Source organism: Diadema antillarum, unplaced genomic scaffold (assembly GCF_040938485.1).
Source record: "Diadema antillarum isolate AM-2024a unplaced genomic scaffold, OU_Dant_1.0 seq00000061_RagTag, whole genome shotgun sequence".
Taxonomy (NCBI): domain Eukaryota; kingdom Metazoa; phylum Echinodermata; class Echinoidea; order Diadematoida; family Diadematidae; genus Diadema; species Diadema antillarum.
Window position 1 is genome coordinate 372381 of NW_027271165.1, and position 55698 is coordinate 428078.

The following is a 55698-nucleotide window of genomic DNA, read 5'->3' on the forward strand; positions in this document are numbered from 1 at the left end:
AGGATAAAGAATATGAAAACAGCGAAATATGTGTAATAGTAATACAGTAACAGCTTCGGGGGGGGGGGGGACAATTTTCTATATTCTTTCTAAAGTTCTCAATTTCATATTCTATTGAGAAATTCTATGGTCATCCGTTTTAAATTTCGAATGAAAAAATTTGACCCATAAATAACGAAAATTCAGGAATAAGAAGGAGAGCATTGTAGAAGTTTGCCGATGCTGACAATACATGCGTACACAGATCTACCACCTGCATGCATGCGCAATATGCCCTTACTCGCGCATTGATATGATAATCATTGCGATCGGTATTAGATTTTATGTTGATGTACAGTTCAAAAAGTGTGAGGTTTCCGTGACAATTATGCTCAAACATCCCAATTTGAGGACTACTTTTGCTTTGCATTCTTTGGACTGTGTTTCTGGCATATGTTTTGCTTCTGCTGAACGCATTATTGTAATTTGTTGACTACATGCTTCATTCCGAAAAAGAGTATTTATGGCAAAGAAGCGAAGGAGTAGCAATTGTAATGGAGCCATAGCCAGTCATGGACACTCAGCGTGCGGCAACCCTGATGGACGAGTAAAAAGGACTCTTAGCTTTTTTTCTGTTCTCTTTCCTTTTATATTACATTTTCCTCGGAAAAAAATATTTTCCCTTTCTTCTTTCTCATTTCCTCCTTCATTTTTCCTCTTCTTTCTTTTCCCTTTCCCTTCCCCTTTCTTTCTTCTTTCCTCTCCTTTTATTTTCCCCTGTGAATTTTTGAAATTCATTAGGGGCAGCCTAGCCCTTGCCCCCCTCCCCACTGTGACGCCACATGGTAACTAGGTATGATGGAAAGCAAAAAGTCTATAGAATAAAACTGCACAAGTTCGGTCGAGATGAAAACAATTCAGGAAACAGAATAACATATATATATAACGAAAGTATGAGATGTCTTCAAATAATGATTATTAGATAAAACTACAGATTTCTCCTTATTTTGTTTATCAAGAGGGCCCATCGTAAGTCTGAAAAAAAAGTTCTTTCTGTAGAAAGACGCAGAGAAAGTGAGTCTGAATAAAAGAAAAATACCAGAAAGAAAGAAATCGAAGAAAAAAAAAAGAAAAAAAGAAAGAATGAATGAATACAAAGAAAGAAGGAATTAAAGAAAGAAAGAAACATAGAAAAAAAAAGAAAGAATGAGTACAAAGAAAGAAGGAATTCAGAGAAAAGAAAGAAAGGAAGAAGAAAGAAACTAAGAACGAAGGAAATAAAGAAAGAAAGAAAGTAAAAAATGAATGAAGAAAGAAGGGGAGGAAGGAAGGGAAAGAGAGAGAGAGAAAGAAAGAAAATGAATGAAGAAAGAAATGAAGAGGAAAGAGAGAAAAAGAAAATAAGAGAAAGAAAGAGAAAGAGAAAAAGAAAGATAGAATGAACACTATCTTAGCATGTATACAAGCGCGTGTCTATGATTTTTTAAGGCACGTGCTCGTTCATAAACAGTCTTAAAATCATTATTGTTAACGATATTATCATCATTATCATTATTGTCCAATTTCGCATTTTTTTATTATTTCTATTAACATGACTATTTTTATTTTCATTATCATCACCACCACCATCATTAGTAGTTTAGATTGGAATGAATTAGAATGTAGTTTGGAATTTCTTGGGTTTTTTTTAAACCCCACCTTATCTAAAAATAGATTGACGACCCTGGGAGCAGTAATTGTTCCTTTTGTTGTAGTCAAGCACGTGGTGTCAGTCTTGATTTTTAAAAGGCACATGTATATGCACATATCTTATCAATGTCGCAGTCGAATTAGACCAAAATGGAAATCTTTGAGAGTAATCGAGGTGGAGTGAAAATATCGTTTAAGGGGCATGCGTACGTTCGTAAAAGAAACCTGCAAGACGGTCGAATAAGATGGCAGTGCGAGAAACAAAGGAGTGTACACCATGCAGTGGGGCGATCACCACTAATGGCCCACCGGCGTACGGGAACCCTGATGACCAAGTAGGACACAACCACGAACCAATGCCGGCGCGCGCCGGTATATTGCAGGTCCAGGGGCCATAAGGAGGACTGCCCGTGATGTTAATTCCGGGCCAACCCTTCAGGTCATTGCAAACCAGCTACTGGCCGCACCCAACAGGGAGGTGAGAGGAAACCTCCCTGCACCCAACGAGGTACGCGAGGACATCGGACCATTAGCCACGGTTATCAGAGATGTACAGCGACAGAGGTAACGTATGACGTGCAATCAGAAAAATAAAATTTAAATGCAAAATGACAAACACTTTCTGCAGAGCAATTCGTCAGAGCAATTGTCGTAGGAATAATAATCACCGGAGCAAATGTCGGCGGAGCATTTGACGCCAGAGTAATTGTCGCAGGAGCAATTGTCGCAGGAGCAATTGTCACCGGAGCAAATTGTCGCACATTAGGAGCAATTATCGCCGGAGCAAATGTCGCCGGAGCATTTGACGCCAGAGCAATTGTCGTATAGGAGCAATTGTCACCAGAGCAAATATCGCCGGAGCATTTGTCGGCGGAGCAAATGTCGGCGGAGCATTTGTCGCCGGAGCAAATGTCGGCGGAGCATTTGTCGCCGGAGCAAATATCGCCGGAGCATTTGTCGCGGAGCAAATGTCGCGGAGCATTTGTCACATTTTTCGGAGTAATTGTCGTCAGAGTATTTGTCGCAGGAGCATATGTCATGTCACCGGCGGTGACTGATGCTTAGATTAGGCCAGTTTCAAGAAACAGGTGTTTTATATCTTTGTTTTTAAGACCTTGATTGCCAAGATATACACTGGCATTGTCTACAGGGGTGTAGCTTCTTCAAATGAGAGATTTGCCTCATGTAAGATCTTTGTCCTTTTTGTACCATATGTAGGAAACACCAATAATGGTTGCCAACCATTCAAGACACCTCCAGCTTCTCCAAAGACTGAGAGAGGTATTATTTTGTTTTATTTTTTGGTGCTTGCCTAAATATAACACTTAACATTTTCCTAAGGATTACACAGTGTGGAAGTAGGAAAATATGGCTTCTTCAAAATGATGATTCACTAAATAATGAGTAAGACATACATGGCTTAACTTATTTTTCAGGTGGCCAGCTGGGCCACTTTACCACGATGATTGGTGGCCAAATTCAATTTGGGATACGATTGCAATACAGAATGTACGCACATAATTCTGACTTTTCATAAATAACTTTAATCATGAAACATTGCTTTGACTATTTTGAGTGGCCAGCTGCGCCACAAAGGGCTCAGTTTTTGGTGCCTTGAGAAAACTTTTGTTTTGCCAGTGGCAACCGAGCCACTGCTAGACATACATAATCTAACTAAATTATTATTCTTCCAAATTACACATATGTACATCAGCATGCGGTGATGCTTCTTATAATTATAATTCTCAACTTAAATGTATGGCAAATTAGAGTAGTGGGCATTGACATTTTCAAGATCACCTACTCAATTCTGTGTATTCTACTGACTGGACTATGCAAGTACTGTACAACTGATCATTTGGCTCAAGAAATTCATGATAATCACCAGTTGACAGTTGACAATTTAACTGACATAAGTAATGACAATTTCTTGTCTTTCTGTATTTCATTTTTATTTCCTTGTCCTATTGTAGTGAATTAGATGGACAATCAAGCCGCATATCACTGTTTTAAGCGTATACAATAATGTTCTCCCCAATACTCTAGTTCACCTTAAAGTTGTTCAAGGTGTCAGGTTGGGTGTGTCCGTTACCAGGGTGATGAAGTACAAGGGGGACTTTTTCAATTAGTTAAGATGAAATAACACCAACACCAAATATTGACTGATCATGAGGATAGTAGTAAGTAGAAATGCTCACTCCCAAGGAGTTGTTCATACCGACCCTGCTATCAAGATTGGATACAATGTAGAGCTGAGGTGAACAGCACCAAGGAAATGTTAACAGAACAGTAGGTATTTGTTTCACAAACCTTATTACGGAATATGTTTTATGACCAACAAGGAGAATCATTTTGTTTTACCACATAATGTATTTCTCACTACTAGTATATCATTGTCCAAATCATTCCTCCGTACATGCCCAGAGAGATCAAAGGCAGCAGAGAAGATTAGCTGACATGCTGAATCCATTTGAACTGTATGAGGATGAAGCTTTTCAAGTGCGCTACATGATTTCAAAAGAAACTGCACTCCACCTCATCGACATGCTTGAAGGTGATCTGAGGAGGGACACAGATTGGAATGATGCACGACCTGTGTGCAGGTGTTGACCACTCTCCGCTTTTATGCCATTGGTAAGTTCATAAATTTTTGTTCATTAAATTTTTACAAATTTCAGTTTATATGTTTGCCCTTTTGTTGTTGTTGTGTTTTGAGTGGTGAGGGGATTTATGACCAATCTCTGTGGGACCATCCATAATGGGAGGGAGCTGGAGGTTCCCCAAGGTTGGTAACACAGGAGATTATGTATACCCTGGCGAGCACTAGACCTTCATACTCTCTCTTAAATGCAAGAAAGTGCAAGAAAGAAGAATAGATACAAGAGGACCGCCACCAAAAAGCACAAAAGGGAGACGGACATGGAGCTGGCAAATTCAATGATCAAGATTTTTGTCAAAATGTATGTGAGAAATTGAAATTTGAACAAAAATAGAGGTAAAAAATGTTAATAATTGGAAAATATTTCCTTCATGCAAAACAAGAAATAACTAGAAATGTCGCTACAGCGACTGGTTATACCCCCGTCAAACAACATTTCATAAGCTTTGGTCAAAACAACATTTGATAAGCTTTGGTCAAAAAACTGAGGAAGTAGTTAAATCCGCAAGATCTTTCCTTGATCTTCTGCCATTAATATGCCGTTACCATGGCAACGTACTTTCGGGTACTGTCGAAAAATGCGTCTTGCACATCTACAACCAAAGGCACACGTCTGTACCAAGTTCCATGGAAATTGGGCAAAAACTGAGGAAGTAGTTTGCAACACAAAATTTTCCATCATTTTGGCTCATAATATGTGAGCTGTTACCATGGCAACATACTTTTTGTCACTGTCAAGAAATGTGTCATGCTGACCTATATCCTAAGACAAACATTCAATATGAATTCCATGAGAATTGGAAGAACACTGATGAAGCAGTTTTGCCATGAAGCATTTTGCCCTATATTTTACCAATAACATGCCGTTACCATGGCAACGCACTTTTTGCTACTGCGGAAATATGTGTCTTGCACATTAACATATTCAGATGAACATCTGTACCTAATTTCATAAAAATTGATCAAAAACTGTGGGAGGAGTTCGCGACGCAAGATTTGTACCCATTTTTGCCCATAATATGCCGTTACCATGGCAACGTACTTTTGGGTACTGTCAAAAAATACGTCTTGCACATCTACAACCCAAGGCACACATCTGTGCCAAGTTTTATGGGAATCGGTTGAAAACTGAGGAAGTAGTTCGCGACGCAAAATTTGTACCCATTTTTGCCCTTAATATGCCGTTACCATGGCAACGTACTTTTGGGTACTGTCAAAAAATATGTCTTGCACATCTACAACCCAAGGCACACATCTGTGCCAAGTTTTATGGGAATCGGTTGAAAACTGAGGAAGTAGTTCGCGATGCAAGATTTGCAACGGACCGACCGCCCGACCGCCCGACCGCCCGACCGCCCGACCGCCCGACCGCCCGACCGCCCGACCGCCCGACCGACCGCCCGACCGACCGCCCGACCGACCGTCCACTGATTCCTATATACCCCCTTCAAACTTCGTTTGGCGGGGGTATAATAATTCTTCCAAGAATATACTGAATAAATTATATCATTTGGAGGAAAATCTAAATTCTCAGATGGATTAGTGATTCTTCACTAGGACATACTTGTTATAGGTAAGACTTGCCTCATCAGAGTACAATTTTAGTGGAAAATGACCATCAGCATCTTTTGATTCATGCGATTCACAAAGAGATGTATTTCGCTCTGCTGTTTTCATTAGGATGAGGGACATGCACTATGGGACCACACATCACCAAAGTAGCTCAGGTCTGCGGCTCAAAGTGGGATTGGGCTATATTGTTTGTGACATTGAGTGATATTGAGAAATATGTACTCCCATTTTTGAAAATTTTACTTTTTCCCAAATAGAACTGTTGCTAGTTTGCTGGATAAAATCCTCCCCAAATAAGGCTCAGATTGCAACAAACGAACAAAATAAAAAAAGTATGTATACATCAGTCCTGTAAGAATGAACATACTGTGCATTATCCTTGTTTCCTATTTTGTTTCTTCTCTTTTACCTCAGGCCCAACATCTATATCGATGTCAGGCACGTTACGGAAAAATATGAGGACGCTCTCCAATGGCTGCTACCTGAGCTGGAAGACAGGGGAGAGATGTACAGAAAGATCATTCTGTACACAAATTCAATGAAAACATGTGCCAGCATCTTCAACTGGATTGTTAGTAACCTCACCAGGAGGACGTGTTGCCACGAAACCGAGCAGCATCATGTCATCGAAATGCTGCACAGCAGGACCACGCCTGGAAAGGCGAAGGAAATAATTGCAGGCATCAGCGCGCCGGGGGGCTGCCTCAGGGTCGTCATCGCCACCATTGCCTTCGGGTTTGGAGTAGACATCGATGACATAGACATTGTTGTCAACTGGGGCATCGGCAATGCTCTTACATACTGGCAGGAGGTTGGCCGGTGTGCGAGAGATGGCAGGAGAGGCGAGGCCATCCTCTACTGCTACAGGAGGTCATTGAGCATGTGTCATGACAAAATCATGAAGGACATGGAGATGACAACTGCCTGTCTTCATGCTACAATACTGAGTCAGTTCATTTTACTTGGCCTGAACCTGCCTCAAATGGAGAGTGTTCAGTGTCAGAGCAAGTGCAAAGACAGCAGTCAATGCAGCAAACACCAATGCTGCTCAAATTGTTGTCTGATGTGCTACTGTCACTTCTTATCCAAACAACCCACCTCGGCATCTAACACATTCCTGAGAAGGCCTGGAACAGAGTTCAAAAAATCTTTCTTGTCGTCGATGGAGGGCCTGACTTCAACTCAAACCACACCATCAATGCTTTTTTGTAAACGAGCATTTCTTCAGAGACGCTTACCAGGACACCATGCCCTTGTGACTCCATGATGAACCCTGTGGAACACCTGTGGACCCCCTCCTCCACGGCCCTTACCATCATTTACTTGACCCTTCCTGACAAGAATCAGCCCAATGTCACAAGAACATCTCAGAAGCAGAAAGGTAAGCAGAAGGAACACACTTTGTTCAATGCCGCAATGACTCACAGGAAGAAGTAAGGTAATTTAGCAATTAATGCTTCATGTCAGTATAAGGCCTACTAGTAAGCATAGACTGTGCAAAATGCATGATTTAAGGCATAACATTAACAAACTGAGAGCAATGATTGACAAAATGTTCCAATTACTGTATTACACGTGATGTATATGTGTGGGTCAGTTGCATCACCAAACATTGATTTTTACTTCTTCATTTTGTAGATCTTCACCAAAGTGACCAACTTCGACATACACTTGTAGATCAAGAGATGATAGACCAGTTCATAAACCCGGATGTCGTAACCGTCGCTGAGGCCAGAGGAGCTTCGCTGAAAAGGAGATTAAGTGAATGGGGGGATATCATGAAAGTGAGTACAGTATTTTGAATGTATTATACACTATCAAACCATTATTTTGTGCAGTCTTCTACCGGAAAAATATTGTCCACAAATGGCGCATACATGGTGTATTTTGCTCTTTCATATTTCATAAGAGGTTCCTCTTCATCTCACCAAAAATGTTGGAAACCTGAAGTTAGGTGTCAGCCAAAACTATATGATCCCTTTAATATGGGCACAACATAATTGCGTCAAAAGAAAAAAAATAGCCGACATAATCATACACGCAAACAGAATTCAAATTTACAGCGCCAAAGGGCTATGTGCTCATGTCACTTTGGACAAGTTTACGTGTGTTAGGAAGCTGAGGGTTCATTTTTGAAAATTTTACTTTTTCCAAACAAAACTGTTGCTAGTTTGATGGATAAAATCCTCCCCAAATAAGGCTCAGATTGCAACAAACAAAATAAATAAAAAAGTACATATATACATCAGTCCTGTAAGAAGGAACATACTGTGTATTATCTTTGTTTCGTATTTTGTTTTCTTCTCTTTTACTTTCCCTCAGGCCCAGCATCTATATCGATGTCAGGCATGTTACGGAAAAATATGAGGACGCTCTCCAATGGCTGCTACCTGAGCTGGAAGACAGAGGAGAGATGTACAGAAAGATCATTCTGTACACAAATTCAATGAAAACATGTGCCAGCATCTTCAACTGGATTGTTAGTAACCTCACCAGGAGGACGTGTTGCCACGAAACCGAGCAGCATCATGTCATGGAAATGCTGCACAGCAGGACCACGCCTGGAAAGGCGAAGGAGATAATTGCAGGCATCAGCGCGCCGGGGGGCTGCCTCAGGGTCGTCATCGCCACCGTTGCCTTCGGGCTTGGGGTAGACATAGATGACATAGACATTGTCGTCAACTGGGGCATCGGCAATGCTCTTACATACTGGCAGGAGGTTGGCCGGTGTGCGAGAGATGGCAGGAGAGGCGAGGCCATCCTCTACTGCTACAGGAGGTCACTGAACATGTGTAATGACAAGAACACGAGGGACATGGTAACGACTACTGCCTGTCTTCGTGCAATCATACTGAGTCAGTTCATTTTACCTGGCATGAACCTGCCTCAAATGGAGAGTGTTAAATGTCAGAGCAAGTGCAAAGACAGCAGTCAATGCAGCAAATGCCAATGCTGCTCCAATTGTCGTCTGATGCGCCACTGTCACTTCTTATCCAAACAACCCACCTCGGCATCTAGACACTCCCCGAGAGGGCACGGAACAGAGTTCAAAAAATCTTTCTCGTCGTTGATGGAGGCCCAGACTTCAACTCAAACCACACCATCAATGCTTTTTTTGAACGGGCATTTCTTCAGAGACATTTACCTGGACACCATGCCCTTGTGACTCCATGATGAACCCTGTGGAACACCTGTGGGCCCCCTGCACCACAGCCCTAACCAGCATTTATTTGATCCTCCCTGATGAGAATCAGCCCAATGTCACCAGAAAATTTGAGAAGCAGAAAGTAAGAAGGAACACACTTAGTTCAATGCCACAATGATTGACATAAAGGATGTTCACTGGCATCACCTTTCATTTTCCAGCAAGCAAGTGATGATCGTTGCAGAGCCCAGCGGCAGAAATCAATGGCCTTATGGAAGAGACTACGACTACATGAAAGAAACCACTGGGGGATCAGTAAGATGACTGAGAGGGGGCACCATTGATGCCGAGTACGTGTTAATTCACCAACATATGGAGAGGCATGTCGGATCTGTTTTGAAATGGCCAACATATCCAAACGAGTGTCTGATTAAAGGGTATCCGATAAGGGCGTAACTGATTTTGTGAGCAAAACAGTACGAGCCACAGAATGGGACACACTGTCAGATATTTTTTCATTCTTTTTTTTGATACCAAAGTGGTGGTTATGCTATTTCAAATAGATGAAAGTAGACATAGACACCTCTCGGATGAGGCGTGAAACTGCCCTTGAGTAAAAATATCATCATAGATCAACAAAACTAAAGATTGTTAACTCGACAAAAAAAAGTCAGCTCCAACCATTTTTCTACATGTTTGGTGCAAACAACCTTGCCTCTGGATTGTGGTGGGTAGATGGTAATAGGTTTTCATCATTTGTACCAAAGTGGCAAGGAAATATTTTGTTCTGCTACAATCATCTTTTCAAGTATTTTGCCTCGTTGGGACTGTGAGAATTTGTACAACTTGTCTGTGGCATACAATCAAAAACTGACAAAAACCTGTTCTGCCAACCAAAGAGCTGTCTTGTATTTGACTGTTGCAACCACTTTGAGCAAAATGATGATGTGTTTTCAGCAGATGGTTTACATCTGAATCACTTGGGCAAGAAATTATTTGCAGAACAACTTCATTGTTTTCTTGAGAAATTGACAGGACCAATTGAACTAATAAAACCTCAGTGCAGTCCATGGATTCCCACAGAGTGAAAAATTCTGCAACGCCCGCAGTCAACACCAAAGAAGACCATTTTGTCCCCATGGGAATCAACAGATCTTAACATGTATCTTTATGATCGACAAGAAAAATATGAAACCTTCCACTGCAGACCTGGCAGGAGGAAGCAAAAAAAACAAACAAACAAACAATGCAAACATCGTCTGGACCAGGATGGGTTCAAAAGTCCTGTCAAATCTTCAGCCACAAAACACAGAAAGTCTTCGAGTATGAGCAGATACACGTGCCCACAAAATTTAGTGCAACAATAACAAATGTGAACACCACAACACCAACATAGCCTAAGTCTTTCTAATCCCAGCTACATCACAATGGTTATTATGTATTTGATTCTCATTCCAGGAGTCCTGATGGATGCTTGGTACAAGATGGATGCAGAGTCTTACTCAGCATTTCATCAAGGCAAGGTATACAGCTATACTGTTTAGATCCGGCCAATTTGGACTATTTTCATTAATTGATTATTGGATGTGTTGTCAATGGTGTGTTCTCTAGTGTCCTCTAGGTAGGCAGCAAGCTAACAGACCCTCAAAAAGAAATAAACCCCCTACTGAAACCCATTTGTCAAACACAGATTCAGCCCTTTCCCCGGGAGCGGAGGTTGTGGTGGGCTAGATAGGAACTCATGTACTTCGCGTTATCAGCACAAAAAAGTTCTTTCTGATACAAATTTTTGAAAAGACGGTTTTGATCCGTGGCAAAAGGTTTGTCCCATCCTCGACTGTCTCAGTCGCCCCAGTCAGTGTGAGAGCGTGGATTACATGCCACCACCCTAAGACAAACTGACTTTCTGCCACCAATATTTACTGGTGACCCGACTTGACCGTGACGAGTGCTCAGCACACATGTTTTCATTTGAAGACTATCTTGACGCACATGACATTGACCCATCCAAAACTGAAAGAGAGTGGTCTGACAATAGACCAGTTAGAAGAGTTGGTGAAGGATAGTGCTAAACCTAGCCCTCCGCCAGCTCCACCCCCTGTAGTTAGCAATGGAAAGGACTGACATATCCAAGATATTGCTCATGATGGACACAGGAAGGATATCAGAATTTAAAGGATGGAAGATTCAAGACATACAACTTGATGGTGAGGCAATAGCATTTATTACATATTTAGCTCTATATTATCTGAGGCGTGGGTGCAGTCATGTCAATTGATACAGGCGAAATCCTGGATGCGGTTGTTCTGTCTAAAGAGTATGTCGAGTGTTCTCGAACAGAGAGTGACAGACATGATTTTGGAGCATTGACATTGACCAAGATTGCTGTAGAGCTGTCGAAACCTCTCTTCACTGACGACGAATGACTGGAGAAGTGTGTGAATGGACGGACTGACAGACAGCGACTAGACCCAGACAGAGTGCAGACACTACGTCACCACTTCTTCAACATGGTCGCGGTTCCCAGGTCTCAACAGGGGGCCATGTGGAAGGTGGCTGTAAAGGCCATTGACAAGCACACTCGGTACTTGCGTCACAAGAGGAAGGACTTGAATGCCGACGAGAGAGCTGCCGTTAACGACAGGCGACATCAAGTGCGAGTGAGACAAACAACGGAATGACTTGTACTTCCTGAACTTATAACCATGACATGACACCCACAATCACCGACCTCAAACCATGACATGACACCACTGAGTGTCAGAGATGAATGAGTGTCAGAAACGTAACATAATAATCGACCTACATACCCAATAAATGGCATGTGAGATTGAATAAAGATCAATGTATATATTCATTCACAAACAACTGCGTCCCCCTGTTTTTTGTGAGTTTGTTTTTGGTGAGCTCCGTTATTGAACATGTTCATGAACAGCTCCACCCCCTGTAGTTAGCAATGGCATGATGGGAGTTAGTGCCCCAACCATCCCTAGACTCCCCCATCTAGGGATATTTTCGGGTAATACCCCAGTGAAGCAGGGGGAAGTTGAATGGGAAACGTTCATGGACATAGCTCTTGAAATTATTAGTGTGCCTGGCTTGGATGAGGCAACCAAGAGGAGGGAGATTGTGACCCGCCTTGTGTTCCCTGCTCGAGACTTTGCCAAGCAGATTCCTAATGATGCTCCCGCCATTGACGTTGTGCAATATCTCACAGAAATTTTTGGCAAGTTGGAAAACACAAAATTCCTGCTCCAAGAATTCATGAGTATGATGCAGACGAAGTAAGAGAAACCTTTCGGCTTTATAAAGCGTCTGGAACCCCATCTAATGGAGTTGCACTGATCAATGCTGGAGAGATTTCACGATTAAATGCCCCCAGCAAACTTTTGGACCGATTCAGAATGGGATGTGCAGACAAGTACATCTTGTCTGTCACAAACCTTTATCACCAAATTATCCCACCTCCCTTCAGCCATTTGATCAGCGTTGTGCGTGAGGCAGAGGCGACGCGTGCAGCAAAGCTTGCGCAGCATGCTGGGAAGGTACAAGTCCCAAGCCAGCAGTACAGAATCTTGCCCAGCAACTCGGCTCGTTGCAGCTAGCAGACGACGAGAAAACAACCCAACCTACCTCAAAGAAATCTTCCCCTGCAAATCTATCCAAGTCCCTACAATCTTCCCAAGCAATTCAGAGCAAACATCCTAGGATTCTAGTATGTTAAAGATGTGGAGAACTCAATCATTTCCAGAAGGACTGTAAAAAGAAGAAAACTTGAAGATGAGAAATCAAATTGTTGAAAGGTGGCATATGCCATGAATTGCACAAAATCCCAGGTTTCCCCTAACGAATAAAGATCTCTGCTGGTGGGCTGGACAGAGGTTCTAATAGGAAACACCCTAAAAAGAGTGATCAAAGCAAACCTCCCAAAACAAGCACTCCCCAGATCCCTTCCAAATTAATTGGTGAACCTTGTGAGTCCCCTTGTATGAACGATGATGTAGAGACCACATGATTGATAGTGACAGCGTAGTTACAATACAGAAATCATTTTTTTATAAACATTTGCGTGACAGGTACCCAATGCACCAAATCGAAGGTCCTCATCGAATAGAGGGTGCAAATGGGGAACCAGTAACGTATGAAGGGTACACAGCAATTCCCATCTCCCTCCCCAAACAAACAGTAGGGATAGATTCCCCTATTGAAGTATTGGCAATAATTGTTACACGCCCTACCTCCTCTCCCTCTCCTATCATTGGTACTAATGTGTTCCGTGAAGTTGCAAGGCACAATTTGGACCAAATTTTCTAGACAGACTCTCTACGCCCACCTACATCCATTCGTGCTATCAAAAGGCTGTTCATGACTCTAAACTCGGCAATCCCGCGTCTGGGGATGTGGGAGAAGTGTGTTGTAGGCTCTGGCGCCCTCTGGTGGTCAAACCTGGTCACGTAGTCCAGGTGAGTAGCGCTGTCCAAAGCACCCTACCCCCTGAAGGAGAGCATGAGGTACTTGTGCAAGAGTTTGAACTAAAGTTGAAGACACCCACCAACTTACACGTGGTCAACTCCATCCACAATGTACAAGGTAAGAAGGCAAAGGTTAGAGTGATTGTCGCAAACAATACAGTCAAGCCAATTACATTGTACAATAGACAGATCATTGCTGGGGCATACACTGTCATGTGGAATAGACCACTCGAACATGTATGTATGAACTTGGAAACAGTCTGGGCTAGCATTTTCATCTTCCAACAGGAAAGTTGATGGGATTCGTGGATGTTCGGACATTAATACTAAATTGAAATTGCTTCAGCAAGAAGTATAGAGTCAGATTGATGACCCAGTGGAGCCATCCCTTGCGACACGTGCCTTCATGCTGATGGCAAGAGGCGTCAACAACGCAGGCAGTTGCATTTTATCCAACAAAGACCTTACGAAGTAGCGAGATCTACGATTGTGTAATGGAAACTGTTTTGGTATTAGAGGCTGTAGGCTCGAGGGCGAGAGGTGTAGTGTCAGATGGAGCATCAACTAATCGAAAATTCTACATGAAGTGTAGAAACTTCAACTGGAAAATACATCCCTTAGATAGGGAATGAAGAATTCATTTCTTTTGTGATATTCCCCCATTTGATAAAGACAACATGGAATAATCTGGAGAACTCCAGATGTTCGAGTAAAAGTGGAAATCTTCAGGTAAATTTCAGCTTAACAATATTGCCATGTCATCCAACATTAAACTTGCCATATCCGTTAGGATATTTGCCTAGAAAATGCGGATTGCTACACTCGCACAACCATTTCCGACCCATCTGCTTTGGCTTTGCCTTGCTCTGGGGGCCACAGGCTAGGCACAATGGCATGCTTCACTCTAGGTGCTATCAAAATCGTTGGCTAGCAGCAGACACATTTTCAGTGCGTGTAATGGACGCACTTGATGACGTGATTTCAATCGTTCTGTCTTTTTTTAAGTTCAAGGTTACAAAGTGTGCATGGCCTGTGGAGAGCTCCCTAGAATTGGATAAAAAGTAAAATTTCTTGAAACTTGTATGGTAAGAGTCAGTGACACAGATGCATTCTTTAGTACATTCACTTCTTACATGCAAAATTTCAGTATCACTGAGTGAGATTTTGTTTCTTCGTGACAGATCCTACCCTAGGTTACAGGAGTCCTCTTACTCTAGGACACAGGAATTTACATACTCTATGACACAGGGAACCTGTTAACTGTGTGACAATTACTGTAACTTTACAATATTTTGTCTAGTTCAGTGAAGTGTGTTGAACACTGAAGGATCATGTTAAGAAGACATTAAGTTTTGTATCTCATGAACTCAGCTGGATGTTTAGCCCAGGCCACTAGTGAACAAAGCCACAAGAATTCTATCTCAGTAAAACAGTGTGTTCTGTCTCTTTCTTGTGTGAATGTCAAAATAAAGTTCTCATTTCATGGTTTATATCCCAAACTGGGCACATTTACAGACATTGAAGAAGAAGAAAAAAATCTGCATGATGATAGCCGTATGACACATGTTTCTCTGCTCAATAGGCTTTATAGTTTCAGATTTTCGTATGCAGAAAGGCTTGGAGTAAAAATAGACGTTCACTCCTACACTAAGCTTGGCATGTGGGACTGAGCTGTTCATGATTTCTGACAGCATTCAAAACATTCATTTTCTGACAGAAATGTCACACTATGATAAATATTGTCCAATGAGCCTCACATGTTCTCATTCACCGGCAAATTGCTGTGTACAGTTTGTCCCACATACTCAAAGTTTGCGTCTGTTATTACATGAACTTTGGAATGCCTCCATGATTCTACTTGGCCATTAATTTTTGGTTCATCTGACCATTTGAAAAACGAATGTATAACTTTCTTGCCACATGGCCACATGTTACTTACTGGGTATTCCTAGGTCCTATCAGGTAATTACTGAGTTGAATTATTCAGTCACACTACATACGAAATCCTCATAACATAGTAGTCAAGGATATGCACCCACACCAGCTAATCCCAACTGTTCACAATGGAGTTGTGTTGGTCTTTCAGGCCATGTAGGAAGAGAGATATCTTACCCCTTCAACTCAAGACAGTACACATAGTCATTTCTACATCCAACAACAATGTTTCTCTCATCAGCCACTGGAGATGAGAAGACTTCCCCAGGGAGAGAATGATCTGCAACTTCCTGACCTGTTCGCAAATCTAGAACATGGACACAACCATCTGTTGCCGTGACAACGACGAGGCAGCGTCTTCCGTGTGTGACTACGTAAGGTGTTGAATAGACTGGAGATGTGGACACTACCTTCGTCCACTCCGCACGGCCTGTGGATGAGTTGAGGCAGGTCACACGTCCGTCATGAGAACCAAACAGCAGAAGGGGGTGGGGCTGATGATGTTCTGGGTGGGTGGGATGATGTTCTGGATGGGTTGGATGAAGTTTGGTATCAGCCCTGGTAGGAAATAGGCACAGGGATGAAAAGATGGGGCCACTGGCTCTGTACGTCCAAAGCTGGAGTGGGGAAAAGTGTGATACAAAAAGTGCTCAATTGCATAAAGAGGCATGAAAAGTAGATAAATCATGATAATAGAAGCCATTTCACAGGTAAATCAACAGCATGCCACGTACTCTATGCATAGTCAAAGATCGATGGTCTTTCTGAACTGATAAATGCAACTAAGAATGAACAATGACATGTATAAAAACCATGCGCAGAAGAATGCTTGATGTGTTGCCATAATTGTCATGATGGCAAACCTATTCATACCCTCAAACAAGCGAATATGAAACATTTCATAAGCAGTGCACATTCTATTTCATGGTAAAGGAAAAAAGACATATAACAATTTTTCATCTTCTTCACCCGATACATGAATGTTGCATTTTCTCTCATGGCATTACAGTAAATTCATCGAGGATGCACAGAACATTTCCGAAAATAAAGAATTACATACACACATCTTGATAAACTAGAAATATACATTGTGGTAATTTTATTTCTATTCATGATCTTTATAAATTACACCTCCATGTAAAGACCAATAACATACATGATTATATACAGAAGAACACCACTGAACACTTAGCAAATTTCTTTTTTTTAAGGGTGGGAGCCAGATGGAAAATTCCTGTTCTTGTAAACTCAATTGACTCTGAATATATGCAAATGTGTCTAGTGCCTCTTTGTTGTTTTATATTATGTGCTTTGAACGTGTGTGTTTCTTTGTAATTAACACAGCGGGATCAGTAAGAGAAACATATAGATGCATGAATGAGAACATTAGTATCATGAAATCGTACCTGATGACCAGTGTGAGACACTAGCTGGACGGTACCATCAACAGAACCCACCAAGATTCCTTCACTGGTTCCTGCCGGTGAGGAAAAGATGGGTTTGGTGCAGCGGAACAACCATTTCTTGACCCCAGTCTCCTGGTCAAACAGAAGAGAAGCCTGGTGTAATATCACACTGGGTAACTTTTTCATTGACATCACCAAATCACGCACACTCACTATCAATGTGGTAGTCACTGCTACAGAAATACATTAAGATGATGCCAAAAATGCATGGAAGGTACACACGCTAACAGGTCTTTACATCAGAAAACTGATTTGAAAACAGCTAGTGCAGGTGTAAGTTAGTCTCTAAATTTCACAGTGAAGACTCTCTTGATCCTTCTATGACTTTATCAGTGATGTCTCATCTCATACACACACTTCTATGTTCAAAGATTAAGATCTTACTTACACATCTATTCAAATACTTCTATGATACTTTCATGTCAGAGAAAGATTTGAAGTGCAACTGTAAAAAGCAGCTGGCAATAGAAGCACTGATGTTAAGAGGTTTGACACTTGAGTTCACACAAAGATTCAACAGACACTAATTCCAGAAAAAAAAAAAAACTATCCGAAGATTCTGAAATATAAAGAAGAATGAAAATCTGAAAGCCCACAAAGAGATATCACAGGGCTGCACACTAACCCATTTTTTCTACCGGTCCAACATGTCTCTGTCGGACCGGTAGATGCCCTGTTTTACCATTTTTTACCGGTCCGAACAGAAAACTTACTGGTCAACAACGGCAACCTAAAAAAAACATTAAATTACTTGCAAACTTATTTTCTTGTTTTTATGGACGTACCCCCCCCCCCCCATGTACATTTTTTAAAACTTGAATTATTTATTGCACAAGAATTTACAAAAAATGAGAAAAAAAATAGAATGTTTGTTCGTGAATTACAGTGTAAAATAATAATGAACAAAAATCAGATTGTATCATGCGTTTGTGACTTTTTCTAGACATCGGCGCACGAACTTGCTGCATAACCTGCTCTTGGTGCTCAGTTGGATTGCGATGATTTAATGAATGATTTTAGCTGTGATATTTTCTGATGCACGCGATACAAGGGGTTCTTTATTTTTCTCTCGACACTCTCTTCGCCTTTGTGCATGCGTTCTGAAAGGTACACGACATACAGTGCCGAATTCCCAATCCTTTTTGCGCCCATTTCTACCTCAAATATCAGAGGGATTGTGACGATTTCATGAATTACTCCGACTGTAACATTTTATGATTCGCACGCCAAAAGGGGTTGATAATGTGTCCTTTATTTTTTCCCTATAAACTCTTCGAATTTCGTAAGTGCGTTCTTAGAAGATGTACCACAAGGCCGAATTCATGATACTTTTTGCGCCTATTTCTACCCCAAATATGAGCGGGATTGTGACGATTTCATGAGTTACTTCGGCTGTAATTTTTCATGATTCGCACGCCAAAAGGGGTTGATAATGTGTCCTTTATCTTTTCCCCGATATAAACTCTTCGAATTTCTTAAGTGCGTTCTTAAACGATGTACCACACGACCGAATTCATGATACTTTTTGCGCCTATTTCTACCCCAAATATGAGCGGGATTGTGACGATTTCATGAATTACTTCGGCTGTAATTTTTCATGATTCGCACGCCAAAAGGGGTTGAAAATGTGTCCTTTATCTTTTCCCCGATATAAACTCTTCGAATTTCTTAAGTGCGTTCTTAAACGATGTACCACACGACCGAATTCATGATACTTTTTGCGCCTGTTTTTACCTCAAATATCAGCGGGATTGTGACGATTTCATGAATTACTTCGGCTGTAATCTTTTATGATTCATGCGCCAAAAAGGGTTGAAAATGTGTCCTTTATTTTTTCCCGATAAACTCTTCGAATTTCGTAAGTGCGTTCTTTAAAGATGTTCCACACCGCCGAATTCATGATACTTTTTGCGCCTATTTCTACCTCAAATATCAGCGGAATTGTGACGATTTCATGAATTACTTCGGCTGTAATCTTATATGATTCACGCGCCAAAAGGGGTTGAAAATGTGTCCTTTTATTTTTTCCCGATAAATTCTTCGAATTTCGTGAGTGCGTTCTTTAAAGATGTTCCACACCGCCGAATTCATGATACTTTTTGCGCCTATTTCTACCTCAATTAATATCAGCGGAATTGTGGCGATTTCATGAATTACTTCGGCTGTAATCTTTTGTGATGCACACACCAGCTAAAATGGTCGAAAATGCGTTCTTTATTTTTCTCCCCATAATCTCTTCGCATTCCGTACATAAAGGGAAAACGACACGGCCGAATTCACGATCCTTTTTGCGCCTATTTCTACCTCAAACATGTCAAATATCAGCGGGATTGCGATGATTTCATGAATTACTTCGGCTGTATTCTTTCATGATGAACGCGCCAAAAGGGGTTGAAAATGTGTCCTTTGTTTTTTTCCCGATAAACTTTTCAACTATTTCTTAAGTGCATTCTCAAAAGATGTACCACACGGCCGAATTCATGATACTTTTTGCGCCTATTTCTACCTCAAATATCAGCGGAATTGTGACGATTTCATGAATTACTTCGGCTGTAATCTTTTGTGATGCACGCACCAGCTAAAATAGTTGAAAATGCGTTCTTTATTTTTCTCCCCATAATCTCTTCGCATTCCGTACATAAAGGGAAAACGACACGGCCGAATTCACGATCCTTTTTGCGCCTATTTCTACCTCAAACATCAGCGGGATTGCGATGATTTCATGAATTACTTCGGCTGTATTCTTTCATGATGAACGCGCCAAAAGGGGTTGAAAATGTGTCCTTTGTTTTTTCCCGATAAACTTTACACTTTTCTGAAGTGCATTCTTAAAAGATGTACCACACGGCCGAATTCATGATACTTTTTGCGCCTATTTCTACCTCAAATATCAGCGGAATTGTGACGATTTCATGAATTACTTCGGCTGTAATCTTTTATGATTCACGCGCCAAAAGGGGCTGAAAATGTGTCCTTTTATTTTTTCCCGATAAACTCTTCGAATTTCGTAAGTGCGTTCTTTAAAGATGTTCCACACCGCCGAATTCATGATACTTTTTGCGCCTATTTCTACCTCAAATATCAGCGAAATTGTGGCCATTTCATGAATTACTTCGGCTGTAATCTTTTGTGATGCACGCACCAGCTAGAATGGTTGAAAATGCGTTCTTTATTTTTCTCCCCATAATCTCTTCGTATTCCGTACATAAAGGTATACGACACGGCCGAATTCATGATCCTTTTTGCGCCTATTTCTACCTCAAATATCAGCGGGATTGCCATGATTTCATGAATTACTTCGGCTGTAATCTTTTATGATGAAAGCGCCAAAATGGGTTGAAAATGTGTCCTTTATTTTTTTCTCCTCGCATTTCGTAAATGCGTTCTTAAAAGATATACGACACCACCAAAAATCATGATTCTTTTGCGCCTATTGTTTCCTCAAACTTCAACGGGATTGTGATGATTTTATGAATTATTATTCGGCTGTAATCTTTATGATGCACGCGCCAAAACGGGTTGAAAATGTGTCCTGTATTTTTCTCCCAATAATCTCTTCGCATATCGTATACATGCGTTCTTAAAAGGTAGGCCTATACGACACGGCCGAATTCACGGTCCTTTTAGCGCCTATTTCTACATCAAGTATCAGCGGGATTGCGATATTAAAATGTTTCATTAATTATTTCGGCTGTAATCTTTTGTGATACACCACCAGAAGGGTTGAAAATGCGTTCTTTATTTTTCTCCCGATAATCTCTTCGCATTTGTGCATGCGTTTTCAAAATTATACACTGCAAGCAGGGCCGAATTCGAGATTCTTTTGCGCCTATTATTGTTTACTCAAATTCCAACGGGATAGCGATAATATCATGAATTACTCTTCGACAGTGATCTATATGATGCAAGCGCCAAAAGGGGTTGAAAATGTGTCCATTATTTTTCTCCCGCTTATCTCCTCCCATTTCGTACATGCGTTCTTAAAAAGGTATACGACACGGCCGAATTCACGATCCTTTTTGCGTCTATTTCTACCTCAAATATCAGCGGAATTGTGGCGATTTCATGAATTACTTCGGATGTAATCTTTTGTAATGCACGCACCAGAGGTAAAAATGTGTTTTCTATTTTTCTCCCGATAATCTCGTTGCATTTGTGCATGCGTTTTTGATAACCAACACGGTATGCAGGACTGAATTCAAGATCTTTTTTGCGCCTATTTATTTCCTCAAATTTCAACAGGATTGCGTTGATTTCATGAATTGTTATTCGGCTTTAATCTTTTATGATGCACGCACCAAATTAATGTGTCCTTATTTTTGTTTTCTCCTCTATAATCTCTTCGCATTTCGTACATGAACTTTTGAAAGGTGTACGACGCGGCCGAATTCATGATCCTTTTTGGGACGATTTCTACCTCAAATATGAAAGCGGGACTGCGATGATTTCATGATTTTTTTTTCTCCCTTGTATTATCTCTTCACATTTTGTAAGGGCTGATTTCGTGATCCTTTTCGCGCCTATCTTCATTATGAGACCATTCTGAACGAATGAAAATATTCATTTACTGTATCGCTGAATATAGAATATGTTTTTACTTTTTCTAAAAATCGGCACAAGTAAATTAGTGCTAACATGTCAACTGCCACGCAGCTGCGAAGCCGGGATCGGATGGATCTTGCGTTTAAAGAAATCATGAGTAAAATGACCCAGAAATGCGTTCGCTTCTATCAATGCTTCTTGTCTGGCATGACCGCCGATCGCAAGCAAACGAACAAACAGACGGGGATCGGGGAATTACAATACATGCATTTCAACAGTTACATTGTACCGTACATCCTTTGCATGTATTGCATGGCATGGCAGTGCGTGGGCAGCACCAATGCGCAAGCGAGTGCGAATAACTGGTCGACCGCTAGTGCTCAAAACTAGTATATGTTTACTTTACAAATTGTAACGGTAGACATAAACGAAAACTTGCGTAAAACTTGTAGAACAGTGCAATATCTTGCATTTTGTTTCTCCCTGATCGGGGCTTATCTTTTTCTTTCTACTGACCCCGCCAATGCTTTTTTTTTACTGGTCATGTCGGACCGGTAACTTGTGGATTTCCTGAAAAGTTACCGGTCCGACAGTGACTTTTGCCGGTCTTTGACCGTCGGACCGGCGCCAGTGTGCAGCCCTGGATATCATGTCTATACAGGAAGAAAGAAAAGATCAGAGGGGAGATCAAAGAGTGAAAGATGAAAATGACAAGTGAGAAAGTAGAAGACAGCAAATGAGAGAGTAATATATCTACAAGATGAAGAGAAATAAGACCAGATGAAACATCACTACCTTGTCTAGTGCCACCACAGCACCTCTCAGTGTAGCTACATACAGAGTCTGGCTTGTGTGGTGGATGCATGGTGACGCCAACACAGAACCCTCTCCACAGTCCGTCTTCCATACGCAGCATTTATTCTAGACAAAGCATGTGATGGGAAAGTCTTCTCACTGATTCAGTCTGAATAGATGTTTCTTATTCCAGGTATGTTTTTCATATTATCCATCTACTCTGCACCAAAGCAAAGATCATCATGTTGAAGAAATGGTAGAATTTTAACACATTCAAATCCTCCAGTATATCATTACTTCTTACCCTTGGGGTTTAGTACAACACGTCTTCTTTTTTTCAAAATAAAATCCCTTCACAAAGACTTCAGAATGCATTATTCTGAGACTCATTAAAACATACAAATTATTTTGATGACAGCTCTGCAAAATCCCAGTAATAGTATACTGATAAGCCAAAACTGGGAAGTCAAACAAACCACAAGAGATATTGCAGTTTGTACTTGATCAAGCTTTACGTACATGTGTCTCCACACACATTCAATGATGTTGCCACAGTTCCATTATTAACAAATGTGCATGCACATAAAAACTCACACACAGGGGGTGCTTTAAAACCATAGCATTGGCCATAGAGACCTTCAGCTGAAATTTGATATCATACTGTTGCAGTCACTGTGAGAGGCAGGCCCTCTGAAGAAGCTACCCCAGTTAGAACCAACACTTGCTGTCGGGCGGGAGCTCAGTGGTCTAGAGGAGATTATGCCTGTCCGGAGATCAGGAGGTCGTAGGTATGAATCCTGCTTTCAGTGCTTATTTACGTCAATGTAGGGCAATTTGTCGATCAGTTGCATAAAAACCTCTCGATGGAAGAATTTCACAAATTTGAAGAAATTAGACTAAAGTCTTCTTATTGCTTATAAACTTTATAAAAATGAATGTACTCACATCAGCATGAAGGGCGGCCACAGATTGGTCATGTGATCCCACATAGACAAAGCCATTTGTTGTGTCACACACAGGGGAACACTTGACTATGTCTAGCATTTTATACTTCCATGCTATGGTGCCAGTCGCAGCCAAAAGGCAGTAGATGTAATGATCGTAACAACCTGTGAATACAAACATATCGTATCTACAGTGGTCACATTACAGAATGGAACATAGAACTTCAGTTATTCATGACCCATTCCCATAAAAGCCAAACAATGTCTGCAAACAATGAATATCCTGATTACGTTTTTTCCAAACTTTCCAACACACCATAGTTTGTCCAACTTTACTCCAAAACAAACCACTAAGTGATATAAAAGCCAGGTTTCATATGCATTTTTGAGAAAATGGGCATCAAAGTGGGATGCTGTCCAGCTTTCTAGCTATCATGCATTCAAACATAATGAGTCATTCAAAGACACTAGAGCTACATGCTTCACAAGAACGAAATAGTTGTATTTATCAAATCCATCAGACAACTGGGGATGCATTCACCTGGCTGGTCAACCTCAATTTGCTTCTTTAATTCATCTACCATATTTTCATATGAAAGATTTTACTGTTCGTTTAACCCTGAAGTTCATGCTGAGAGTGGTTAACATATTAAATTCACAAATATTGAAATTCTATCTTCATTTGTAGTATCGTAAAATACAGAATTTGGAAGTCCAACTGATTGACAAAACAGAGCAACTACCTAACAAATCATAAGAGCAGAATACCACTGTGATGTGTGTGTATGCAATACACAAATAATGTGCTAGCAACACTGTATGTCTACTGATGGAATCTTGACAGCAGATTACTGTGTGTCACGAATGAACTTTAACTTCAACATCAAAGTTCAAATTATTCTTTGTCTCAAGTTCTAACTTACAGTCTTACAACTCGGCACAAGAATTATTCATTTGAATACTAAATGCGCAGTACCTACTGCTAAAAGGGACAAAAACCATTGAAGGCTATCTGGCGGGAGCTAGTCTAGTGGATATGAACCTGCCTCACAAGTAGGTCATGGGTTCAAATCCCACCCCAGTATGTATGCACATAATTTTTATCATGGCTATTACTCAAACACTGAATAATCCGTGTTCATTTTATGTCTATCAAAGGTAATTTGTCAAACAGTTGCAATAAACCTGAAAGCTCTTTAAAAAAAAGAAAAAAGAAGAAAAACGAACAGGAAACAGGTTTAAAAGAAGGAGGGATGGGATTTTAGCCACAAAACGTGAACACTAACCGACAATAACAAACTTCCCACAAGCCGACAGACATGCCGAGGACTCTACCCTGTCAGTCAAGATGTTCTGCCAGAGCACCTCCCCCGTTTCCATGGCAATGGCAAGAAACCTGCCTGAGTGGGATCCAATAAAGACATTTGTTCCTGTGCTGTGAAAGAAGAGAGGAACATTAGAAGTGTTTACCGGAGAAATAACCCTAATTGCTGATTGAAAAAATGTAAATCAGATTTTCTTGATTAACTGAACTATAATAAAGAATCTTTCATATCACATAAGTGTATTTCAATCTAAGGAACCCTGATGTTGATCAGTGGACCTTTGCAACCAAGATCACAGACATTTGGCCCCAAATATACTTGACAATGGTGGGCGAGAGGCTTATTGGTAAACACCAGATGATTTTTTAAAAGCACATTCACTTGCCTTCAGAAAAAATACAAGCTGGCATAAATCAAAAGGGATACGTGGCCTCTTGTATACAATGAGTATACAGGAACCTCGAGTATAATTGTTTCCTCTTTGTTTAATATTATTTCATTAACTCATGTATAGGTACAGTTTCAGTAGAATTTGTGGGCAAGACTGAAATGTGTTTACCTGTTACTAATAACTGACATATGATTTGCAGACATGAAATTAATCGTATTCAAAGTACATGAGAATGCATTTTCATGTCTCTTGTATTCCCCGTACATAATCTTTACATTGTTTTTATTTATAGATAAAACATACTTGTGGTTGGTCTATCAACTCCAAAGCAAAATGGGGAGTGACTGGTAGTTCACAAACATGAAATGAAATCCAAAACATGAACTAGTCTTTTGGGAAATGATGACTGCATGCTAGTGCTTAGAGGAAATAATCATTTGGTATATTGGTAAATAAATGCTGCTTACAATTACCTGTATACACACAAATTTCTTTAGTGCTAAGCATCATGGACACAACTTTCAAGCCATCAAGTTTGAGATACTTTTGAGGACTAGGAAGAAAAGGTGATAAGTTTGTCCCTTTTACCTTGTTTTCACAATGAGGGGAGAAGCATCAACACATTTGCCTGTATCCACTCTCCACTTTTCTGCAATGTAGAGCTCACAGTGCTGATGCTCCGTATCCAAGTCATAGAGAGACCGACCCTTGGGCAAGGTACTGGTACATTGTGAATGCTTATCCTGGGCAGGGCATTGGTGGCAGAGTACATTTGAGCCCCGCTGAAAGGATAAAAGGCAGCCTCCATCTGGAGATGCTGCTGCTCCTTGAGGGACAGTATTGCTATGAGGAGATGTGTATGTAGTCAAGTATGACACTTTGTTATCCACGCGAGACCGTTTGGCTGAGGAAGCAACGACACCGTCTACTTCAGATGATCTCTTCACTGTAAGAGGACCAGCCTCTCTGTTCCTAAGGACTTGTTCTTTTGTTCCAACATGGGTCGAATCATACCCCAGCACAGCACTTTCCTCCTGCCATTGTGATACACTCGGTGCTCTTCCGGAAGGTTGGTGGGATTGCCTGCCATTGCCGACCCAACTCAGGATTCCAGGTCCCTCTTCTTGGACGATCACAGTGCCATTATCCCCTTGAGGTGCCTGTGAGGAGCCCTCGCTTGTCCCAGTGTCCTCCAGACACTGCTGGAGACAGGCACAGACTCTTTGGAAGGTGTGGTGTAGGATAGCATCCAGAAGGTCAGGAAGGGTAACCTGGTAGGCCAGCTCCAGACACTGGACCAGTCGGAGGGCGAGGAAGGAGTCCCCTCCTTGAGCTGTGAAAGAATCCCTGTCGTGAACTGGACTCGACGGGTCTCTACCTAGACAAGTCTGTCAAGGAAATGTTTCAAAATGATAATTGTGACAAAGCTTGAGCTTGTTGGAAATCATCTAATCATATTTCTCCTAGAAGTCATGAGGTACAAATTAACCCTAACTAGGCCGGGCTATTTAGGTACATTTTGTAGACGATAGAGGCGGGGGGGCCTCCCAGGCCCCCCCTCCAGATCTCGGCCGTCGACTGTGCAATCGCGACGAAAATTGGCACATACATTGGCTACGACGTAATCTAAAGTACCATGAAATTAATTTTTCAAAAAAAAGTATCATTTATGCTAAATTATGCTAATTTATGCATAATGATGCATGAAATCAGACAATTTGGTATAAATCACTAAATAAAGCTCCAAACAGGCACATTTCTTGAGTAAATATTCTTTTTAGTGTCCTTAGCAAATGTAAAAGAAAAAAATTGTGCCATCAGAAAAATTTCTTTAAGTATTTTGTTGTTTTTTAAATTTCTTATGTATTTCTGTGTTTTTTCGACTTTAAGTTTTCCATTGTTTTTTCGATGAAATTTGTCCACTACATTGTTCGGAACAAGAAAATATGATATTGACTGATTTTAACCAATAAAACCCAAAAATAATCATGCTTTTATGAAATTTGTCTGTAAGCACAGTTTGCATTGAAATTGTACACGATTTCACGTTTTTGAGCAATTTTTGGTCTGACATGCACGTACATATTTATGCGCAACTTCGGCACCACGTGCCCGGGCATCGCAAATTTGGTGTCAAAAGATGCGGGAGACTCTAAAGAAAAAAGGCATGAAACGTCGCGGCAATAGCTATACATCGCGTAACGTCGAGGGGGGGGGGGGGATTCACCAGCCTATACTTTTTTTTATAACAAGCTTCTCCTCAGGGTATCAACTTAATTTCAAGAAAGATACATAGCACTCTGGCTTTCACCTATAAATGAAACTACCCTAGTTGTCTTGCCCTGTAAGACACTTACCATCCACTCCTTCACCAGGACAGCCTGCCAGGTCTCCCAAGATTGCTTCCTCTTACCCCTCTGCCTGGTTGATGCTGCTTCCTCCTCCTCCAATCTCCTAGCCGCCTCCTGGAGTGCAGCCGTATCCACCTTACCATGCCTGGTGATTGGCATCTCCCTAAGCGGTATCAACCTGTCTGGAATGGCATGACCTGGTAATATGTCTCTCAGGTGACTCAGGAATCTCACATTGCTCCAGGAATCTGAACTTAGTGTGGTCACGGCTGTGGATCCCAGCGGATCCGAACTGGGTGTGGTCAAGGCTGTTGATCCCAGCGGATCCGAACTGGGTGTGGTCACAGCTGTTGCTCCTGGCAATGGATCTCTGTCCTTCAAATCGGATACTGGCATCTCGGATGATGCCTTGGTCCTGGAATTATTTCCATCCTCTGGGTTACTGTCAGATTCATGTGGTGAGGTAGAGTTTTGAATTGATGTTGGCGAGTGCATGGTTGCCGATGGGAGTACAGCTTTGAGATCTTGTGATGTTTTTGGAGCAGACAAATCTTTGGCACCAGAATGTTTTGCATCATACACTATGGATGTTTCTTGACTTACTTGTGGGGCACTTACAGCATTCCTGTCTGCCAACTTTGCATCTACAATGCTTGGATGGGATATATGTGCCATCTTTGCATCCAACCATCCTGAGTCGGAGGGAAGCACGGACAATGACAAAGTTGGATTTGAGGAGGTATCTTTTGTCCATGTGTCTCTATCTTGGGGTGTTACAATTTCAGAATCAGTTTCGCTATTGCACTCTTGGAAGTTGGAAGCCATCCCTTCACTGGATGAACACACAACATGGCTGCCATGCTTTGGAAACATTTTTGCATGCGAACCCTTCCCCGAGTCTGCCGCTGGTTGGCTTGAAGGTAATCTTATACTGGTATAGCAAGCTATCAACTTTCCATTCATGAGAAAGACGGCACAGGACTTCACATCTGCACAAGTTTCAATGGCCTGCGAAAAGGTGAGCAAACAATAGGGTCACACTCACGATCACATAGAATGGATCAGATAAAAAACTAGAAATGTCGCTTTGGCGACTGGTATGCCTCCGCCATAATGCATGATTTTCCCAATAGGTCTAGATAGTACATGTGGACACTGTGTGATTACATTTTCACAAAATTGGCAAAATATTGAAATGACAAGTTTGTCACAAATGTGTTGAATGTTCACCTTCCTTGACGTAGGTTTAATTGGATGAATAGGAGAGCATGTATCTAGGGATTTAAGGACTTTAACTTGACTTTGACCCATTCATACATTTAGGCATTGAGTAATTTTCAAGGTACAGGTGTGGAGAAAAAGTGCAATTTCTGAATTGAATAGTAAATTGTTACCATTTTCATCTGGCCCTTGACCCTAAAATTCATAAGATAATTACTTTCAGGTAGAACATGCATAATATGTACTAAGTTTCAAGGTAACTTGAGCCACTTCCGAGATATGGAGGAAAAAGTTAGTTCAGCACTTTCACTTGATCTTTGACTTTTTGACCTTTGAGGCAAAAAGAGAAAAAAAAAAAACTTTCCAGAGAATTTCTATTAGGTTACACAAGCATACACCAAGTGTAAAAAAATAACCCTGCTGGCATTGCATAAATATGAGGGTAATAGTAAAATTTTGAAGTCTTGCACTTGACCTTTGACCCCTGACCTTTGACCCCATGAATCCTACATTCTCTAGATAATCACTTCCAGTCAGTACATGTATATACTATGTTCCATGAAGATACCTTGAACAATTTTCCAAGGTACGGAGAAAAAAAAGAAGTTTTAATATTTTTACTTGACCTTTTGACCTTTGACCTTTGACCTCATGACCCAAACTTTCACCAGAGAATCTTAATTGGGTAATACATGTATACACTAAGTTTCAAGAAAATATCTTCAGGCATTCAATAGATATGTGGAAATAGTATAATTTTATATATTTGACCCTGACCTTTTGACCTTTGACCTTTGACCTCATGACCCAAACTTTCACAAGAGAATCTTAATTGGGTAATACATGTATACACTAAGTTTCAAGAAAATCTCTTCAGGCATTCAATAGATATGGTGGAAATAGTGAAATTTTATGTATTTGACCCTGACCTTTTGACCTTTGACCTCATGACCCAAACTTTCACCAGAGAATCTTAATTGGGTAATACATGTATACACTAAGTTTCAAGAAAATATCTTCAGGCATTCAATAGATATGGTGGAAATAGTGAAATTTTATGCATTTGACCTTGACCTTTTGACCTTTGACCTTGAGCATGTGCACCCAAAAGTTGATAGGCACAACTTCACCCCCTAATACACATACATGCCAAGTTTCATTAGGATACCTCAACAGGTTTCGATAGTTACCTTGTCCACAAAATTCATTACGGACGGACGGAAGGACGGACGGACGGACGGACGGAAGGACGGACGGACGGACGACCTCACGGTGATATACTTGTGTGTCTACCCCTTTGTTCTCCCTTTTGTTAAAATAGACACACAAGCAAAAATTTTAGCCACACAAGCCTGACGGAATAAAGGCCATCTATTGTGCACTATTGTTCTCCTAGCCACACAAGCATACTCTCGTTAGCACGCTACGACGGACGGACGGACGGACGGAAGGACGGACGGACAACCCGAAAACATAATGCCTCCGGCACCACTTCGTGGCGGAGGCATAAAAAAGGGATATAGAAAATAATAGAAAATAACTACTCTATTTCTATGACTTTTGAAAGTAGACTGATGCTTGCAAATTTCACAACTGATGAAAATGATTCCTATATACCCTAGGGCCCATAAACACTATGTGTGTATGGGGGTATAATAATGCCTACCCTCATAGAAATGCAGTGTATATTGTCTCAAAGGTGGGAAATTACTTCCACTTCTCCTGACTACTGTTGTATGCACAATAGTTATTTCTTGTTCTGTAGCTATATATGAAGAGAATATCAACAGCCAGAAAAGCTGTCATATAAGTCACAATTTGCAAAATAGTGTGCTCATGAAATAAGTGGTTATGTAGTAAACTGGAGTTATCTACAAAACAAATCACTTCTAACTTCAAAAGTCCTTCTCATGAAAGCACATTTGTTCATTGTAATAATGGAAACAAGGAAAAGTAGAAATTACGCGGTGCATAATATATGTCCCCGCCGGAAGTAGCATTTTGTAGCAAAATGTACAATACAGGTCAAAAATCAAGGTCAAAGGTCAAAGAAGTCAAAGGTCAAAATTCTGTGTAGAAGTTTTGAAGCCCTCACCTAGTGCCATCACATAAAGCAAACGGAATCGAAATCGGGTTAGAAATGGCGAAGGAGTAGCATTTTGTAGCCATTGTATAATATAGGTCAAAAATCAAGGTCAAAGGTCAAAGAAGTCAAAGGTCAAAATTCTGTGTAGAAGTTTTGAAGCCCTCACCTAGTGCCATCACATAAAGCAAACGGAATCGAAATCGGGTTAGAAATGGCGAAGGAGTAGCATTTTGTAGCAAAATGTACAATACAGGTCAAAAATCAAGGTCAAAGGTCAAAATTCTGCGTAGAAGTTTTGAAGCCCTCACCTAGTGCCATCACATAAAGCAAACGGAATCAAAATCGGGTTAGAAATGGCGAAGGAGTAGCATTTTGTAGCCATTGTATAATATAGGTCAAAAATCAAGGTCAAAGGTCAAAGAAGTCAAAGGTCAAAATTCTGTGTAGAAGTTTTGAAGCCCTCACCTAGTGCCATCACATAAAGCAAACGGAATCGAAATCGGGTTAGAAATGGCGAAGGAGTAGCATTTTGTAGCAAAATGTACAATACAGGTCAAAAATCAAGGTCAAAGGTCAAAATTCTGCGTAGAAGTTTTGAAGCCCTCACCTAGTGCCATCACATAAAGCGAACGGAATCAAAATCCGGTTAGAAATGGCGAAGGAGTAGCATTTTGTAGCCAATGTACAATATAGGTCAAAAATCAAGGTCAAAGGTCAAAGAAGTCAACGGTCAAAATTCTGTGTAGAAGTTTTGAAGCCCTCACCTAGTGCCATCACATAAAGCAAACGGAATCGAAATTGGGTGAGAAATGGCGAAGGAGTAGCATTTTGAAGCAAAATGTACAATATAGGTCAAAGGTCAAGGTCAAAGGTCACAACTGAAATTCTGTGTAGAAGTTTCAAAGCTCCCATGTAGTGCTATCATATAAAGCAAACAGAATCAAAATTGGCTCATAAATGACAGAGAAGTAGCAAATTGAAGATTTTGATCACACACGGACGCACACATGGACACAGGGACACACGGACAGATGGACACACACACGTACGGAGCCCGTTTCATAGTCCCCTGCTCGAACTCGGAAATGGAAACAATGAATGAAGAAAGAAGAGGAGATTATAAAAAGGAGTCTGAATTCACATCATGACAATCACCAACTGTTATCGGGAATACACACAGTGCAGAGGTGAAAAAAATGTTAACGCCTCAATCACAATCATAACCTGACTCAATGTTGAGCATTTCCCACCAAGCACTATGTAAAGAAAAAGATGCAAAGAGCTGATGTGAAGTTGCAGATTCTAAAGTGCTGCTCTTAACTAGCAACTGAGCAAGTAGTAAGGAGGCACTTATAATATGAAAAGAGACATAGAACGATTGATGGTTTTTACCTGCTTAATGCCCGACAATGATATTCTCTTTCCATGCCTCTTGGTCTGGTCATCAAGACGTCCCACATACACAAGCCCTTCTTCCTTGAATTCCACAATGTCCCCTGAAGCTCTCATCACAGAACCAGCAATGTCACTTTCCTTGTCATCGTCAAGGTAACAGACCCGCTCAGTTCCACCTGATAATGGCAGTCAAATAAATCATAAATGAAAGGGAAAACAAGCTTGTAGAACATGTTAGTTTTGTTTTGTTTTTTTTCTTTGGAGTGTTAAACTGGGCAATATACTAGGCATAGTGATGCAAATTAAATTTGAACTCGGTTCATTATGATAAAACCACCGACTCATGCATGCACTCACACGACTATAATGCAAACATTGAATGGGCATTATGAGCCTAATAAAGTACATCAGATATTATTAGGTTGCATCATCTTTGGCAATTACAGTAACAAATTTGTTTGTCTATCTTGGCACTTTACCATACATGCATGCTGTTGTCCCAGTCACTAGAATCTTGCCTGCATCATTAGCAAACTCACTCCATTCCCATTCTTATGTACTACATTATGATTTGCTAAATCAAAGAATGGCACATTTGATCATGTACCCATTTATATGCACAGGAAAAGGACAGGCATGATAAAAAGTGTCTCACAAAGTGTCTCACTCAAGAACATTTAAGCATCTTGCTGATTACCAATGTAAAGCTGCCCTTGGCCTGAAGTGACCTCCTGACCTCGTTCGTTCCTGACAGTCAAAATGGTTCCTTTGAGGGGATCTCCTAGTGGTATGCTGTATAAACATGACCATTGTAGATCCCTTATGCACAATGAGTCACACATGTATGGGAAATCAAATCTAGGGGTGGGGGAACTAAATAATCTGGGCCCCGTTGCAAGAAAGTTGCAATCAATTGCAAATAATTGCTAATTTTGAAACAACCATTCTGATTGGCTCAGGGTCTGCCCTATTAAGAAGACATGCATGCAACAATGATTTTCATTGGTCAGTGACAATCAGTTGCAAGTTGCGTTTAAACGCAAAGTTTCTAGCAACGGGGCCCAGGTCTTATTGTACCACCTTAAAATAAAATTTTTACTTGACTGTCCATTGCAAGCTACACTTGCAAACACAAGCACTTAGAACGAGACTTAAAACGAGACTTAGAACGAGTTTTAAATAGATAATTTTAGTATGACGCTCGGTTTAGTGAGCTTAACCTAGCATATGTGTTGATACTACTGTCGCCCCAAAGACAAGACTGAAAACAAAACAAAATTAAACAACGGCACAGTTCGGCGTTTTTTTATAATTTCTCGCTATTGTATCCATTCACATTATTGATTACTACATCATACAATCGGGTGTATTTATGAACTACAGTTTCTATGTTGAATATCTCCAAACTGTTTACGAACAGTTTCTATGTTGAATATCTCCGAACTGTTTGCGTAGTAGATGGTAAAGTCTGTATTCTTTTTTCTTTCTCTTGTTTTACGAGGCAAAGTTTGATAGTCGTAGGGTGTATTGCAGAATCAAATCGGTCTTTTATCCGACCCCAATTTCAATCCGTACATACTGTTACAGTCGTTAGCAATGCGGAGGCCCATCCATTATGTACTGTTTAACGCATGTCCGCATTTCTCCTGTCAACTGCCGAAGTGATGGTGCTTCAGTTTATTCAGCGCATTGCAACCAAATATTTATTTTTTTTTTCTTTTTCCTCTACTGATGTAATATATTGTCAAGGTATGGTGCACATTGGGGTGCATTGTGGGGTCGGCGTGGTTGGCTGCCGGGCCCCCTTCCACTCCCTTCATATGGTATAAAACCATGTGGAGGGGGGGGGGGGGGGGGGGGGGGTCCGGTGGTTGACCGTGTTGGCCCTGCGGTGTGCTCCGGAGTGTCACTAACCCTTAATATGTTAAGTGTAGGCCTCTTCACAGGTCAACAGACAACCGGTGATTCATTTTACAAACTACTACAAGTGACGCTTTGTATGTTGGACTAGACACCTGCACTACATCGAAAACGGAAACTTTAGAAAATGTCAATGGTTGGTATGCATGCGGTGTAATTGCGAAAGCAATTATTACACAGGATGATCTGAAATAACCGCATTTCAACGTTTCACACCCCTTATCAAAGAGCTCCATTTGTGTGTTACAGGTGAACCAGATTTTATGTTCTATTCTTATGATAGTAAATCCAGTGCAGGAGTTTTGGTAGAGTTTGCATTGAGGACTCAATGAGGTGAATAATAGTTAAATGTGCATTTATACGCAGATTTATAGCTAAGTTCCCCTGTTTGTTTGTTGTTGTTTTTTATGACTACTAGTAGTAACGTAATTATGTTGACTCTGGCTCTAAGTATTTCGTTTCAATTACTCCTTTATAGTTTGTTACAGCACACCACGCACCGATGCACCTCATCATATACACCCCGTGCATACGATATGCACTGCACTCCACGTTGCACCACGATATGCAGTTATCACATAATGTCACTCATTGTAAATGAATTTTGATTTTGGAATAGATGACCAACAGCTAGTGAACCACACAAGCCAATACTTCACTATCAACGAATTTAACAGTCAATTTCCTTTCAATACCGCAAATCAGATTTGTGCTAATTTCAGTTTAATTCATTTTAATATAAGAAGTTTAAATAAAAATTTTGAAATATTTGAATTATTTTTAAGTTCCCTCAATGATTTCCCATTTTCCGTCATAGGAGTTACCGAGACATGGTTGCACACCAATTCCCCGGACCTATTTGGCATTGAAAATTACAATTTTATTCGTAATGATAGAAAGTATGGCAAAGGAGGTGGGGTTGCCATGTACGTCAATAATCAAATTGAATTTAAAATTCGAACTGATTTGTGTATTCAGGAAGCAGAAAGTTTATTTATTGAAATCCTAAATGAAAATGAAAAAAATATTATAGTTGGTACTATTTACCGTCCTCCACAAAATGACATTCAATCTTTTTTTGATAACTTCGACCATTGTGTTAATGAAATCTTTGGAGAGAGAAAATCCATTTTCTTGATGGGAGATTACAATATAGATTTATTGGAACCTACCCATTTCCACGACATATTATTTTCCAATTCAATGCATCCCCACATCAATAAACCTACCAGAATAAATAACACCACACATAGCAAAACATTAATAGATAACATAATGTCTAACGTAATAACGGAAACCTGTACGAACGGCATTATTTACTCAGATATATCCGATCACCTACCAATTTTTATGATAAATGATAAATCTGTAACAACCCCAATACGTCACCAACCCAAACAATATTTGAAAATGCATAGAAATGTAACGCCACATAATATTGATTCATTGAATCAAGATTTATTTGAAGAACAATGGAATGACGTCTTTGAACTCCAAGATGTTAATTCTTCTTATGAAATTTTCTTACAAAAATTATTAGATTATTGTGATAAGCACATTCCTTTAACTCCCAAAAGAAAAGGAAGGAAAAAAGCTCGGCAACCCTGGATTACTCAAGGCCTTATACGTTCCATTCTCACTCGAAACCGTCTTTATAAAATATCTTTGAGAAAACCTACTCCTGAAAATGTGAAAAGGTATAAAACATATAGAAATAAATTAACTACCTTGATTCGAGTCTCACGTAAATCATATATTTCAAATAAACTCGAATCTAATAAGGATGATAAAAGTGCTCTTTGGCGGACTGTTAATGAAATACTCAAAAAGAAACCTACGGAATGTCCTGACAGCATTACTCATAACGATAATGTTATTACCAATCCTGACCAAATTGCAAATATTTTTAACAATTTTTTTGTTAATGTTGGTCCTTCTTTAGCAGCATCTATTCCTGCAAATGATGCAAAGAATTATAAAGATTATTTATTTGAAAGTAATCAAAATTCTTTGTTTTTTACTCCAATTAATGAATCGGAAATTATTGATACTGTTCGATTTTTGAAATGTAGTAAATCCTGTGGGTCTGATAATTTAAGTGTGAATTTGTTGAAAAAAATAATTTACCCCCTAGCAGCCCCTCTCACCCATATATTCAATCTATCCCTACTCAACGGAAATTATCCAGACTCCTTCAAAACGGCCAAAGTTATCCCCATTCATAAAAGAGAAGATCCCTTAATATAGAAAAATTATAGACCCATTTCATTGTTACCTGCAATATCGAAAATTTTAGAAAAAGTAGTTTACAAGCGTCTCCACTCGTTCATGATAGAAAATGAAATATTAAATGCGAATCAGTTTGGTTTTCGGAAAGGATTTTCTACCGATTATGCTATAATTAAATCTGTTGATAATATTATTGATGCGCTTTCTAAAAAGGAGCACATAATTGGAGTTTTTATGGACCTTAGTAAAGCGTTTGACACTATTGATCATGATATTTTACTTGAAAAATTATATAACTATGGTGTGAGAGGGATTACTCTGTCGTGGTTCAGAAGTTATCTAAGTCATCGAAAACAATATGTTGTATTTAAATTCACTCACTCAACATATTCAAACGTGTCATGCGGTGTCCCTCAGGGATCTATCCTTGGGCCCCTACTCTTTTTGATTTATATCAATGATATTATCAACTCCTCTCCTCGTTTAAATTTCATCTTATTTGCAGACGACACCAATGTTTTTTATTCCCACAAGGACATTGTAACACTGGTTGACACATTAAATACGGAATTAAGCAACATCTCGAAGTGGTTTAGAAGTAATAAGCTTTCATTGAATATTGATAAGACATGTTTTATACACTTTCATACGTTGCAATCCCAACCCACCCTTCCTCAAAGTATTTTTATTGATGATATAAACATTGCTGAGAAACATTCAACCAAGTTCCTAGGAGTAACCCTAGATAGCAATCTAACTTGGAATACTCATGTTCAGAATATTACAACAGCAATATCTAAAGTAACTGGTGTTTTAAGAAGAATAAAATATTTAATTAATGATCAAACTTTAATTATGTTATACAACACTTTATTTTTATCATATGTAATGTACTGTAATATTGTATGGGGCAACAGTAGCAAAACAAAATTGAACACAATTTTTCTTCTCCAGAAAAAGGCTCTTCGTATATGCACACATTCACATTTTTTGGCTCACACTGACCCCATATTCTATCGCCTAAAAACTTTGAAGGCCCATGATATACATTTATACCTAACTGCCATATTTATGTATAAACACACTCGAAATGCATTACCATTTTTTCATAATACCCTAGTAACCAATGACCATATTCACTCATACCCTACCCGTCGTTCCCATGATTTTCACTTAAGTAATCCGAAGCTTTTACTTGCTCAAAAGTCGATTAGACATCAAGGTCCGGATACATGGAACACTCTTCCTGAGGAGTTGAAACAGTGTGCCTCCTTGTTTTCATTTAAAGCAAACTTAAAGAAGTACATTTTATTACAGTATATTTCAAATATGAACTAAAAACAAATAAATTATATAAACCTGTAACTAATGTTGGTCTCCTGATAGCAACAGCGCATATCGTCCCCTCTTTCAGTAAACCAATTTCACTATTCTAAATTCCAGCCTATCTGCTATTGTGCACCCTCAAGCACCTGCACACACATTCACCACCACCACCATCGCACACCAGAGTTTATTTTCCCCTGCTACCTTCGCAGCAGAATTTATATTGTTACGAATTTAGTACGTCCTTATCTTTTCCTCGGGCCGGCCATCTTTTCAAGCAATGCTTATAATGGCGGCCCTCTGCATAATCGTTTCTTAACTATAAATGTTATTCTTATCACTGCTGCATAGACATGCATACTGTATATTAAATTTCTTTCATATCGTTGTTTATGCAAGTCAAAAGACTGTGTTAAATTTACTTTACATATGTCCTACGTGTTCATGATTATGTACTTAGTATGTATCTTGGTTTATGCAAGTCAAACGACTTTGCGTTTAATTTACTTTGTATATTTCCTGCATTTTCATGATTATGTAACTTATGTATATTGATTTGCAGAAAATAAAGTATCTATCAAACAAAAAAAAAAGACTTGACCGCTTTATGTCAGAGCTACTAAGTCCACTTTTTCCTGGCCCTTGCAGTTAAGGGTAGTTTCATGCTTCTTTGTTATATATTTACACTTTGGGTTCTTGCAAACAAATAAATAACCCAAAGTAATAGTCATGAGCACTGTCCTGTAAAGAAAAGGATATAATGATAACCTCAAAGTGAACTAGTTATGATCACACCTTGCACATAGCCAATTACATCACAGAAGTAGTTTCGCCACATCCTGTACACTTTCTCTACATATATACCAAAACTAGAATTTTATAAGAACCCTATTCAGTGTCAAGAGAAAGATGAAGGGTCTTGCACATGCTAACCATCCCAGTTTAGTCTTCAAGGAGAAACTGTCATTACGACTACAACAGCTTCTCTAACTTCACTTCATTTGCTTTTAGCTTGTATTACAGAAGTACAGTAAAACCCGTCTTAGCGACCATCTGTCTATAGTGGCCATCTGCCATATACGACCGCTGAAAACCACTCCCTCTGAGAGAAAAAGCATGTTACAGAACCTGTCTACAGTGGCCACCTTTTTGTCTTCCTTGGGTGGCCGCTATAGACAGGTTTGACTGTAGCTTCACAACAAATTGCACTACTTACATTACTTGTGTCATTCCTGTAATTCATACAGGTTCTATTTCTTCCTACATTGTGACAAAAATTTAGTGGAGAGTATACTTGCACACTAACCTCTTGTCACTGTATTCTTCCAGCCACATACGAGGAATTTTAAAGCAGGAAGCCCAGCTGGAGACCTCAGTGATCCCGTAGAGATTGTGAAACTCTGTTTGATTCCCACTTCCTTTCCAGCTGGCCAGAGTAGGTGGAGGGGGACAAGCTTCGCCCCCAAACGCCAGGAGCCGAAGGGCGGAGTCCGCACTGAGCAGGTCCTCTCGCAGCACTGACAGTGGAAAGCGCCCAAACAGAGATGGGGTAGCCTTAGAAATGGGAAAACAGCTGGTTATTTTGATAATCATAAAAAACTGTACTCAAAACAAAACAAAACAAAAACTTTTTTTTCTGTTTTGTCAGAAATGCAGTTTGTTTTTTCCCCCAATGAATGTACATGAAATCTCATTACCCTTCTATCATGAGAAATAAAATTTATTTGTCATGTAACTCTTTGTTACAGAAATTAACATACTGTCAATATCAACTCATGTGTAATGCTGTGAATTTGGCAGTGTCTCAGCTACTTTGAGGGAATATTGCCCTTCCAGCATTCATTCTGCACACACCTTGATTTTTATGCCTCCGCAACGAAGTGGCCGGAGGCATTATGTTTTCGGGTCGTCCGTCCGTCCGTCCGTCCGTCCCGTTTTGTTTTTGTCGATATCTCAAGAACCGTGAGGTGGTTTTACATCAAACTTGGTATGAGGGTATATCCTTGGGAGATAATACTTTGTGTGGATTTTAGGGTCACAGGGTCAAAGGTCAAAGGTCACAGGTTATTTTGTGAAAAAAAAATTTAATTTCATGTTTTTCTCCATATCTCGCAAATGGTTCAAGGTATCTTCATGGAACTTTATATGCTTGTACCGATGGGCAGTGATTATCTAGGGAAGTTGGGGGTCATGGGTCGAAGGTCAGGGGGTCAAAGGTCAAGGTCAACTCCTCAAAATATCACTACTTTCCTTATATTTATGCAATGAATGAAGGTTGTTTTTTTTTTTAACTTGATGTATACATGTATTACCCAATATATATTCTGTGGGAAGTTTCTTGCCAAAAGGTCAAAGGTCAAAGGTCAAGTGAAAGTGCTGAATTGCACTTTTTCCTCCATATCTCAAAAGTAACTCAAGGTATCATCATGAAACTTACATATTTATGCATGTTCAACCTAACAGTGATTCTCTTTGGAACTGTGAGGTCAAAGGTCAAAGGCCAGATTTAGATAATGCTATTTTCCCATTTGATACTGAAATTATACTTTTTCTCAATACCTTGAAAAATTACTCAATGCACAAACTTATAAAAGGGTCAAAAGTCAAGTAAAAATCATCAGTTCCTCAAATACTTGCACTCTGACATTTTAATCATTCATCCAATTGAACCTAGTTCTAGGAAAGTGAACATTAAGCACATTTGTGTCAAACCTGTCATTTTGATATTTTGCCAATTGTTTGAAACTGTCATCACACATTGTCAAGACATTGTACTATAGACCTATTAGGAGAACCATGCATTATGGCGGAGGCATATCAGTCGCCGTAGCGATATATCTAGTTTGTTTTGTTTTTTCTTTTTTTTGTGTGCAAAAGTGAATCCAGTATAATAATACTTATACCATAATTGTCATCAACTTTCTCCTAGGCCAATAAAAAAGTATTTGTAAACACCCAATTTCTGACTGCCCACCTGTAAGATGCTGACATGATGCTTAATGAGGACCTCAGCCAGAGAACGGGGAGCCATCTTGACCTGTGCAGGCACCATCACAAGGGTCGCTCCTCGACTCCACGTCATGAACATCTCTACCATGCAGGGGTCAAAGGTCAAAGGTGATGCCATGAAGACCACATCATCTTCAGTGATGGAGAATGTGTTTCTACAGTCATTCAGACGAGTGAAAAAAAAACAAGTAAAACAGTGGATGGCCGACATTTCTCCAAATCTTCATGATCAAGATCACAGCTTAAAACAAAGTTTCTTTACAATATAGCATATTCACTCACCATATTGTTCACTTTCTGCATCTTGTGACTGGCCTCTGACATTTAGAAATGTGGGAGTTTATTGGCTGCTGCTAAGGTAGTCGCAAGTGCAATAAATTGCTATGAGAGTAGATGTTTCATGCAAAAGCGCCTTGGCTTGTGTTAACTTAAATACCAATTGGTATGTGGAATGTCCATTCCAATGCATCTGCATATCGTTTTCACAAAATGGTACACATGCTGAGTTCTAATGGACAAGTTTACTAAATGTATACTTAAGGGACATTTTTCCCTGTGAAGACCGAGTAAAAAGCCATTCTATGCACCTGTACAAAGGAATACATGAATTTTAAAACAATACAGGTGTAGCGTGTTAAAATAAATGTAGTGTATAAAATGATCAAAAGATGTCGCTTGATCACACCTGAATAGAGAAAGAATGAAGGTGACAAAACTGGAGAAGAGGAAAGGTATCAGAAGTGCTGATCATGGGGGTGACAACTGAATATCATTAACTTAACTGAATTAATGTCAGACTACACAGCAGTGCTGAAAAGCAAACTAATGCAAATTAATACAAGGTCTGCAAATTTGCATATCTACCTACAATAGCACATTGGCCAAATTTCAAGCCAAATGCTCAAAGACTGAGGGAGATGACTGAATCCACAGTACAAATTGTATGATTTTCATTCAGAATTTATGCTGTTAACATGGCAACCCATTGTTCAACGATGACGAAAGATTACGTTTGCACATCTATGTGCCGTAGTTGTCACATGTGCCAAATTTCAAGCCAAATGCTCAAAGACTGAGGGAGATATCTGAATCCACAATATTTTTGTATTCTTTTCAGTGAAAAAATGTTACCATGGCAATGCATTGTTCAACATCAACAGAAGATGTGTTCTGCACATCTACATACTGTAGTGGTCACATAAGCCAAAATGTAAAATACTCAAAAACTCAGGGAGTTAGGTCATTCCACATATTTTTCTATGATTGGCACAATAGACTGCTGTTGCCATGGCAACAGATTTATTCACATACAAAAAAAAAGTGTCTTGCACAACTACACATCACATTGATTGTATATCCCAAATTTCAACTGAATTGCTATAAAACTGAGAGAGAATTCTATCCACAACATTTTATAAGATTTTTCAAAAATGTGTCATTGCCATGGCAACGCATTATGCAATACTAACTAAAAAGGTGTCTTGCACATCTGAGTTTTTTTGCTTGTCTGACATACAAATACTGTGAATAATTATTATCATAATGTCAACCTTGCCAACCTTTTTCATGGTTCAATATGGTTTTATTTCAACAATATTCATATTATTTCTGTCAAAACTTGGCTCGAGTCAATGCACTGCAGATGCCATGCCTCACTGTCTCTTTACCTGAGGTGTTGGATGTTGGGCACAATGCATCGATGCGGAACCCGCACAACCTTTGGTTTGCCTGTGGTACCAGATGTGTGCAGAGCATAGGCAAGGGCGGTGCTGCAAGGTGGCTGAGTACCAGTGGAAGGTCCCTGCTGGTGCTTGATTGACAGCAGTCTGATTTGGATAACTCCTGACTGGGTTGTCACTGGTTGCTGCCTACATTCCTGACAGGGAGCCCAGTCAAAGCTTTGTCCTAAACTGTTAATGAAATGCTGAAAAAATGTTGAGAGATAAGACCAAAGGAAAAAGACAAATTGTAAACTGGATTCTGTGCAGCTGGGATCCTGTTTCAAAGACAGCTCAGCTAGAACTCAGAATGTGACTTATGAATTAATCCCATTTTTTCAATATACCCAATGGACTAAACAAGTAGAAATACAGCTGTAGGCATACCAGAGTACCCTGCATACATGCATCAGTCTTTTTCATGCATGAAATTTTTGCGAATTGCCACTGGCATTCCATGCATAATGGGACAAGACCTTGGTGTGCATTTTGATTAAAATGCAAATCTTGGCTACTTGCGATATTTGCAAAAATTTCATGCATGCAAAAATTTCTGGTTTTACAGTAATCTATGGACAAGATCTAAACTACCTTTGTGACTTCCAGCCCTTCAGCCCTGTTTGGCCAAGGCAGACATGTATCAGACATCGATCTGCAAGCAACTTTTAATCACTTTCTTCACACTCGTTCCTTGCAAATTGACACCCCTGCATGTATCCCCCAAAAAGTTAATCCTAATCCTATACCTTAGGACTAAGCACTTCTTTTAGGATAAATTCCTTTTAGTGGGGGTACATAAAAACTCTTTATCAACTTAAGATTGTAGGAATATATACAAAATGAAGACAAGGGATTCAAGACATTTTTTCCCCGGCCAAACTTGGACATGATTGGTATAACACTGTAATTAATTTCAACTCTCACATTGCCATGGGCAAGTTATGTCTACATACATACCACAGTAAATGGCATTGTTGACACATTTGTGGCAAGAGGGTTGAGCCTTAGAGAAGGAATTGGGCAATGCAAATCCATACTTTTTTAAACAAACAAACAAATGAACAAACAAACTTTGGTACTCACTTCTAGGTATTCAACCTGCACGCAAAGTATAGAAATGTTCAGCTTCCTGATGAAGTACTCATTCATAGCCGTAGGAGCACGAGGGTCAATTGGTGCAAAGGCAGCTGGCAATTGTAATACCCTGTTCAGTGAATAGCCAGATGAGAAACACATGCAAAAAGAAGAAAAAGAAGAAAAAATACACTAAGAATTACTAAGACACAAATTATATTGTCAACAGACATGTCATATTCTGGGTAATTGGTCATTTTCACAAGCAAGGGTGGATGATCCGTGCATGGCTTTGGTTATAGTGCAATAAATGAGTGATAACATATGACATACATATTTACATTCTTAAAAAATTCACACTTGTGCATACAGTTTTTCTTTCAAGAGTTTGGAAAATTGGAACTCCAGTGTAAGTTTGTGATGAGTTCTCACAAACTTCATTCATAAACGACTGAAAGCAATAAAAAAGCTGATATTGAGGACAATTCTGCCCTGGTGAAATGTCAAATATTAACCAGAAAGAGATAGCAACTTCAGTATTTGATTACACCTTGCAATTTCACCTACATCGCATCTAAAGCCCCAGTCACATATTTAAACAGGGATCCTCAAGGATCTACACAATGATCCAGGGAGTTCTGGGATAGTTTTGCCCTCGATGAGCGTCAATGAGCGTTGATGACTGTACACATGGCATCAACACAGCGGGCGCCAGACAACTCGCCCTCGAGACAAGTCACCCCGAAGACAGCTCGCCCTCGATTTTTGAGGGCGAGTTGTCTTGGGTCCGAGGGCGAGTTGTCTCAAGTGGCGAAGGAATATACCCCAAATGATTGATTTAATTTCAGACAAAATAAAAGCTGCTTCAAAATAATTTTGCATTTATCTGCCTAAGTTAAATATCAGAATGCACACAGTTTCTATTTTCTCTGATTAAAGTCATTGTTAAGATGAAAATTATGGCATTCTGTAATCGCATTTTCCCAGCCCTGAGATCGCAAGAATTGCCGAATCGTCCATGCCCGATCTGAGCTCGCCTCCTGATTCCCATCGGCAAACTGCAATAAATTTTTTGACTTTGAATGCACCTCTTAGACTTCATTTATGATTCAGGTTTGTATTATTGATTAATGATACTAGATAGTGGTTTAAATTCGATTAATATTTCACTGTCTTTGTTTATTCAGCAGAAGAAGAAGTAGAGTCGATCTCGCCCTCGCCCCTTTTTCTCCGGCTAGCGCGGAGTGCATTGTGTGGGCTGCATAAAGGGCCGTTCACATTGGAGCGGTTTTGCGGCAGCGGCAGCGGCAGCGGCGGCGGTTTGCCGCTAAACTCTGCCGCAGCGGCACGCTGTGCACACTGGAGCGGTTTGCCGCGCGTAATATGCAAATTAGATTGTTGCCCTTGGGCACCTGCAGTTTACTTGTAACCAATTACATAATTATCATTCACATGTATACCGTGAATACATTCCCCATGGATCTGAGAATTTACAAAATCACTTATCCAAAACGAAACAAGGAAATCAAAGATGCGTAACATGCAAGAAGACTATTGGACAATCAGTACTGGAATCTCAGCTTTTCAACTTTTTGCAAAAAAAAAAAAACACTTTCAACACAGACTGTTCGATGAAACTGCAAAATATTCCTTGTGTTACTGATATTGGTATGCATGCAGAAATTATTGCATCGGACCACTGCCATATATACTGAGAAGGTGGTACATTAAAATGTGTACATCCAACACCTCAATATCTCAAATATGATCTGCGAATGTCACATTTTCCTTTTTTTTTTAAACAAAATTAATCAGCATCCAAAGTAATGATATCTTGTTTCGTGTTAATGAGAAAATGACTAGTATTTTTTTTTTCTGGTGTCGGCAAAGTAGTTAACTGTATGAAAGATGAGCTCTTAAAGGACAAGTTCACCTTCATAAACATAAGGATTGAGAGAATGTAGCAATATTAGTAGAACACATCATTGAAAGTTTGAGGAAAATCAGACAATCCGTTCAAAAGTTATGAATTTTTGAAGTTTTTTTGCAGTACCCGCTGGATGAGAAGACTACTGCAGTGTATGAATAACTTAGATGTCACATGCGTACAACAATATAAGGAAAATATAAAGAGAATTTCACAAAATTCCATCTTTTGAAAAAAGTACACATTCCCCTGACTCGTTACCGATAAATGTTATGGGTAATATTATTCCCCCTGCCTTTAGAAAGAGGCAAGTCAATTGCTCTTTTATTATGCGAAAAAAGTGAAAATATGTTGAATTTTCTTTTATATTTTCTTTATACTGTTGTACGCATATGACTCACAAGCTGTAGTAGTCTCCTCATCCAGCAGTTCCAACACAAAAATTAAAAAAAATCATAACTTTTGCATCGATTGTCCAATTTTCCTCAAACTTTCACTGATGTGTTCTACTAATATTGTTGCATTTTCTCAATCCTTATGTTTATGAAGGTGAACTTGTCCTTAGAAAAAAAAAAAAAAAAAACTAGCAACATACTTCTTTACTTGTCATTCCAATCTTTTACCATAGAATAGTACAGTATACCGGTATTATGATATATATATATTTTTTTAATCATCATGATTGTGTCATTCATTTTCATGTGCATGTTTGTGTAATGATTTTTGTACTTCATAACTCACTTTTCCTACTGCGCCTTGAGCACGTTAGTCATGTGGGATTGGCACATTAAATGTATACTGTATTATTATTATCATTATTACCGATGAACTCTATACGGATGAAATGTTAATGTTTGATTTGATATCTGTCACAGTTCATGCTCTTTCTGGAAGTGTAGTTACAAAGGTGAGGGGATGTTTTAGGTAATATGCCTACCATTCACTCTCCTACTCCAACCTATTAGATCTACGTATGTAGAGTATAATGTAATCCACAAACAGCCCATAATAAACTCGCCAACATACTGTACTCCCAGCTATGGAAAAACAAGAGTAGCATTTTCACTCTCCACAACATGTATTTCATATTATGCATGGGGAAGAAATTAATGGCAGTTTTGCATCCTCTTAGAAAAACAAACAAACAAACAACCAAACAAGAACAAAAACTACACACACACACACACACACACACACACACACACACACAATCTCAGTTTGGATTTCAAATTCATACATCTGTATTACACCATCAAATCTACGCTTTCAGAAATCTGGATAGCATGTTAACACTTAAACAGACAGTCGATTTCCAAGTGAACCACACAACTGTTGGGTAAAGTGATTACCAAAAGCCAACTGAGGTCAGGTTTATCTTAAGCAAGTTTTGTGGAATTGCACTTAATATTTTCTTCAATTAATTTAACCACCGAATGAAAACAATAGTTAACGGGAATTTTAACCAACTTATGTCGGTAAATGCCAAACATCACTCGAAATACACATCAAACAATGTACATACACTAATACAAACCACACATGTCAAATTTAGCACTTGAGACACTAATTCAGGACAATTGTAACATTGCAACATACAATCTCATTTGATGTGATCTAATATGGCAGTCTGTTGCAGAAATAAAGTACAGTGTATACATATACTGTTAACATTTGCGAAAGGAAGTAATATAGCACATTCACATATAAAATGAAAATTCACAAGATCTGACATTGTATGAGCAACTTTGTAAATCTGAATGGATACACATGAGTTGTCAAAACAATACAGTAATGGTAGTATGGTACTGGATTTTATGAATGATTGAAGTACATGTATGATAATTAACACCAATGTAATTTGTATCTTGGACCAATTTTCTACAAGCATATTATTCTCATCTCCTACATCTGAAAAAAAAAAAAATTTATTTAGTGCAAATTCCTAGCAGAAATGCATACTTTACAACATAAAACAAATCAGTCGTTTACATTTCATCTTTCAAACCTCATAAGGACCAATCTTTCTAATTAATAAGATACAAAAAGTACTTGTATTACATGTACATGGGTCTAGGGCAATTACCCCCTGGGCAATTACCCCGTACCCTTCCCCTGGCCCTAATCCTAATCCTAATCCTGAACCTAATCCTAACTGTAATCTTTACTCTTACCTTACCACTAACCAGTATTTAGCCAGGGGGTAATTGCCCTCTGGGACAATTGCTCGGATACGCGTATATACATGTAGGACAGGGAAAATATAGGAGAGAATAGGATTGAGAGAAAAGAGCAGAACAGAGTTCATCAAATGAAGTGAGCAAGAAAGAGCGGATACATAGGGGTGGATGAGGCTTGAGATTTACAATGATATGGACATGTATTGAAGTTACAAACACAAACATAAGAAAATCAGGATAAGCAAAGGAATACAACAAAAATGGGCACCTAGGTGCTTACATGGTTCAATTTAGCTAGTCAGATAACAAAATAAAGTAGCAAACAGAATAGCAACATATTACGCATATAGTGCAATGACCCGTTATGAGTTATCTGACATCAAATACTAATTTAATGCAAGGAAAGTACAAACTGAGTGTTCCAGATTATTCATGTAATGAAAATAATATTTGATGCCATGTCAACATTTATAGATTTGGGTTTCAAGATAAACTCGAAGCTTTCAAAAATCTGTAGTAGCAGGCTTCAGGTACGCACACTATAAAGTGCTTGCTCTACTGCTAATTATTTTACTCATTGCCATGCAGCATAATACAATATTGCATCCATGCATACTCCAAAGTCAAATACACACATGTGACAGGTACTATGTAGGTGCATAGTGGAAAGGTGGAATTTCATATGTTTGAATAGTATGATGGCTACTGGCCTACCTGGGAGCAATGCAAAGAATTCTTGTGATGTGGGCCTGTACATGTATATGCCATCACATTTCCTGAGTCGAGTTCTAACTGCGAAGTGATACACAATAGCCTGCCTTGTTTGATAATCATGAAGAACTTGATCACTTCTTACGAACATAGATGAAATTGCTTGGGGTACATCTTCACTACTCAAGTGATTCATGAAGGATGCCAGTTGAAGACAATTATATCTTGTGTTTTCAAATTACCATTCACATTATAAAGACTGAAAGTAGTTTGATCCACAATATTTTGGTTAAATTTTCTCTATATTTTTTTTTCATTACCATGGCAACACATTAATTACATACCACATTTACCTGTAATAGTGGCCACATATGCCAAGTTCTAGGTCAGCTCCTAAAAAAGCAAGAGTTGTTGTAACTTGGGTTGGAACCAGGTGCAAGCATGGTTAGCAACAATAGCATTGACAGATATTTGGGTCAGGTGAGGTCATTTAGAACTAGTTTCCATGGCGATGTCACAGTTTGGTGCTCTATACATCCCTTGTCAACTTGTACACACTATGTGTGGGCGTGGTGTGTAATAATGGAATTAGCAGCTTTTCACATATTCGATACTTGTCTACATTAAATAAGTAAAACTAAACTCCTTGAAAAGTGAATACATGTTTCAAAGAAGCATTGACCACTAATAGTATCAATATACATACCTTATCATTCATACATGGTACAGGTGTATAGTCAAAATACAACAATATCCATATGGCAAATGGCTTGTGAAATAAAATGGTCACTGTTATGAGGAAACCACAATTAAAGGTCAGTGCCTATTTCCCTATAACATTGTATGTACTTCTCAAGCAAATGCTGTTTGATTATGCAGACTTGATACGGGAAGGGTGGAGATGATAAATAAATGGTTGCATTATGGTTAACTCGGCAAATTTCGAAAATAAGGGATGGATGTCAAAGTTACAAATCCTCCTTGTTTGTACAGGAGTCCCTTTTAAAATGGTCTCACTGCCATGCAATGTGGCCAGCAGTTGCGATTTAGAACGAAGATCAACTTGAAGACAAGATCAGCTGCACCCACAATGCCTTGAGGATTGTGCCCTGTGCTCCACAACTGCAGATACATGTACCTGAAGAGGGTATGATTTGCTTTCTCCAATAAGAAGGATGAAGGGCTGTGACGGCGGATGTTCTGTGTCGACCACATATGAGCAGTTAAAACAGTCCTTCCTGGAAGAATGAAAAAGGCAAGCATATGGAAACAGTGTAAACATTTTGAAGACATATTGATGTGCACTATTTTCTTATGCCTTTATATACATGATATTTCCAGCAATTTTGTATCATATATTTACTAGCAACTCCAGCAAACTAGGAGCAAGAGTGACCAAGATCAGAAGGTCATTCTTTAAAGCTGAAGATCTACTATGCACATACAGGAGTGAGTCAAACATGATATCTGGAAACAGGGGGCAAAATTGTTTCAGAAGGGAATGGGGAGGTAGTACAGGCCAGTAAGAAAGCTACAGATCACAACAGAACAATTCACACAATTCTGGCCTTCATGGTGTTATTTGTTTGTTTGTTTATTTTTCCCCATGTCTAGCTTAATTACAAACCAGAACTATCTTTGCAAAGAAGTGTAACTTTGTCTAAAGTCAATTTTTTTTTGACCAACCCCCCCCCCCCAAAAAAAATAAATAAATAAAAGTGACAGACAATTTTACATTCAAAGTTACATTTGATTTGCATTTTCATGTCCTCCGAAACTGATTAAATTGGTAAGGGCCAATTACTAGACCTAGGCACCTATGGTACACTATAATACACTATTAAAATGATTGATTGGTCCATGCTGCATATTGTGATACCTGTCAAATGTATGGGATGTTGCCATATACATTATAAAGAAAGAGAAGAATCTACATACATGTACATTTCCTTGAAATGAAGGGGCAGGGTAAAGATTAAAAGAAGTGCCTTCACAGAAATTTCACTCTTAAGTTAAGTTCACTCTTTAGTTCTAGGTGATCGACATACAAAATATGTACCTGTGTTGTCATTAGAATTATCAGGTACGGTGCAATACATGTACCATCACTTCCAAAATAAAGTTGTCCCCCCCCCCCCCCCCCCCCCCCCAGGAGTAAGGTCAAGTTCTGAACAATGGTTATGGTATAAATGTACCTAGAATGTCAATCTTTTGAATAATGCACTTTCAGTAAATCCTGAAAGCTGAAACTCACAGTTTTCCAGTCAATGAGTGAGCTTGCATCAAAGCCTGATCAGGGATGCAGCCTCCTTTGCATGGTCTTTCCAAATTTGCTGAATAGGAGGGAAGCAGATTCAATCACTGTTTACCTGAGGGTAAATGATATTCATACAAGTGAGGTGTTATACAAATGATGTGTTATACAAAGCATTATAACGTTATTTCCTTACATAAATAGGGGGAACTTTTTACTCAGCACAAAGAAAATGTAATATAAACAGGTCTCTTTTAAAAAAGTGCCTTAGCCCTTCATCCCCATAACCAACACCACATGCAGGAATTGATTGCCTGAACTTTTGATATCTGATTTTTGCTCTTAAATTGCTCATTTTGCAGTACAGTGTAAGTGCTACTAAAATGCCAAGTGCTTTTATCAATGAAACTATTCATGAAAATATACATTTGGTATTGCTACCAACATGAATTAATGCACTGAATTACCTGCAGAACACAATACAGAGGGTCATCTTTCCTACCGAGGAACACAAAGGACTGGCACAGCCTCCCAGAAGAAGTAGTGGCTGCTTCAACCCTTGATACAATATGTCAAGGGTCAGCAATTAACTAACCACTGCATCACTGGCATTTAAATTGTATGAATGAGGGTACCACCTATCGGCACCCTATGAATTTGCAGAGCAGTTTATTCCAAAAGTATAAAACAAATTCGCCTAAGTTTTTCCTCAAATAAGCTGTAAATACTGCAGTTTCAAATCTCGTGACCGTTCTGTTGATCTGAATCTCCGTTGTAAAATTATGCAATTTTAGTGCGTGCGATGCATTTTCTTTGCGTGGCTGAAAAAGGGTACCTCACGATCTGCACCCCTTCCCTCCATAGGTAATACATGTGAATTTCATAGTCATGCGTTGTTACTGAGTGGATGTGTAATTGAAACGTGTTCAGTTTGTTTTGTTGGCTTGATTTTCGTTTCTTTGTAACTGTTTTCATAGCTATAAAATGGCACTTAATCCCACGCGTACCTTTTTGTTCTATGTATACGCAAACAGCCATGATACGCAGGGTGTCGATGTACCCTGCCGATAGCTGGTACCCTTACCACACATTGAAGAAACCGTCCAAGTCTATTGATTGTGGGAAATGTGGGCATCTTTGGAAAGGCAATACAAGATAATGCACATGCTTACCAGCTACAGTATAGTTACAGTTAAAGTGATATTTAAAAACATTACCCTTAACTTGGTCAGACTCAGCCTGAGAGGATTTGATTCACTTTCTAACAAGACAAATCAGTCCTACTTCACTGCCTTGTCTGATGATGCGAGACTGAACGCGAGTAAATTCAAGTAGATCGTCTTTGTCATGCCAATGCAATGCCAATGGACAGAGTTGTGGTTATGTGTATGCATTTATACCAGTGCGCAGAGACTCCAACTCTCCCGTTTTTGACGGGAGATCTCCCGCCGAAAGTCCATTTTTGCAAAATCTCCCGTTCTCCCGCTTTAGATTTGATTTCTCCCGCCCTGGCTCTGTGTCTCCCGGTGGAAAGGATTTCTTACTTATTGCTATCGTATGTTGAAAAAATAAGCCTTAGATAGCACCAGAGAACATCTAGAACTCTAGGAACTTTGCGCTTCGCACACATCAACTTGGAGTCTCCCGTTTGCTAGGGGTTTCGGGCGGGAGAATCTCCAGATCAGAAGGTGATTGGGGTTGGAGTCTCTGAGTGCGGTGGCGGTATGGCAGTACAAAAACACCTACGTAGTACGTGACCTAGATCTAGGCCTGTATAGATTAGAAGAGGCAGATCAGTTGATACCCAGAACATACCTTTTAGGGCCTAACGTGCGTTTAGGTCTAGAACTATGTCTAACGTTAACAGTACTATCAGAGTATCAGGCCTACAGTCTAGGTGTTTCTGTTGTTGTTTTTATTTGAATTTATTTGCCGTTCATCATTGATCATTTTTCCCCGTATCAATTTATGCCAAATTTTTACTTATGAATTACTTTAATTCCAAAATTTTCCCGAGGCAGGGCCTACATTATTTTAATTTCATTAGAAATAATTCAAAAATACTCTATGATATCAAACATATCTAACGTTAGAGTGTCTAGTCTACTAAAAAGCATATAATAAATAGGTTGTATACGCCTACGTAACCAGTACTAACCTTTCTTTCTTTCTTTCTTTTTTTTTTAAATGAGGCCCTTCCGCCTACCTACAACATTACAAGTAGTATACAATCGACCATATTGTGGTCCATTGATCATATGAGAAGCCCTTCCCATCTAGAATTCTATGGACCCCATACATTACTGGTTATTAGTAGGTGTGGGACTAGTCGGACAGTAGGAGCGTTCCTAATGCTGGACCTAGTAAGTTTAGACCTCTAGTTCTAGATCTACTCTAGACTTCAAAGGCTTCAGTACCACGTTGGCAGAATACTATATCAGACATAGATAGGCGTATATGGGACTGTGATATTGATAGACTGCTTTCTTTCGCTGGCGAGTCTGCGTCTATGGCAAAATACGTGGAAAGTTACAATCTGCAATGTAGCCTCTGCAAGAGAGTGACCGCTGTCAAGGGTCGAAACAAATGGCAAAACCTTGAGAAAACCAAACGAGCAACTTACCATTTAGCCCGGTTTCATCACCAATGGTCTCCAATTCGATATTTTCCTCAGGAGTGTTTTTGTGAACATAATTGAGTTTATTGTACAAAAGTGGTCTTTTTTGGACGTCTTCGTTCCGCTCTTCGATCGACGTGTTGTACCTTCGCGAGACTCTTGGTTTCAAGCTAAAGTTTATGACCCCACCCACATAATAACGTCACGAACTATACTCTATTATGATTGGTCAATAGCAACCTCGCCGCAGCGGCAGACTAGAAAAATCGCTCTGCGGAGCGATTCGAGAAAACCGCTTGCGGTTGCCGCTCTGAAAAGTCACCGCTACCGCTCCAGTGTGAACGGTTGTACATGAACAACACGCGAGGGATTTTTGCGGCACGCCGCTGCCGCTGCCGCTGCCGCAAAAACCGCTCCAGTGTGAACGGCCCTTAACGGGAGCGGTTACGGGAGCACAATGCAGCCCACAATGCACGCCGCGCTAGCCGGAGAAAAAGGGGCGAGGGCGAGATCGACTCTACTTCTTCTGCTGCTGAATAAACAAAGACAGTGAAATATTAATCGAATTAACCTACTATATAGCATCATTAATCAATAATACAAACCTGAATCATAAATGAAGTCTAAGAGGTGCATTCAAAGTAAAACAATTTACTGCAGTTTGCCGATGGGAATCAGGAGGCGAGCATGGAGATCAGGAGATCGGGCATGGACGATTCGGCAATTCTTGTGATCTCAGGGCTGGGAAAATGCGATTCAGAATGCCATAATTTTCATCTTAACAATGATTTTAATCGGAGAAAATAGAAACTGTGTACATTCTGATATTCAACTTAGGGAGATAAATGCAATATTATTTTGAAACAGCTTTTATTTTGTCTGAAATTAAATCAATCATTTGGGGTATATTCCTTCGCCACTTGAGACAACTCGCCCTCGGACCCAAGACAACTCGCCCTCGAAAATCGAGGGCGAGCTGTCTTCGGGGTGACTAGTCTCGAGGGCGAGTTGTCCTGGATCCAACACAGCAGCTACACGGATACGGCCGGAACAGCACAGCATCTACATGGCATCTACACGGCCACACGGACCATCCCAGATTGCTCTGCCAACACAGCAGTCCCCGGACGACGCCGGATGCTTTTGACCTCCAAAAGTTGCCATGTTGGCCTCCTGGAAGTCCAAGGATGCCCAAGGCATTAACATAGATCTCTCCCCGGATCACCCCGGATCACCCCGGATCAGATCTGGGGTGATCCAGCATGTCTATGTGACTGGGGCTTTATGCAATACTTGAATTCACATGATACAACTTGTATATTCAAATCTCTTGTAAAATCTACAAGAGTTCAAGCAACATGCAAGCAACATATAAGCAACATAAGTTTAAGCTAGGATTCAAGACATAGAATGGCCTGTAATTTTATATTCTTTGCTAGCCTTTGCATTCACAATCGACTTATTGATAAAAGACAAAAAAAAAAAGAAGAAACCAACCTGACTCTTTACATTTGGGACATATGTACGTACCCAAGGATCCATGATGGTAGCTGTACAGCAGGTTCCACATACAGTCCTATGATGCCAACATTGCTTGGACCGAAGCAGAGCCGAAGGCTTGCTGTGACCTCATTGGCTGCTTCCTGCACATTCCTGTAGGTAGTCACCTCCGTACCATGGACACCATCATCATAGATGGCTGCCGTGTGATGAGGGAAAACCCGGCAGGCTTGGATGAGCATACCGTGCAGTGTAGAGTCATCACAAGTCTCCATGCCACAGGGGTTCATTGTCCTCATCAAAGTGGTCCCCCAAAGCTGGGGGCCCGAAAAGGAGACAGCAGCATCCTGAGGGACAGTAGAAAACACATTGTAAGGATCAGCAGATAGGGTTTATTTACACTGATGAAGACCAGCACAGCACAAACTCGTGCTCATTGAGTGATGATTACACTTTGCATCCTAAGGATAAATCTGACCATTATTTTGAGGATAAGTTTTGATTTCAAGTGAAATTTCACTCCATGGATTCAATAAAGGGAAGTCATTTGATAAACAAGCAAATCTTAGACAGGTCTGCCAACATTCCCACACTCAAATCAGGGAGATTCCACACAGCAATCAGGGAGATATCTCTGTGTTACATGCATTTCAATGGGCAAAAATAATTCCCAAATCAGTGAGATTTCAGTATTCTCTTATTCAGACGTGAACGGATTTTGACATTTTTAGGGAGAAACCTGCAGAATCAGGGAGACTTGGCAGCTCTGCAAAGATAATTACGGGAATATTATGGAGCCCTTAGACTATCTGTTGCAACCAAATGCATGTATTCAAATTAATATCGTAAGGCGATGTTACCCGACAACTCTCCCTTTGGCAATCCAGGGGTTTAGGGGCCATGCATTGTTTTGACCCGACAAAAACACTTACTGATATTTTAGGTTACAGAAGTGGATTCTGACATGTTCCAGCTTCTCAACAATGCCAGCTGCAAACCAAATTCGAAAATCAATAAAGAAATCACGGCCATAAATTTGTCAGATGCCCACAAGAAATCATAGTTACCGATTCGCTACTCATCCGCTACCCCCCAATATAAATGCAAGTACGCACATCATCTGCTGGAATTGGCCAACCATTCTGATAGAAGGCATCCAACGCTCCAATGGGCCCAGTTGAGAAACTGAAAAAAATCAAACGCAAGTTCTCCAACTTTGCATTTAAACGCAAGTCCGTTACTGAAAGGATTTTTGATTTTATATGCAAA

At 39.8% G+C, this 55698-nt stretch overlaps 1 protein-coding gene across 1 annotated transcript; it reads right to left on the bottom strand.

Moving 5' to 3' along the window:
- Nucleotides 1–15902: 15902 nt before the first annotated feature.
- On the bottom strand, nt 15903–54767 carry LOC139725830 (beta-alanine-activating enzyme-like). The gene is made up of 13 exons (XM_071636907.1): nt 54460–54767; nt 43253–43373; nt 42119–42375; nt 40417–40606; nt 38749–38996; nt 32665–32759; nt 31965–32143; nt 27272–28273; nt 25503–26302; nt 24485–24633; nt 23200–23363; nt 16893–16989; nt 15903–16009 (listed from the first exon to the last, which is right to left on the bottom strand). The coding sequence occupies exons 1-13, from the start codon at nt 54726–54728 to the stop codon at nt 15903–15905; spliced, it is 3678 nt and encodes a 1225-aa protein (XP_071493008.1). The 5' UTR covers nt 54729–54767.
- Between the last annotated feature and the right edge of the window lie 931 nt (nt 54768–55698).

Bases quoted from the DNA above. Each gene is read 5' to 3' on its own strand.
- LOC139725830 (XM_071636907.1), bottom strand. From the start codon at position 54,728: ATGAGGACAATGAACCCCTGTGGCATGGAGACTTGTGATGACTCTACA. The intron at 43,374-54,459 runs GTACGTACATAT...TTCACTGAACAG, and splicing joins CTACCATCATGGATCCTTGG to GGTATTACAATTGCCAGCTG. The intron at 40,607-42,118 runs GTAAAGAGACAG...GAATGACTGTAG, and splicing joins CCCAACATCCAACACCTCAG to AAACACATTCTCCATCACTG.